We start from the raw sequence: 72,089 nt of genomic DNA, 5'->3' as shown, positions 1-72,089 counted from the left end.
GCAAAATGCTAGCAGATTTTTAAACGCTTTTTTTTATTTTTATGAGGCGTTTTGCTAGCGTTTTGCGGATTGCTGCAGCGGATTTCAGTATAGTAGATTTCATATATTGTTACAGTAAAGTTGTTACTGAACAGCTTCTGTAACAAAAACGCCTGCAAAACCGCTCTGAACAGGCGTTTTTCAGAGCGGTTTGCGTTTTTCCTATACTTAACATTGAGGCAGAAACGCACCCGCAATCCAAAAAATGCCTCACCCAGGCATTTTTCGTTTCTGCAAAACGCCTGCCGCTCTGGTGTGCACCACCCCATTGAGATACATTGACCAAGCAGATCCACAGCCGCAAGCTGATCTGAAAACGCCCAAAAAGCCGCTCGGTGTGCACCAGCCCTGAAACAGTCTAGTTGCATACTCTGTGCATGAACGTAATGTACAACATTTATGCTGTTTATCTCTTGAGACTGATTACAATAAATCTTTATGTTTATTCCTTTAATTCCATTCTCAGTGTTTCTTGCATACTGACAGAACAATCTTCCTTGCGATTCCCATGCATTGCACACCAATGCATCAGAATCATGACAGACACGTAATCAAAGAAAGGAGATAAGCTTAGTGAATTGAGGCCAATGTTAAGAAATGCCCCTACCAATAACCTAGTATACTGTCTTTACTATGTCATTTTCTTTGAGTGATTCAGTGCTTACCCCCCCCCCCCCCTCCCACCCTTTGTTTTCTCTAATCCCCTAACCTTCACACCAATGCAATCCACTTCTTGATACCTAACCTTCCTCCAAAGTAATGCACTTTATGATACCTAGCCCTAACCTTCCCTCCAATATAGTCTCCTTTCTGATGTTTAATCTTAACCTTTCCACAATATAATTCCCTTCCTGCTGCCTATCTCTCCTCCAATGTAATCAATGGCCTGATGCCTAAGGCCCGGTTCACATTGGCGGTCTCCGTCCGGAATCGCCGTGCCGGAGCCGGACCGCATGCCGAACGGACGGAACGGACGCACGGCATAGCAATGCAAGTCTATGCGTCCGTTCACATGCGTCCGTTTCGTCCGGACCGGAGCCGGACCGGATCCGGACTCCGGCATAAAATCCACCATGCGCTATTTTTTGGTCCGGCTCCTCCGGCAGACGTATCCGGAGCGGAGCCGGACTGCACCATCTGGCCAATACAAACCAATGAGAACCGGAGAGCGCACAACACACTGGCTATAAAATCCGGATGTTCTACCCCACTTCCTATGCATATTGTAGCGGCGATTTTAGGTGGGGACACATGGGCAAGCATTTTGGAGTGGAGCAGCAGTGACTTTAACCATTTTACCCCCGCGCGTACGGATTTCTCCGCCCCTTTTTCCATCCTTTCACCCCCAGGGACGGAGAAATCCGTACTTTGCGCACTCCCGCCGCTGTCCGCGCTCCCGCTCGTAAACACGCCGCCCGCCGCTAGTAAACACGCCGCCGCCCGCTCGCCCAGAGATCAACGAACGGGAAAATCCATTCCCGTTCGTTGATCTAAGCCCCGCAATGATCTGCTGCCGCTCGGCTGAGCAGCACGATCATTGTGAAAAAATAACAAAGTCCCAGCCTCTTTCTACTTCCTGCAAGCGTCCGGAAGGACGCTTGCAGGTCGCATGAAACAAATGGGTAATGTTGCCATCTTGTGGCCAAATAGTAAAACTACACCCTAACCATTTTTTACACACAAATAAACTTGTTTTACACAAAAAATTAACTCCTTACCTCCCACACTCCCCAATTTTTTTTTTTGTAAAAAAAAATAAATAAAAAATTTTCAATTTTAAAAAAATACATAAATAGTTACCTTAGGGACTGAACTTTTTAAATATTTATGTCAAGAGGGTATAACACTGTTACTTTATAAACTATGGGCTTGTAATTAGGGATGGACGCAAAACTGAAAAAAATGCACCTTTATTTCCAACTAAAATATTGGCGGCAAACATTGTGATAGGGACATAATTTAAACGGTTTTATAACCGGGATAAATAGGCATATACATTTAATGGGTTTTAATTACAGTAGCATGCATTATTTAAAAACTATAAAGGCCGAAAACTGAAAAATAATAAATTTTTTCCCACATTTTTTCCTATTTTCCCATTAAAACACATTTAGAATAAAATTATTCTTGGCATAATGTCCCACCTAAAGAAAGCCTAATTGGTGGCGAAAAAAACAAGATATAGTTCATTTCATTGCGATAAGTAATGATAAAATTATAGACGAATGAATGGAAGGAGCGCTGAAAGGTGAAAATTGCTCTGGTGGTCAGGGGGTAAAACCCCTCAGTTGGGAAGTGGTTAAACGTGCTGGAGATGTTGGCAGTATGTCGGAGGTGGAGGTGAGTGCTAAACAGCGGAGGGCCTGATTCCACAGGTCCACCTTCTGCTGACCTCCCAGACCCCAACATTTTTATTTTATTTCTACTATCTTTTGCCAAACGGATCCGGATCGCATCCTGATGAACACCTGATGCAACCTGACCGGATCCGGATCGGATCCGGATCAGAACCGTACGGTTCCGATCCGGATCCGGTCCGGATTCGGTCAGGTCATCCGGTCCGTTTGGCAGAGGACCGCAAGTGTGAACCGGGCCTAACCCTAAACTTCCTCCCTATTATAATCTTCTTTCTGATTTTTTACCCTAATCTCCTTTTCAACATAACTCCTGATGTCTAAAGATATGCACACACAATTTGAGCTCAGTTTGTGTCACCCAATGCTGTACAAAGCCAATGATAAATAACAGCCGAGAAATATGTTTTATATCTATGGGGGGAGCAGCGAAGATGGTGCAGTACACGATAGTGCAGCTAACTTCACCTCCTCCCATTCATAATACCTTTTCTGATTCTCTGATAACTAGGGGGATGCTTTTATTTAATCAATCCTGGAGTTCTACTTTAACCATAAATGTAGTTCTAGCCTTTCCCTTATTTGAGAAGTTTTATGAAATATAATAATCTACAGTATATTGGCAAATCAATTTGTAATCATTGAGGAGAGGGGAACAGTCATATTGTAGCATATTCCACTATTCTTCTAATTTGGAGATAGTGTTGTACTTGCTCACAGCCTTGTCTAGCCAGAACCTCTGTGCTTAGCTTTCCTGCATACCTTTCTTTGAATGAAAATGATAGTTTACATTAATCACTGCTTTAAATCAGTGCCAGAAACCCTGCATTTCACATCTGAGAAGCTCTTGCCACCCAGAAACCATAAAACATATAGTGTCCCTCTCTCAAACAGCGTATTATGCGCAATCCTATTGCTGACTAATAAAGCAGCCTCTGTGTTAATTGATTCAGCTCAGTTTCTCCAGAAGTAATGCCAGAGAGTTCTCAGTTGTGCACCCACAATAGTCCCCACTATTTGAGTGCTATTGGTATTTCTTGAATAAGGAGGAATGTGTACTTGGCAGAGAGAAACACAATCCCTCCATCTACACAATGCCAAAAGTTCATTTTTTTCTTCTTGAAGGCAAATAAAGCTCTACTGTTTTGAAGTGTTATAGGTTTGGCTTGAGTTATGTCGCTGTTGATGAAACATAAATTAGTGCAGCCAGGCAGAAGTGTTGTTACAGTGCAGACTATCGAGCGGTTTATTCTCTTCTTGTTTTCTACATTTGAAATAGTCAGCAGAATCCCACACCGGGGTCCCCAATATACTCCACTTTCATTTGATGTGCTGAGAAAAATGACCTTTCCAGTTTTTCCAACAGCAGATTTAGCATTAAATAGCCATTTAAAATAAGAACGCTTTTTTATTGAAAAAGTACAATTTATGGAACAAGTGGTGGAAATTTAAATTGCTATGGATTCTTGTAAGTAATAAATGGTAGCTTATTAGACAGTATGACTATTAGCTGCATAATGTATAAAGTTATTTATAGTCTCATATAAAGGTTTCAGTATTTGTGAAGAAATGCTATAGGGTGAGAATGCTTTAAAAAATAATGTGCTGAATAGTTTTTATGTATCAATATAAAGTTACTAAGGGTATATACACGAAAAAAGCTAAATCAAATCAATATTTAGTGTGACCACCTTTTGCTTTTGAAACAGTACAAATTCTATGAGGTACACTTGCACTCATTTTTTTAAGAAACTTGGCAGTTTGGTTGTTCCAAATATCTATGAAAACTAACTACCGGTACTACCTCGATTGCTTCCGTCTCTCTTCAGGTAATTCCATACAAAGCAGTGAAGCTGAGATCAAAGCCATGTAGATAATATACCATCTCTTCCAGGACTCCTTGCTCTTTTTTTTTTTTTTTTTTTAAAGAACTTTGGCTGTATTAGTAGGATTATAGTCTTGCAGAAGAATGACTTTGGGATAGATCAGATGCCACCCTGATGGTAATGAAAATCAATAAGCATCTATCTGCACCTATTAGCAGTGAGGAGATTGTTAATCTTGACAAAATCACCTACTGTGTAGTTCACAGAGGTGCCTGGCTCTTCTACTGACCACATATGTTATTGCTCCGCTGTTATTGCCTGATGAAGCGGGATCAAACCTGCGAAACGCGTTGCATATTTGGAGTTCATAAATAAAATATATTGACTGTCTTTACTACAGTCGTTGTGTGTCTACTTGGAGGAGGTAAGTCCACCACTGCCTCCTCTATTTACCAAGAATTTGGTTTTTAAGCTCATTTAGCTTCCTTTTATCCTTTTGGCGCCTCTGTTCTCCTGCATAATAATAGCTTTCGTGTTTTCATTGATAGTTTAGTCACTTGGCCTTGTTTTCATTTCAGATGTATGGCTTCACTGTTGAATGTCTTCAGTGAAGGCCACTTCTGACAAGGCTTCATCATGCACCAGATGGGTGCACCAGGGTTCCACTGGTTTCTAACAGGTCTGATCTGATGGTTCCACTGAACATCTTTTAACTGGGAACAGAAGTTGGCATGTGCATCTTTCAGCTGCACTTTGATGTAATGATTCTGTTTTACCCTACATGAAATTCTCTTAAAGCACTCCCAAACTGAGAGGAATATGGAGGCTGCCATATTTCCTTCTAAACAATGCACATTGAATGGCTGCCCTGCTGATCCTCTGCCTCTAATTCTTTTAGCCATAAACCCTGAACAGGCATGCCAATAAGATGTTTCTGACTAAGGTCTGTCTGGATTAGCTGCATGCTTGTTTCTGGTGTGTGATTCTGGACACTACTGCAGCCAAAGAGATCAGCAGGACGTCAGGCAACTGGTATTGTTTAAAAATAAATACATGTGGCAGCCTCCATATCACTCTCAGTTCAGGTGTACTTTAATATGTAGCAATTCTTTAATTTAATTGTTTAGTCAAGCACTGGACCAGATGCCTTCAGAATTCTCATCTGTGTGGTAGTGCATACCTGATAGAATTTAAGGTGGTTATACTAAATATTGATTTGTTTTAGGGCTTTTTGTGTGTGTGTCTGTGCACCTTGTAGAATATTAATTAAGAAATATTAGTCTTTGTATTATTTATACATAATCCAACTGTATTTTTCACAAGTGCCTAAAACTTTTTCACGGTACAAATCTGAAAATAAAGCAGCTATTCTTAAATGAACCATGCTCTTATAGATTCTCTGGTCTTTGTATTTCCAGTTATGACAGCTACTATATATACTCTGCAGTGAATAGCATGGCGACAGTTTTCACACATGATTATCTGTAGACACACCAATTTGCCACTCTTTGTTCAGGTGATCAATTCTATGACCTGAATCACACAGTAGTATACTGGCACTTATGTCTCCACAACATAAGCTTAAGAGAGTGATGGTGTATCTGCTGAAATCACTGCAGTATACTGTAGTTATAGTTTTCTTGGAGGAAATTTAACTTTTTCACAAGAGTTTAGATTTCCTTTAAGTTTTTTTAGCCATTTATTCTGAGGTTTTGGGCACTGATTAGTGTAATGTATGGAAAACAATGGTTCTGCAGTAGTTGAGGTTGAAGTCTAATGAGCCAAAATAACTAGGCAGGTTATGGAGAACCACCCCGTTTTGATGTGGTGGGGCAAGAGGAGCCAAACATCTTTACACTTTAAGTGTTGTACTATAGTGGAATTCCAATAGAGGAAAGCTATTCCTTCAATTTACTTCTACATAATATACGTAGGTTACAAGGCACTTAGTAAGTATTTGTTTTTAAACAATGTAAATGTCCCGCCTGTCCTACTGATCCTCTACCTCTAATACACAACCACAGACTCTGAACAAGCATGTAGATCAGGTACTCTGACCGAAGTCTGATCCGATTATTTGCATACTTGTTTCAGGTTTGTGATTCAGACACTACTGCATCCAAAGAGAACAGCACTGCAGGACAACCAGGTAACTGGTAGTATTTAAAAGGAAGTTTATAAGGCAGCCACCATGTTTCACTTCAGGTTACCTTTACACTTGTGCGGTGATCCTGGGGAAAGGGAGCCCGAGCAAGTTGTGTGTGCATGGGGGTGGGGGGGGGGGGGTGCAGAAGTTCTGGGCTCTGGTAGGGTTTTAGTTAGGATCCCATGGGAAGCATTTGACACCTTTCACATTTTTTTTGTCTGTGTACCCCAGTGACAACCTGCATACAGCGTGTTTCTTACTTTCTGGTCCTCATCAGTGCATGCCATGTATTGATATGACTCTATGGGATAGGGCTCATCACTTATCAGCCATCAAATATAAGTATGAGATGTCTGCTGGCTGAAATTTCCTCATTGTCAGCACATTAATTCTTACTTTAAAGAAGACCTCTGCAGTGAGTCCTTGGCTGTGGGTCACTGATTAGTCTGTTGATTGATAGCAGGCAGTGATATGGCCTTCAGTGTATATGTTACGGCCAGAACCCGAAGTTTGGCCACTTCTAGTTCTGGCCGGCCACTTCGGGTTCTGGCCGGCCAATTCGCGAAGTGCCCGCTGCGCTGCGGCCAATGTTAGAAACGGATCGTTTACTCTGATATGAATGTATCTTCTGGCCGCAGCGCAGCGGCCAAACGTATTAATTTGTTGCAATTTTTAAGCCGGCGGCAATGTAACGATTCAAGCCGCCGGCTTTTTCATCTGCCTCATCTCTCTCCCTCTCTCTTCTTATGGGCAGCCGGGCGGGGACACGCGTGTCCCTCCGGAGTCGTTCGTCGCGGCAGGGAAGCCTGCCGTTCTTGCAGAGCGGGTGCTGGCAGAAGCAATGTCTGCAGCCTCCCCGCTCTGCTGCCCCTGCTGCGACGAACGACTCCCGGGGGGACTCGCGTGTCCCCGCCGGCTGGCCATAAGAAGAGAGAGGGAGAGAGATGAGGCAGATGAAAAAGCCGGCGGCTTGAATCGTTACATTGCCGCCGGCTTAAAAATTGCAACAAATTAATACGTTTGGCCGCTGCGCTGCGGCCAGAAGATACATTCATATCAGAGTAAACGATCCGTTTCTAACATTGGCCGCAGCGCAGCGGGCACTTCGCGAATTGGCCGGCCAGAACCCGAAGTGGCCGGCCAGAACTAGAAGTGGCCAAACTTCGGGTTCTGGCCGTAACATATACACAGAATGATAATCAATAACTGGCTGCAACTGGGACACTCATTATATTTACCACAGAACCTTCCTTCATTGAACTGTTGTGTCCTTGTTATTAGATTGTTATCCCGTTTGGCTTGAAGGGAGATAATGACAGCCTGTGTTGTGTCTTTTGTTAGAGTTATAATAATAAGTTGTAAGATGGATGGAGCTGTGAAACACAGCTGCACCTAATTGTGCTAATGGAGTACATGGCATAAAAGATGCCAGTCATATTCCTCAGAGGCAAATCATTGAAGTGACCCCTTGCAATGCACAAGGTGGGTCCTGGCAAGCTTCATAGGCCCCATGGGAGGACAGCACTGGAGACAGATGAAACAAAGTCCCTTCACTGTTATTTCAGTAAGACCAGGTCAAATAAACAGACAGAAGGAAGAGAGGATACAGAAGGGAAATGATCAGAATGTAAGATTTCCTCTCCTGTATGCATGCATTATTGTTGGTAAAGGGCTTGCTGAAATGTCACCTATTATCTTAAAGGCAAAAACAAGCTATTACTAAACAAGATGTACAGTTGTGACTTACACACACCTGTCTGCATTTTTCACATGCACAAAAGAGCTCAGCATGCCATAATGTCAAGGTCTTCTTTCTATCAGCGTTTAGGACAGCACTAGTCTACTGATTGATAGCAGACTGTGACATGTAAAACCAAAGCAGAGCCACCCAAGTGCAAAGATTCATTTAAACAACAGGAAGCTGAAGGTATTTCATATTTAAAGAGAACCTGAACTGAAAATTAAAAGTCAAAATAAACATAAACACGTCATACTTATCTCCTGTGTAGTCTACTCACCAATCTCTTTTTCCTCTCCTGCATCCTGTTTATCCACTGTGATCAATGGAATTCTCTGTCCTCCATTTTTAAAATGGCCATTACCCCATAACAGCTTCCTGTTCAGCACACTGTTAAACAGTAATATCACCCACTTGAGCCATAGGGAAACAGGGGCATTACCTTGCACATTCAGTTGTAACTGAATGTGATGATAAATAACTGACAGCAACTGGTATATTTCAGTTCTGACAAAATAATGTCAGAACTTGAAGGGATCACTGTAAAAAGAGAATGGTGAGCGGTTCTTAGAGGAACGGACAATGAGGTAAGTATGTACTATTCATTTGCAGCTACATCATGTGTTTATTTTAAATAATTTTACTCAGTTCAGGTTCCCTTTAAAGATCAGCACATGGACTGCTCACATTGCAAACATACATGTAAATAAAATATTTGAGTTTACAGGGAACCTGAAGTGAGTGGAATAAAGGGGATAACATCTTCACTCCCTAATAAAAAAAATGCCAGTTACTTGGCCATCATTATTATTATTATTATTATTCAGTATTTATATAGCGCCGACATATTACGCAGCGCTGTACAATGTATATATATATCTTGTCACTAACTGTCCCTCGAAGGAGCTCACAATCTAATCCCTACCACTGCCATATGTCTATATTATGTACTGTAAGTACTGTAGTCTAGGGCCAATTTTTTTATGGGGAGCCAATTAACTTATCCGTATGTTTTTTGGAATGTGGGAGGAAACCGGAGTGCCCGGAGGAAACCCACGCAGACACGGAGAGAACATACAAACTCTTTGCAGATAGTGCCCTGGCTGGGATTCGAACCAGGGACCCAGCGCTGCAAGGCGAGACAGCTAACCACTACGCCACCGTGCTGCCCATCATGCTGAGCTTTTGGAGTCACACACCTGCAACAAGCATGGAACCAATGTAGTTCGACCAGAGTCAAAGCATCTGATCTGTATGCTCATGCTGACAGAAGTCAGGCAACCAGAATTGCATATTGGAAAATTAAGATGGCAGCCACCGTATTCCTTTCACTTCAAATCTCTTAACATACTTTTGATTATGTTTTTGTTTGCTAGATGGTAATAATGTACTTTGTGCATAAGGCAAGACAACCCTACCTCAGTAGTGGGATGCCTCTGGGTAATCCTCCTGAAGCCCATCGTTCCAGTGTAGGATACCTCTATACCTATTTGACTCACAACAGTTGAATAGGTTTCTTCTGGCCATAAGGGCGGCCATGAAACACCATACCCAGACTGGGCACACATGAGTACGGTCTGCACATGCCTGGTAGAATGCAGCATGAGCAGCTTCATTCTACTGGGCATGCTTGAACCTTCCTGGAAGATGCAAATGTCCACATCCAGGAGTGAGACTAGAAGAGGATGATGGAACCTAGGCTGGCATGGTGGACTCTACAAGGATCTGGCAAGTCTCTGGAAAATCCATTTTTTTCATTTCCTAAGCATCAGAAAGAATACAATGTGATGTCATTACCGTGTTCCATTCTCAACTGGTAAACTAAAAAAAAAAAAATCTATTTTGTAGACTTAACTCTCTTTACATCACTCAGATGATGTTGTATAATACTATATATACTGTATTCTGCTCAGCAAAAAGAAGTGCCACATTATACAGGGCTTTATAGAGTGACTGTAAAAAGTAAAGTTTATCTGAATTTATCATATTCTGAAATTGTGTGGGCAGATGGTATAAGTGGAAAAATATAACATGCAAATCTCTACTCACACTAAAAATCAAATCTGTGCTAGCAAACAGTCATTACTTTTCAATGAATTAGTTAGCAGCTGATTAATAAATAGAATGTCTTTTTACTGATCCGTAGTAATCAGCAACCATCAAAGGGAACACTGTATTAAGTGTAAAGGTGCCCATACACTTACTCGATTTCTCACCGATCGACAGCAGATTCGATCACTGTGATTGAATGTGCTATGAAATCGATACGCAAATGCTGACCGTTCGCCTGATTTCCATCCGAAATTGATCGATCCCGTTGATCTGTCCGTGAGGAAAATTTTGCTCGACCTCCGTCGGGTCGGGAGTGCGTCGATAGCGGCGTTCGAATTTCCGACGACCGACGCTAGTGACAATGCATTACCTGATCTGGCCGGCGCGAGTCCCAGCTGTCCCCTGGCAGGAAGTAAAGTGAAGCTGGAGTCCAGAGCAAAGAAGAGACCGCGGGGACTAGCGCTGGCCGGATCAGGTAATGTATGTAGGGGGCGGCGGCAGCGGCAGCTCCACAGATTGTGAACCGATTTCATAGTGAAATCGATTCAAAATCTGTTTGCAGTATAGGCAGCCAATACATCCCTCTTTGATCACATTCGATCACAGAGGGATCTATCTGGTGGCAATCGACCAGTGTATGGCTGCCTTAACAGTGCTTTCCTTGAAATGATCTACCCCACATTGACCATATGAATGTTTCAAGGTTTATAAAGTTTATTGTACATTCTTGAGTGACACAAGCCATTGTAGATAGTCTCTTTAACAAAACGAGGAAATGGGATTGATCAGTCCCAAAGCTCAGAGTATTATAATAATTATGCTTTTTTATATAGCAATTACATCATCTTACAGAGTCTATAGTCCTGTTACTAACTGTCCCTTGGAAGACCTCACAATCTAATCCCTAACATAGTCATAGTCTAATATCCCTATTATAGGGACCACAGTCTAAGGCCAACTTTGGAGACCAACCAATAACTTATTAGTGTGTCTTTAAGGAATAGATCGGTATAACATTTCAGAACCCATATGGATAAAATATCTCTGGCAGACCTAACTGCAGAGCAGGGATGTCCAAAGTTCAGGTTCCTGATTTCTGCAGTTTTTGAGTTTTTGGGGTAAACAGTGAATCAATGTCATGAGCAGGGATGAGAATTTTGAGTAGTGATATACCAAACAGTGTACTGTTGCCATGGCTGCTGGCAAGCATAGCTCCACAGTTTTGGCAGTTTTAGCAAGTAGGCCACAGATTGTAATTCATCATTCTTAAACATTCAGTAAAATGGCATGTGTGTTTCCACTTACTACAATACATCCCATGCAGAAATACTTCAATAAACTAACAAGAATGACTTTTATCTTGTACCCACTAGATTAAGTGAGGGCGGGAACCAAGACAGTTATAACCTCAACCATCTAACATATGTCTGGTCTAGCAAGCTGATTTACATTTTAATGTCTAACTCTGTCTTTACATGACGTGTTCTGGACCTAATCTGTGTTGTTTGTCTGTCTCTCAGCGTGAGAGGTTATAAGAGATCATATGACTGGTGTGACTGTCACTGCAGGATATTGCCGTTTTGCTGGCTGCTAAGTCTTTAGTGTTTTCCGAAGATGGTGGTTAGCCTAACTAGGCAGCTGGTTCTGCTGATGTATAAGCATCTGAAATTTACTCAAACAGATTCAATCATCTGGAGGCAAAAACCCATTCTTTGCCAAAACTTTTTTTTTTATCTTGGCCTGATGGAAGCTTGATCATTCTTAAGGTTATAGGGACACATGTATAAAACCTGTACCTGTCAAGTTGAAGAATTATAAGGGAGCATGTCAAGTATGATAACCTATAAATATCTTAGCCATTACCAATATAGTGCAAAAGGTTTTCTAATTGCACCTTTAAGCAGATTCAAGGATCCAGCATAATCATAAAAGATTAATGGGCTTACCTTATTAAGCTTCTACCGAGGCAGTAAAAAAAAAGAACAATTTCTGACCTTGGCTTTGCCTGGATCATATCAGAAGATCCACCCATTGATCCACATTGTTTCCACTCCCTACAGGAAAAAACTCAGCTTTATTTCTTTGATCCATATGCGATTCGAGGTGATAAGAAACTCAAAATGTGCAAGCTTCTTATAACCTCACATTTCTCAGGATTTACCAGCAAAGTAAATTGCCGGCTTCATATGAGCATTGTCTGAGCATAATTCGTATAGCTGAATAGGTTACTAGCTGTGTCCCAATCAATGTCGATCGATTGGGAGCAAAGTATTTGTGCCAGGGAGCTGTCCTTCAGCACCATGGCCCTGCTGTCTCACTACCCAAAGAGGTTCGCACTCAACTGTTGCTATCACCGTACATCCACCACTAGATCCAGCAGGATTTCTGGCACTTACCTGATAGTAGTAAAAATGTTTCTGTACCATGTAAGCCAAACAATATATGTAGGTAGAAAAAAACAAAGTCTTGTAAAAGTAATACCGTTTAATGGCTAACTGATAAAGTTAAATAATGCAAGATTTTTGGGATCTAGTCCCCTTCTTCAGGCATATTTCCAGATGTTAGCTGTAGTAAAACACTGATGCAGGTAAATAGCAAACACGAAGATGGCAGTTGAGCTGGTTGCTGTTTAGCAGTTAGATGTCAGGTGATCAGCAGGCTGGAGCCAGTGAGCTCATGCAAGCAAACATGAAATCTAGCAGGTTTCTGAAGATCATGAAGCCAAGTCAATCATGTTACATAAGGAGTCATGGATCCCGTTCCACAATTTAACCCTTCTGTTAATGTCTTGAACATTTTCATAAATTTGTACTCAGAAATCTTTCTTGCTTGTTCATTTTTTAAGTTACCCTTAAGAATAAGTACTTTGAGATTTTGCATGCTGTGTCCTGGTTCACAGAAGTGTTGGCCCACTGGTGTGTCCATTTTACCCTCATTAATTTTAAAGCGGTGATGGTTCATTCTTGTGCGCAGTTTTTGTCCTGTTTCTCCTATATAGATTTATCTTGAGGGGCATTTCATGCAGCGTATCATGTGTACAACATTGGGTGATTCACAGGAAAATTGGTCTGATATTTGATGATATTTCTGTGAGTTTGGTATTTGTATTTGGCTTGTGCACAAGATCTAAGGGCAGGCCTCACACCTTGCGTTATTGCAGGGTAATGTGCCTGGAGATCCTGGTGTAGATAATGCACTTCTGATAATCATTTGTCTCAAATTGGGAGGTTGTCTGAAAGCAAGCAGTGGTAAATCAGGAAAAACTTCTTTCAGACGTTTGTCTTTGTGAAGTATCGGTTGCAGGGCTTTCGATATCTTCCTCAGTGTCTTTAATCTTGGGTTGTAGGTACTATTGGGACTCTGTTGTTTTCAGTCTTTGGGGTGTACTTCAATAGTTCCTCTCTAGATTTTAAAGTTGCTCTGTGTATTTGATCATCAACGATTCGTGAATAATATCCCTGATCTATGAATATATTACGTAGCGACATAAGTTGTCTGTCTCTGTCCTCTGAATTAGAACATATTCGGTTATACCTCAGTTTGGCTGTAAACAATAGATTTTTTTGGTGTGTTCCGGGTGGAAACTATTCATTTGAGGTAAATATGCCGGTCAGTTGGTTTACGGTAGATGGATGTTTGTAAAAATCTATCTTTTACATAAATTGTGGTATCCAGGAAACTAACATGGGAGGATGAAAAGTTGAGCGTTAACTTGATGTTCTTGTGGTATTCTGAGAAGTTTTTGTGGAATTTGATTAATTCTTCCTGTGATGCTGTCCAAATTAATAGGATATCGTCTATAAATCTGAAGTAAGCCCATGGTTTAATTTCACAAGTTGAAAGGAAGTTTTCCTCCAATCTGGCCATAAATTCATTTGCATACTGGGGTGACATTCTACTTCCCATAGCACTGCCCATTGTCTGCATCATTCTAAAATGAAAAATAGTTATGAGTTAGTATATATTTGATAAGTTGTAGTGTAGGCTCTGTTGGTAGATCATTCAACTGAAGGAAATGTTGGCAAGCTGCAATACCATCCTCGTGTGGAATGTTGGTATAAAGGGATTTAACATCCATTGTAGCCAGGATAGCACCCTCTGGGATTGGACCCATGGCAGTCAATTTGTTAAGAAGGTCAGTGGTGTCCTGGATGTAGCTGGCTGTATTCCTTACCATGGGTTTAAAAATGTTTTTTACCCAGCCAGATATCTTTTCTGTTAGTGTCCCCAAACCAGAGATGATAGGTCGACCTAGGTTTCCTTCTTTGTGTATTTTTGGTAAGATGTAGAAGGTGCCTATTTTAGGATTATCTGGTATTAATGTAAGTATGTTAGATGATACTGAGGAAAGATCATTAAGCATATTCTTTAATTCCTTTGAGTATTGTAGCTTGGGGTTTGTTTCTAGTCTTTTGTAGTAGGTGTTGTTGGAGAGCTGTCTGTTTGCTTCTTGAACATAGGTGGATTTATCCAAAATCACTACAGCTCCTCCTTTGTCAGCTGGTTTAATTACTATGTTATTGTTTTTAAGGTTCAGTATTGCTTTCCTTTCCTGAGTGTTGAGGTTGTAGCGTGTCTGTATTTGCTTGTCCAGTATCTCCAATTTGATTCTTTTCGTGAAGTTGTCAATATACTCTTCTAATTTCTTGTTCCGCCTTGATTTTGGTGTCCAGGTACTGCTCTTTTTGGTTCTGCTATTTGCAGGTTCAGTGTTTTCAAATGATGAATAATTAGGTCTGTTGTGAAAAAATTATTTTAGTCGTATCCTCCGAAAAAATTCTTCCATGTATGTATATGGAAATATATGTGGCACTTACCTGGCAATGCTGCTGCATGCCAGGCTTTCCTAGCACTGTTGCTCCACGTCGCTCTGTCCCGCTCGCCATACCCACTGTGAGTGCCACTGATGCTCTCCTCTTCTCTGTCTCCTAATGCTGGGGCCCTGGCAATTGGTCCCCCCATTCGTCCACTGGGTGGATCAATGAGAATCCTCCTGAAAATAAGAAACATGATGGTTTTAGTGAATGTGCTATAATAATTTTATAGATCATTAAAAAGAGTACAACGCAAAAAGAGTGTCATTTAAGGACAACTATCAAAGTTAACTAAAATTCTAAATGCCACATATATTTCCAGTAGATACTAGCAAATAGCAACACAGAGGCTTTTTTTCATCTTTTCATGTTTTATGTGAATAAAATATGACATTTACAGAGAACAGTTTTCACTGTGGGCATTACTTTGGAGGACGGTGTCCAGCACATCCAGCATACAGAAACAATCTTCACTAGCAATAATCCTTTGAGTAACATTTGTTCAGAATGATGGAAAACAGAAATATAGCTTCAAATGTGTGCAAATATCATAAGCTGCAGGTCTGTGTGTTCCTGTATCTCTCTCTCTGCCTTGCAGTTTAAAGTAAACAGCATCCAAGAACAGGAATAAAGTAAGCCTCCTTTACTTTCTCAGTATTCAAAAATCCCTCAGCTGTTCTCTTTATGATTTGTGAAAAAGCAGTGTGTGTGTGTGTGTGTGTGTGTGTGTGTGTGTGTGTGTGTGTGTGTGTGTGTGTGTGTGTGTGTGTGTCAAGTGTGTGTGTGAAGTGCAGAATCAAACAGTAAATCATTCCTCTGTGAATAGTGACAGAGAAGTGTAACCTAGCTACATGGTATAGCTCTAGTCTCTAGCATCAACGCCAACACAAATTGTTGCATACTGCTGGTAAAGAATGCATTTTTTCAAATGGGATGTGATGAGAGACCTCTGAAAAGCTTTCTAGTGTTGCTGGCTAAAAGCTCTATAGGTATGTGGGGTTTACAGAAGAACAGTTTCTTTGATACTTGTTCTTTAAGCACAGCCAGGTTAACTGTGTGCAGCACTGAAATAAAATAAATTCTGAAGGTGTGATTGGTTAATCGTATTGGTTTTTTTTTTTAGGCTTTTACATAAAACAGTGTACATTAAGAATGACTCCTCACAACTGTTTTGAGTCAATATTCAGTATAGAGTTCTAATTCTTTTCTACCTTAATGCTTTTATCTATCCCATGTGGTGTAATTTGGAAATAATTGGCCAATATCTTTGACTAGCCGGAATGCTGAAAAATCCAAATCCAAATACTTCTCTCTATATATAAAGTATTTCAGGGGGACTGTCAGAATGGTGTTACTCAAATGTCTACTCATGAAGGAGAAGGGCCACACCAATCTATTACGTACATCATAACTGTCTGGGCCTCTCTACTAATGCATTTTTCTTGTATATTGCAAATATTATTATTACTAGTTGACCTAAGCCCGTTTAAAAACGGGCTCTAGGTCTCTTCACGCCACCACAGCCACCAGTCAGTGTGCGCGCGTTTGTGCATCGGCCTGTCGTGCGTGTGCGCACCCGTCCACCACCCGCCACGCACGCGCACACGTCCGCCCACTCGGCCGGCCGCCCTGCTTCCTGTCCCAATGGCTGTCAGTGCTTGACGTGCGCAGTAGCACAAAGCACTGACACAGGGATAGATGCAGAGACACTTGTATTTTATTATATAGGATTGTTGATTTATAAAGCGCCAACATATTCCGTGGTGTTGTACAAAGTAAGAAACGAACATGGGGTACATAATAATACAGGTACACCAATATACAAGATACATAATTAAAGACAAAATACAAAAACAATGCAAAATATAGAATACAAAATACAGAATTGGTAATTATTCAAAAAAGATAGCTTGCGCTCAATCCATACATCCAAGAGTCGACTTGTTCCCACTGGGTCTCTCCTGGGTACAGATACACCTCAAAAGTAAACACAAACACAAAGCAAGATGATAGTGCAGACTGCTATGCAAAGGTAAACACCCCTCTAGTGTAGGCACACACCAGGTTCACACTACTTGTGAGGTTAGGGGGGCGGGGACCACCACCACCAACTAAACGCAGGCTCTCCCCTCCAATCTGATGTGCTCCCTGCTCACCGTCAATATGTCTAATACACAGCCAGCAGGGTCATCAATACACAGCCTTCTGTTTAGTCTTCTTATCACAAGCGTAAGCCCTTTCAGTATCCTTATCGCATTTGTACCTCAGAGCAAAGGACAAAAACTTCCAATGTCTAAAACCATACATTTAATATCTTCAATAAAAGTAATGCGCATACATCACAAACTCTGTAAAAAGCATGTCACAAGCATACTACTGATCTCCTCTCCAGGGTCACGGCTCGGCTCGCTCCTATCTCCAGCGTGTCCGGCGTCTCTCGTACTTGTTGTCCTCCTCGCTACTCCTACTTTTTGAATAATCTCTAAACTGGACTGGTAACGGTATATAGCGCGCACCACCTATCGCTACAATTGATCCTTAGCGCTGTAACACTATGTGTACGATTACAGAATTGGTAATGACAGTGATAAAAGTAGCATGATACAGTGGGATTCAAAAGGTTGGGCAACCTTATTAATCATCATGATTTTCCTGTATAAATCATTGGTTGTTACGATAAAAAAAATTATCAGTTAAATATAACATATAGGAGAAACATGCAGTGATATTTAAGAAGTGAAATGAAGTTTATTGGATTTACAAAAAGTGCACAATAATTGTTTGAATACAGTTAGGCAGGTGAATAAATATCTCATTTTATTGATTCCAAAACCTTTAGAACTAACTATTGGAACTTAAATTGGCCTGGTAAGCTCGGTGACCCCTGACCTACATACACAGGTGAATCCAATTATGAGAAAGCGTATTTAAGGGCGTCAACTGTAAGTTTCCCTCCAATTTTAATTGTCTCTAAAGAATAGCAACATGGGGGTCTCAAAACAACTCTCAAATGACCGGAAGACAAGGATTGTTCACCATCATGGTTTAGAGGAAGGATACAGAAAGCTGTCTCAGAGATTTCAGCGTTTTTTTTCCACAATTAGGAACATATTGAGGAAATAGAAGACCACAGGCTCAGTTCAAGTTAAGGCTTGAAGTGGCAAACCAAGAAATATCTTGGATAGACAGAAGCGATGAATGGTGAAAACAGTCAGAGTCAACCCACAGACCAGCACCAAAGACCTACAACATCATCTTGCTGCAGATGGAGTCACGGTGCATCGTTTAACCATTCGGCGCACTTTACTCAAGGAGATGCTGTATGTGTGATTGATGCAGAGGAAGCCTTTTCTCCGCCCACAGCACAAACAGAGCCGCTTGAGGCATGCTAAAGCACATTTGGACAAGCCAGCTTCATTTTGGAAACTAAAATTGAGTTATTTGGGCATAACAAGGGGTGTTATGCATGGAAGAAAAAAAACACAGCATTCCAAGAAAAACACCTGCTACCTACAGTAAAATATGGGGGTGGTTCCATCACGCTTACGGGCTGTGTGTCCAGTGCAGGGACTGGGAATCTTGTCAAAGTTGAAGGACGCATCGATTCCACTCAGTATCAGCAGATTCTGGAGACCAATGTCCAGGAATCAGTGATAAAGCTGAAGCTGCGCCGGGGCTGGATCTTTCAACAAGACAACGACCATAAACACTGCTCAAAATCCACTAAGGCATTCATGCAGAGGAACAAGTACAACATTCTGGAATGGCCATCTCAGTCCCCAGACCTAAATATAATTGAAAATTTGTGGTGTGAGTTAAAGAGAGCTGTCCATGCTCAGAAGCCATCAAACCTGAATGAACTAGAGAGGTTTTGTAAAGAGTCCAAAATACCTTCAACCAGAATCCAGACTCTCATTGGAACCTACAGGAAGTGTTTAGAGGCTGTCATTTCTGCAACAGGATGATCTACTAAACATTGATTTCATTTCTTTTTTGTGTTGCCCAAATTTATGCACCTGCCTAATTTTGTTTAAACAATTATTGCACACTTTCTGTAATCCAATAAACTTAATTTCACTTCTCAAATATCACTGTGTGTGTGTCACCTATATGATATATTTAACTGACATTTTTTATTGTAACAACCAACGATTTATACAGGAAAATGATGACGATTAACAAGGTTGCCCAAACTTTCGCATCCCACTGTAAATAAAATGTATAATGATTTCCAAGACACAAGAGCAGGAGAGAGCCCGGCCCTTTGGAGCTTACAATCTAAAGGATATTAGCAAGTTATAACAATCCCTACCTTCATGTCAATAATGAGAAACATTTAAGAGGAACTGTAGGTAATAAAATTGCTTTTTTTTACAATATTCTTTTATAAATTATTTAGCCAGCAAACGCGCATTGTGAAATATTTCTTCTCCCAAATTTACATTTAAAAAATGTATAACAGGTGGCAACTTTTGTCAGGTGCAGCTCTGGGGAATGTTGGTTTCTGAGAATTCTGAAGCCAATGAAAATAATGATAGTCTCCCAGAATGCTCTGGGAGCCGAATTCCATATAGTTAAACAGCCTAAGCTAAGCATGAGAGGACATACCAATATACTGTACAGCAATATATAGATATAAAACGTGTTTCTGATACTGAAACCAGGGAAATTACCATAAAAGTGGGTATCATGAATAATTTACTGCAATGTCACTACAGTGCCTCTTTAATCTGATTTTTAGAGAAAAACACCCATCATTCTTTTGTCTAACACAAAAGTCCAAATCTAAGTCTGCCAAATCTCTTTCTCAGCATTTTCTTCCTTTAATTAAAGTGAACCTCCAGACTAGAAATTGAGTCAGCAGCACTGGAAAGGCCTGGTGTTTCTTTAACAGTTTCACAGTCCTTCTCCAAGTTTAATGGGATACAGTTGGGGACATCAAACTTGGAGAAGGACTTAGGAGTACTCATCGACAACAAGTTAAATAATCGTACTCAATGCCAAGCCGCTGCAGCTAAAGCTAACACAATTTTGGGATGCATTAAAAGGGAAATCAAAACTCGAGATGCTAGCATAATATTGCCCCTGTTTAACTCTCTAGTAAGGCCACATCTGGAATATGGAATTCAGTTCTGGGCACCACATTACAAAAAAGATATTGCAGTTTTAGAGCAGGTGCAGAGACGAGCAACAAAATTGATATGTGGGATGGAAGGTCTTGCTTACCAAGAAAGGTTAGATAAACTGGGTTTATTTAGTCTAGATCAAAGACACCTTAGAGGAGATCTAATTAACATGTATAAATACATCAGAGGGCAATATAATAGCTTGGCGGATTAACTTTTTGTCCCTAGGCCTTCTCAAAGGACTAGAGGACATGATCTGCGCATGGAGGAAAAACGTTTTAGCCATTTATTTAGGAAAGGGTTCTTTACAGTAAGAGTGATTAAGATGTGGAATGCATTGCCACAGGAAGTCGTTATGGCAAACTCTATACCTTGCATTTAAAGGGGGCTTAGATGCTTTCCTTGCGTTGAAAGACATCCATGGCTACAATTACTAGGTAATGCCTAATGATGTTGATCCAAGGATTTTTATCTGATTGCCATCTGGAGTCGGGAAGGAATTTTTCCCTTTTGGGGCTAATTGGACCATGCCTTGTAAGGGTTTTTTCGTCTTCCTCTGGATCAACAGGGATATGTGAGGGAGCAGGCTGGTGTTGTACTTTATACTGGTTGAACTCGATGGACATATGTCTTTTTTCAAGCATAATAACTATGTAACTATGTAACAGCATCAGAACTTTTTTTCTCTTATACAAGCCTCATTTTTAGCTGCACAGAAGAAAACTGCCTGAGCATTTTTCCCCTAATGCTGTGCAAAGCATGATGGGATTTCTGATGTTGTTGTTCTCGTTCTGCTGTTTTGGTGCAATTTTTTTTTTTTACATTTTGAATTTGACATTTGAAGCCTAGCGTGTGCAGCTGGGAGGGGTGCTCAGGACACAGGACAGTTGGAACTGTGTCTCCTGCTCCCTGTCACCTCCTTTCAACCAAAAAGATGGCTGCCCCCATGACAAAGATGGCAGCCCCCATGAATCACAAACATTTGCCTGTTCTTTTAAAACAGGGGGAGTAAGAGATTATATTACCTATCTATTCTAATTAACAAAACTAATGTAACTTAATGACAGTATGTTTGTTTAGGCTGAAGTTCCCCTTTAACATGCCTTTCTATCCATTCTTAATGTCTTTTAATCCTTAGCACTCTCTTTCCCATCACAGTTTTGAATTTGTTCCCTAAATAGCCACTAATTTAAGATTAAGTTTTGTTCTCCTTATAAGAAACAAAAAACAACAGTACAGCACATTGTTAGCAGTTCAAACTTCTTGAAACGAAACTCAGATTTCCAGAAAAATAAACTGTTAAAGAGCTTAAAGGAACAACTGAGAGCTGGACAGAAAGTTCCAAGCCGTATTGTGAAGTCAGATACGCTGATATATTTGGCTCAGATGCAAATATGGATAAAGAAAACATTTCAGAGGTTTTCAGCTTCTCCCTGCCTCATCTGATTCCCATCAGGATGATCCCCTTTCATTGGTAGAAAGGCTGAATGTGAGCCGGTCTACATTCCCTGCCCTTCTATTAAGGACACCTTTTGTCTTGTATTATGTCTAGCAGATTCCATATTATGGCTTATTGGGATATATCACACTTCAACTTCCTGAGGTATTAGCTACAAAGATGGGTCTCTCCGCTTTCTTAAGCCGCATTGTTCTGCTACCCTGAAAACTCCATTCACGGCTATGCATAATAAATCCTGACAAAACACAGAGGGGATTTTTTACATCACCAGTGTTTCACATTTAGCTATAATTTTATGGAATCTGCAGTATTAAAGTATTTATTGTAGACATGCACCATCTGGTATAAAAAAAAATAATAAGCTGCAAAACTTAATACAGACAGACTTTTTTCCAAAAATGGGTACTATTACCTATATGGCTATTAAGAAATAAAAGGTTGCATTCATTTACAGCCAAGACGATTGCTCGGTAGATTATTTACTAATAGTTAGGAGAGGTCTTTTGTACTGCCCAAGAAGGTTGTGTTTCTGCCAGTTCCCTCATCAACACTTTCATGCATATTCAAGAAAAAATCAGAGAGTGTGAAAGCGATCTCAACAGGGCGCTGACTCTTTTGCACTGACAGTATACAGGCATGGGGTTGGGGCCTACTGCAGAGGTCTGTCAGTCTCTAAGATTTTTACAACAATACTGGAAGTGTCAGAGTCTATCCCAAGGTTTCAAGGGAAGGATAATGGTTGTGCTAAGGCTGTCACCCTTTAAGACTGGCAAGTGGGTTCACTCACAGCAGTGAAATATAACTGTCTTTTCTCAGCGGTAGAGGATATGGAAGTAGGAGAGATAAGTCCTTCAGAAAGGTGGAAGCACACTTGAACTTCTCTACTGCAGTACATTGGTACATGAGCACATTGGTATTCCATGGTCTTTGCCCAGGTGGTTGGAAGTGTGCAATTCATGGGTTCTGCAGCTTCCTAGTCTCCTGGCTGCCTTACCTCTGGAAGGGAATCTCCTTCCTAGGTTAATTATCCAGTCATGTGTCACATAAAGTAAATCCGCCAGGTTCTTCACCAAAACAAATACTACATAGAGAGCCTGATTTATACATCCCCAGTTGGGATACCATCAGAAAAACCAGAAATCCTGGACTTGATGGACTAAAAACTGTCTACTGTTCAGTAGTTAGAATTTGCTCTTTACCTGTATAATATCAGATCATAATCTGGGTTGCTGAGAGGTTAGTGATTGTTTGATTACAGTTGCATGCAGTAACCACAACAAAAGTGACAGCCCAAAATTATTTAAGAGGAAGAAACTCATTGTATGAGACTGCAATCCCATGCTTTCCATTGTGTTTCAGTGGAATTAGTGATGGCCATGTCTAGAAGAACTCATGGAGAAGCATGTGAACAGTTTGGTCAGGTGATAGATATGTAAATCTCTGATTTCCTAGTCATGATCATGTGATAAAGCATGATGTTATCACAGCAAATTAGAGCTTTGCAAATCTATTAGCTGATCAAACAAATCACATGTTACTCCATGAGTTCTCCTAGACTTGACCATCACTAGTTGCAATATTTTACCAAGTAGTTGTACACAATCCAGCAGAGGTGGTTAGGGATTATTGGAAATGCACACTGATCTATACTTACTCCATAATAGAGATATGCTTTTTTTTAATTAAATATCAGCACCCAGGTCTAAGATATTTGTAAATTATTAATCTGTTCATCAAGTCCTCAGTAGAACTGCATATCATTTTCAAATTACGGAAAGTTCCAATGAGTGATAGAAACCAACATGGCACTAAGCGTGAACTAGTCATTCAATATTATCATAGCAGGCTATCGACCTGTAGCCTCTGTTTATGAAAGCTGCTCATGGAGAGCCAGGAAATGGAATGTACAAGACCATATATAAGCCACATAGAGGATAATAATCAGCTTCTTTCTTGTACAGAGAACATTACAGCCTCTCTAAGCACATCCACTGCCTAGTGGTAAAGATTGGAAGTCTTAATGTGGGTACAGAGTAGAGAGTGCCCAGATTAAGAACATGGGCACTGGTTACTCTTTAGGTCCATATATTCTGCTACAAGTGATCCTGTGAATTATATAAATTAGATTAAGGTGGCACTATTTTTCGTGTTTTAGTCTTTTGCTAACAGAGATTTGTTTCAATTACAGTAATTGATACCATGTCCATAGAAATCAAAAAATAGCAAGGTTTAAGCCTTGACTGGCTACAGGGATAGACATACTCACCAATGGCTTGTGTAGCATCATAACTTCTCCATCCAGCGGAAGCAGGGGAGATTTGTATAGATCTTTATTAAAGGACACACGAGGTGACATGTGACACATAATGAGATAGACATGTGTATGTACAGTGCCAAGCAAACAAATATCTAGGCTATGTTCCTTTTTTACTTTATCTGCCTGAAAGAGTTAAAAATCAGATATGCAAGTGACAGTTTCTGTCCTGGTCAGGACTGGGTCGGACTGTAGCGTATTCCTCACTGATAAGGAATTACTGAATAAAACATTTTCTTGCCAGAAAATGGCTTCGGAGAGCAGAAAAGAGATAAAAAGGGAAAATAGTTCATAGATTTTAGCTCTGGCATACTTCAATGAATGTGTCATTGAGAAAAGGCTATGAAACAGTAAAAACTTAAAAATGATATTGAAATATAAAATACAACTGTGGGATAACTTAAAAGAAAGTCATTTTTAGGAAAAGGAGGATAGATACAATTGTTTATCCCATCATTTTTGTTCCACTTCGGATATCCTTTAAAGAGCTCACTGATTGCTGGAGGTGGGAGGGGTATTGTGATGAGAGTGTAGGGTGTTGGGCAGTTAGGAGGTTGCTACTTGCATTCTTATTTATATTTTAAAAAAGACTGCTTTTTGCAATATAATTTTAGAAGTTTAATATTTTCCATGAACTAATTTAGAAAGATGGACCAAGGTGGGCTTTAAAGGCCTTAAAAGCCCTGCTGTAAAATCACTGCCTAGTTTTGTACCCCATGCCCCTTCCTACCCCCATCCTTCCCATCTTCTACCCAAACTATGCCTTCTAAATCTAGACTTGTGGGAAATACTTTTTTTGACTGTACAACATTTTCTGTAATGCCCAATGAACACCATCAAAAACATCTTGTGCGTCTAGGAACACAGTAAGCAGAATCGCATATGCGTTTTCCCCTATGTACTATGGGGAAAACTCATGCGATTCTGCCTAGTGTGCTCTTTCCCGGACAGAAACTTTCAACCAGCTAAGCAACTTGGCCTATTATAGATGCAGGTGAATCTGGATATGCCTAATGTAATGCAGCTGATGATAGTCTGACCGTTGTGAACCAGATTGAGAAGGGTTTCAGAATGATGGTTTGCTGACTGTACTCCATGAAGAAATGAACTGGTGACACCAGATATAGATTGTAGGGAGGGCAAAGAGTACAATGTCTTCAGAGCTCATAAATGAAGGAGATACGTGTGCAGTAGGGATGGCAATGCTTAGGAGCACTCACAGAGAAGCATGTGATCAGTTTGATCAGTAAGGTTCAAATTTGGTATGATGACTTCCTGCTTTAGCACATGATCATGACCAGCAAATCAGAACCTTACAAATCTATCCGCTGAACACTGAATACCAGCTTCTCCATGCCTTCTCCTAAGCATTGCCATTCCTATTGTGCAGTTATAAGTATAGGTAATCCACTTACTCCAGCATGCAGTCTAGGCCAATTCACACAGAGATTATGGAGCTTCTTTGTTATACCAAGAACTGGACAAATGAGAGCCTTCACATACATACAAACACTATACAATGTAGACTGGTCATAATAATAGAGATGGCCCGAACCTCCGATTTTAGGTTCGCAAACCGGGTTCACGAACCTCCGCAAACATTTGCGAACTTGTGAACGTTCGAGAACCGCAATAGACTTCAATGGGGAGGCGAATTTTGAAAACTAGAAACATTTATGCTGGCCACAAAAGGGATCACAAAAGGGATGGAAAAGACGTTTCAAGGGGTCTAACTTCTGAGTTTTTGCAAGGATGAGTGGGATAGACGCCAAAAGTCCCGGGGGAAAATATGGATTTGACGCAAAGCAGCGTTTTAAGGGCAGAAATCACATTGCATGCTTAATTGGAGGCCTAAAGTGCTTTAAAACATCTTGCATGTGTATACATCAATCAGGGAGCAACGGCCTTATTATATTTGGTGTGCCACCCCCCGAGACACTCATATAGCCAGCGGTCATTGCTTCATTGTGATACGCAAGCCCCTTCACCGCAGCAAGGTAACGATCACAAAGGGGAATTGACACATGTACATACCTTTTGTTTTGTTGTTGCAGCCGCAGTGCAGCCAGAAAAATTAGGTAGGCATGTACACACACCAGAAAAATTATTATAGCGGCCGATGCTAGCAGCGGCCTTAAAAATTCAGGAATCCGCCTGGAGTCCTGGTGGAGCCTGTTGGTGGTGGCGGCGAAGGCAGTCAAGCGGCCTGCAGGCAGAGATGCTGTGTGGGGAGCGACTTAGTCTTGGGGCAGGCAGCCAGTTACACACACGGCATGCAGGCAGAGATGCTGTGTGTGGGGACTGACTTAGTCCTAGGGCAGGCAGTAGCTCTCTGGGATCCATGCCTCATTCATTTTGATAAAGGTGAGGTACTGAACACTTTTGTGACTTAGGTGACTTTTCTTCTCAGTGACAATGCCTCCAGCTGCGCTGAAGGTCCTTTCTGACAGGACGCTTGAGGCTGGACAAGACAGAAGTTGGATGGCAAATTGTGACAGCTCTGGCCACAGGTCAAGCCTGCACAACCAGTAGTCCAAGGGTTCATCGCTGCTCACAGTGTCTACATCCACACTTAAGGCCAGGTAGTCAGCTACCTGCCGGTCGAGGCGTTGGTGGAGGGTGGATCCGGAAGCGCTAAGGCTAAAGAATTGGACTAAAGAATGTCCGCATGTCTGACATCACCCTGAGATCACTGGAGCGTCCTGTCCTTGCCTGCGTGGACATAGAAGAAGGATTACTGGCAGTGGTACCGTTATTGCATTGTGCTGTGACATCACCCTTAAACGCATTGTAAAGCATTGTTGCCAGCCTGTTCTGCAAGTGCTGCATCCTTTCTGCCTTCAGGTGAGTTAGTAACATCTCCACTACTTTGTGCCTATACCGAGGGTCTAGTAGAGTGGCCACCCAGTACAACTCATTCCCCTTGAGTTTTTTTATACGGGGGTCCCACAACAGGCTGGACAGCATGAAAGACGCCATCTGCACAAAGTTGGATGCAGATGTACTCTCCATCTCCTCTTGCTCTTCCTCAGTGATGTCAGCTAAGTTCTCCTTCTCCCCCCAGCCACGAACAATACCACGGGAAAGTTGAGCAGCACAAGCCCCATGCGACGCCTGCTGCGGTTGTTCTTCCGCCTCATCCTCCTCCTCCAAAACAACACCTTCCTCATCATCTGACTCCTCTTCCCCACACGACTCTTCCTTCTCCTCCTCCTCCCCCATCTGTTGTCACACTCACCATAGTCGTCCGTCTCGGCGTCCCCGTGCGCGTCCTGTTGTGCGCACGCGCGGGGGTTCGCTGGGCTTCCTGTGTTCTCTCCCTGCTCGACGTTTGTTTGTGGCTGAATGCGCACGCGCGCAGAACGTGACGCACGCGGTGCCTGGTACACAGCGCATGCGCGCGCCCGCACCCGCGCGCGTGTGCAGAGAAGTGCGCGCGCATGCGCAAAAGGATTACGCACGTCCTGCGCATGCGCAGGGCGGTAATTTTGGCACCAATAATCACTAAATAAGCAGCACTGCCCTGGACGGCAGTGCTGCTCGTTCTGATCAGCTCAGTGAGCCGTTCCGGTGAACCCTTGTTCGCACCCATGGGTTATACGCCAAGCCTGAAAAGTGTGAATTTGACAAGGTGAACATACAATTCTTGGGTCTAAAGATTTCCCCAGGAGGAGTGGAAATGGACCCCCAAAAGGTGTCAGCCATTCTGGAGTGGCCAGTCCCAGTGGACCGTAAGTCTGTACAACGTTTCATTGGCTTCGCCAACTTCTACAGAAAATTTATCAAAAACTTCTCGCAGATTGTAGCCCCTATTACTCGCCTTACCAGTACTAACAGGTCTTTTCACTGGACACCCGAGGCTCAGCTTGCCTTTGAGAAACTCAAGTCTTGTTTCACCTCAGCACCCATCTTGAAACACCCGGATCCTGCAAGAGCCTTTGTCCTGGAGGTGGATGCTTCCGAAGTTGCTATTGGGGCTATCCTTTCCCAGAGGTTTGGGCCAAAAGCCATCCTTCACCCAGTGGCCTTCTTTTCCAGGAAACTCAGTACTGCGGAAAGAAATTATGACGTGGCTGACCGCGAACTGTTGGCGATCAAAGCCGCTCTTGAGGAATGGCGCTACCTTCTGGAGGGCGCAGAACAACCAATTCTAATTCTTACAGATCATAAGAACTTGGAATATCTCCGAACTGCCAAGAGACTGAGACCACGTCAGGCTCGGTGGTCCCTCTTCTTCTAGAGGTTTAATTTCCATCTAACCTATCGCCCTGGATCTAAGAATATAAAGCCCGATGCCTTATCCCGCATGTATCACCCAGAATCGGCTCCTGACCCTGTACCTGAGAACATCCTGTCTCCACAACATTTCTTACTCCTGCAATCCAGTTTACTGGACTTCATTAAACAGACTTCCTCTTCTTCCAGCAGTAGACCTCCTGAACTCCCCATGAGGGATGGTCTATACTACTTTGAGAACAAGATCTTTGTCCCGTCTGAAGCACGTTTACAAGTACTCCAAGCTTGTCATGACAGCAAACTGGCAGGACACTTTGGTGTCACCCGCACACAAGAGCTTATTCGAAGGAAATTCTGGTGGCCTGAGTTAGCCAAAGACTGTTGCTCCTATGTCTCTTCCTGTGAAGTTTGCGCACGGTCCAAGAACCCTCGTACTAAACCTTGGGGACTGTTAAATCCTTTACCCGTGCCAACCCAACCATGGAGCAATATTGCGATGGATTTTGTGGTCGATCTACCTCCCTCTGAAGGGTTTACCACTATCCTAGTTGTGGTAGACAGGTTCTCTAAGATGGCTCACTTCTTACCTCTCAAACAAGTTCCATCTGCTGCGGAGACCGCCCAAGTATTTATCCGAGAGATCGTTCTGTTCCATGGGGTACCATCCGACATAGTCTCAGATCGTGGAACACAGTTTACTTCTCGTTTTTAGCAAGAACTCTGTAAGAAGTTGGGAATCAAGCTTTCACTATCATCAGGATATCACCCGCAGTCTAACGGCCAAACCGAAAGAACTAACCAGACCCTGGAGCAGTACATCAGGTGCTTCACTGCCGCCGCCCAAGACGACTGGTATTCTCTGTTGGCCACAGCCGAGTTTGCTTTCAACAACTCTGTCCATTCTTCCACCCGTCAATCTCCCTTTTTCATCAATTATGGCCTTCACCCCGCATTTCTGCCCGACTTAGATTCCTCCTCAGCATGTCCCGGGGTGCAGGAAAGGATCTCGGCCATTAAAGAGAACTTTAATACCGTGCATCGGATTCTGGAACAAACACAAGAAAGAATGAAGAGGTCTGCAGACAGACTCAGGAGAAAGGCTCCGTTGTTATCCCCAGGAGACCTTGTCTGGTTGTCCACAACCAATCTCAAGCTTCGTTGCTCTTCAAAGAAACTCGCACCCAGGTTTGTTGGACCCTTCCCTGTGTTGCATCAAATTAACCCTGTGGCATACAAATTATCTCTCCCTTCCTCTCTTCGAGTGCACCCTGTTTTCCACATCTCTTGTCTAAAGAAGGTGGTGGAGAATGTATTCCCAGGCCGCACCTCTAATCACCCTCAACAAGTCATTGTAGAAGGCTCTGAAGAATTTGAGGTGGAGAGAATTCTTGACAGCAGAAGATTAAGGAACTCCCTTCAATACCTGATTAAGTGGAAGGGTTTCGGGGTTGAAGATAATTCCTGGGAGCCTGCTGGTAATGTCCATGCGCCCTTACTGATTAGACGCTTTCACCAGAGGCATCCCGAGAAACCAGGACCTAGGGTCACCCGGAGGTTGCCCATAGGGAGGGGGCAATGTCACACTCACCATAGTCGTCCGTCTCGGCGTCCCCGTGCGCGTCCTGTTGTGCGCACGCGCGGGGGTTCGCTGGGCTTCCTGTGTTCTCTCCCTGCTCGACGTTTGTGGCTGAATGCGCACGCGCGCAGAACGTGACGCGCGCGGTGCCTGGTACACAGCGCATGCGCGCGCCCGCACCCGCGCGCGTGTGCAGAGAAGTGCGCGCGCATGCGCAAAAGGATTACGCACGTCCTGCGCATGCGCAGGGCGGTAATTTTGGCACCAATAATCACTATATAAGCAGCACTGCCCTGGACGGCAGTGCTGCTCGTTCTGATCAGCTCAGTGAGCCGTTCCGGTGAACCCTTGTTCCTGCTGTGCTTTGTTGATTGATCTCCTGTTGTGACCTTTGCCTGTGACCCCGACTTCCGCTTGATTGCCGCCTGCCTCGACCCTTGGATCTGTCTTGTGTACTACTGCTGTCTGCTGCCTGCCCCCGACCTTGGCTTGTGACCCCGACCTTGCTTGTTTGCCGCCTGCCTCCGGATCTTCTGCTTCCCTCGGACTCCGCCTACTCCATAAATAGCGTCACCTGTTCTCCTGACCACTCGCTGAGACTATCCCAGTAGTGACCTGGTAGGGCACTAGGCAGCGAAGTTCCACATCCCCCTCCTGGGGGTGTGGTCCTGCACCCCCCTTAAGGGAGTGTGGGTGAAGACTAGTATTGGGCGAACAGTGTTCGCCACTGTTTGGGTTCTGCAGAACATCACCCTGTTCGGGTGATGTTCGAGTTCGGCCGAACACCTTATGGTGTTCGGCCTTTTTAGTTCGGGTTCGCCCGAACAGCTCAATGCCCAGCCGAACAGGCCGAACAGGGCCCCTGTTCGGCCGAATACTGCCCCCCTATGGGGTCGCAGGCATAAGGGGGGAGCATGCCCCGGTCGCGGGGGGGGTCGGAAATTCCCCCCACCCCCTCCGCTAGCGCTCCCCCCTCTGCCCGCTTCCCCATAAAAAAGTTTGATGAAAGTACCGGTGGCTGGCCTGGCAGTAGAGTGAGTGAGGAGGAGGAGTCCGGAGAGTGACGCATTGAGGCCGGGCAGCGGGCGGTTCAGCGGTAGTACCCTTGTGGTACTTCCGCCCTTTCTCTGACCTCACGTCCTATGCATACGAGGGTACGCGTCACACGTACCCTCGTATGCGTCATCACGTAGAGGACGTGAGGTCAGAGAAAGGGGCGGAAGTACCACAAGGGTACAACGCTGAACCGCCCGCTGCCCGGCCTCAACGCGTCACTCTCCGGACTCCTCCTCCTCCTCACTCTACTGCCAGGCCAGCCACCGGTACTTTCATCAAACTTTTTTATGGGGAAGCGGGCAGAGGGGGGAGTGCTAGCGGAGGGGGTGGGGGGAATTTCCGACCCCCCCCCCCCCCCCCCCGCGACCGGGGCATGCTCCCCCCTTATGCCTGCGACCCCATAGGGCCCCCAAAAGCGGGATGTTCGGGGAGTTCGGGGTTCGGGCCGAACATGCCGAACATCTGGCCCATGTTCGGTGAACGGACCCGAACATCCAGGTGTTCGCCCAACACTAGTGAAGACCCGTGGTCACCTAGACTCCACTACTGGGTAACGTCTCTTCCTTCGTGGGAGGGTCAACAGGGACTGAAGAGAGGACGTAACATCTGTGCTGCCGCAGATGTTGAGGAATCATCTGCTTCTGCTGAGAATTGATCCCACAACTCTTCCTCCTGTTCCTGTTCCTGGTCATGGTCCTCCACAGCTTGCATCAGTGTCCAGTACTTCGGCCAGAACATCCCCATCTCCCCAGACTGTGTCCTTTGACTATAGTTGTACAGATACTGTTTGACGGCTTTCTCCTGTTGTAGCAGGTGGTCCAGCATCAGGAGGGTCAAATTCCAGCGAGTCGGGCTATCACAAATCAGGCGGCTCACCAGCAAGTTGTTTCTCCGCTGTATGTTAGCAAAGCATGCCATGACCGTGTAAGACCGCCTGAAATGCCCACACACCTTCCTGGACTGCTTTAGGACGTCCTGTAAGCCTGGGTACTTAGACACAAATCTCTGAATTATGAGATTCAGCACATGAGAGCAGGAAAGCTACTCCAGTGTGACTCTCCGCTTTGAGGCAACACATGTCTAAGATGGCGTAACACCTTCGTACCTGGCATGCAGCATAGACCCTGGAGAGCTGGGGCTGTGTAGCTGGAGAGGAGATCGCAGCACCAGTAGAGTTGAACTGCCACTCAGCCAAGGAGGAGGAGGAGGAGGACGACAGCAAAGAGAATGTAGCAGGAGGAGTAGGAGGAGAAGGAAAGGAGGTGGCATCAGGCCTGCCTGCAAGCCGTGGAGGTGTCACTAAGTCCGCTGCACAGCCACGTACTCCCTGCTTGCCAGCGGTCACCAGGTTGACCCAATGGGCTGTGTAAGTAATGTACCTGCCCTGACCGTTCTTGGCAGACCAGGCATCCGTGGTCAGATGGACCCTTTACCCAACGCTGTGTGCCAGAGATGACACCACTTGCCTCTCAACTTCATGGTACAGTTTGGGTATTGCCTTTTTGGAGAAATAATTGCGGCCTGGTTTCTTCCACTGCGGTGTCCCAATGGCCACACATTTTCGGAAGGCCTCAGAGTCCACCAGCTGGTATGGTAACAGCTGGTGAGCTAACAGTTCCACCAAGCCAGCTGTCAGACGCCGGGCAAGGGGGTGACTGGCAGAGATTGGCTTCTTTTGCTCAAAGATTTCCCTCATGGACACCTGGCTGCTGCTGTGGGCAGAGGAGCAGGAACCGCTCAAGGTGAGAGGTGGAGTGGAGGAGGGAGGCTGTGATTGTGAAGGTGCAAGGGAGAAAGCGGCTGAAGACGATGCACCTGAAGGAGGAACAGGAGAAAGAGGGTGGCTTTGCTTTTGTGTGCTGCTTTTCCTCAGGTGGTCTTCCCATTGCAGTTTGTGCCTTTTCTGCAGGTGCCTTCGTAAGGCAGTTGTCCCTATGTGGGTGTTGGCCTTTCCACGGCTTAAATTTTGGTGGCAGAGAGTACAGATGGCATTGCTCTGATCTTTGGCATACACATTAAAAAATGTCCACACCGCTGAGCTACCCTGGGGTGATGGCACTATGGTGACCTCAGCAGCTGACGTTGAAGGGCATGTTGGCTGACTGTCCATAGGTGGTGATACATGGCGCCGGACATTGCCACCAGCTGTGTCTGATGACGAGCTCCCCCTGCTTCTTTCAGGAACTCGTCTCCTCCTACTCCTCTCTGACTCCCCCTCCGAACTGTCCCCCTGGTCATCATGTCTCTTAGGATCCCACGTGGCATCCGTATCATCATAATCATCATAATCATCCTCCCCAGCTTTGCTTGCCTCAGACACCTCATAAACTGCACCAACAGCAGGTACATCATCATCCTCCTCCTCACACCTTACGTCCATAGTGTCGCCTAACTCAGACATATGAGGTGGTGTAACTTGCTTAGTGCCTTCATCTTGTTGTAACAATAGTGGCTGTGCATCAGTGAGTTCCTCACCAAATAACTCCTGCGAAGTGTCAAATGCAGTGGATGTGGTGCTAGTAGTAGTGCTGGTGGCTGCGGAAGATGAGGTGTTCTGTGTTAAATAGTCAACTAGGTCCTGACAATCTTGGGAGTTGATGGGACGTGCCTTCTTCTGAGCACTGTACTTTTGGCCAGAGCCACCCGAAATCACGTCAGCACGACCCCGAACAGACCTGCCGGGTGGCCTGCCTCTAGGTCTTCCCCTGCCTCTGCCTCTACCTTTTTTGTCCATATTGGGGGGATGAAGTGAAAGGTATGCACTGACTTGACTAATAAAATGTGCAGTCACACAGGTGCAGTGAAAGGTATGCAGTGACTGGTATTACAATACAATGTGCAGCTGTCACACAGGTGCAGTTAACAGGTATGCTCAGAGTGGTATATTTTCACAGCGTGCGGTCACACAGGTAGTGTGAACAATTAGGAATTGTCTGTTATTACAAATGTGCACGTGTCACACACAGACAGGTACCGGACAGGCACAGTGACACTGCATGCGCTCACGTAGGTAGGTGGGTGCACTGAACAACAGGTAGGTATATGCAGTGATGGGTATTAGAATGTGCACCTGTCACACACAGACAGGTACCGGACAGGCACAGTGACACTGCGTGTGCGCTCACGTAGGTAGGTGGGTGCACTGTGAACAACAGGTAGGTATATGCAGTGATGGGTATTACAATGTGCACCTGTCACACACAGACAGGTACCTAACAGGCACAGTGACACTGTGTGCGCTCATGTAGGTAGGTGGGTGCACTGAAGTGAACAACAGGTAGGTATATGCAGTGATGGGTATTACAAAGTGCACCTGTCACACACACAGGTAGTCACTGAATGTGCTGGGCCTGGCAGTGGCACACACAGTAGGAATTACCAAGGCTGTCTATGCAACACAAGTGTCTGTGGGACACCCACACATAAAATAGATCACAAGAACAAGATTAGCTCTCAAAAGAGCTGTTGAGGGGGGCTTTCTTAGCAATAAGAATCAGCAAGGAGCAAGCTAACAAGCCTAAAAGACCCTATCTAAGCTTTCCCTATAGGTCTCTGTACAGCAGCTCTCCCTTCTCTAATTACTGCAGACACACGAGTGAGTCCAATGCCTGATGCTGCCTGCATTTTATAAGGGGGGAAGTGGCTCCAGGAGGGAGTGTAGCCTGATTGGCTACAAATTTCCTGCTGACTGTGATGTAGAGGGTCAAAGTTGACCCTAATGACGCACTATGGGGGCGAATCAAACTTCTGGAAAAGTTCCCGGTTCCCCGCGAACGCGAACCACCGAAATTCGTCGGGAACCGTTCGCCGGCGAACAGTTTGGCCCATCTCATAATAACCGTGATGCAAATGATCATTAACATCATTTTTTTAAAAACAAAATTCAAGCCATAGAGTGTCAACGTATTTATGCTAAAATAAAAACTTTGCAAAGCGTGGGAGTCACAAATGGTGTTGAGAAAGTCCTAGTCTGGTTGAAACATCGACCAACCATGTCTACCTATTTTTATTGCACACAAACATTGTTTTTTTGTTGTTTTTTTTGACAAATAAAGAACATGTTTTATTTATGGATGTGAGGCTCAAGGCAATGTTCTCTCTCTACCCTTAATTTTGCTAAAATATATTAAACTATGCTATTTTTCAATGGCATTATAGAAAGCTGTTAGTATTGCTCTATATGGGAAAGCGTTCCTTAAGGAAAAAAGCACAGCAGCCGCAGCATTTGGAAATCTGTTCTTTGTTTTCTACTGTGCTCTATACTTTTTTGATTTGGTTGAAATCCATCCATTTTCCCGAAGCTCTTGCTAATCCTGCTACCAGTGAGCAAATCTGCTAATGTCTCCGCTTTGGTGTCCCAGGTATTTCCATACATGATCTCTTCCAGTGTTCGCTCTGTTTCTCTTCTCTCTGACTGCCAGCATGGACCTCTGCCATCTAACTGTGCTGATCAGTGCCGAGAAAATGAACTGGCACTGAACATAAAACCTTTACTGTGTGCCTGCTCTTGGCCAGCTCTGAATGCTTCCGATCAGGCCTGTAATAGCACTGCTCTGGACACTGACAACTTGATAAGGAACTATTCCATTAAACTAATAAACAGCAATCTCAGGCATCAACATTTTTGTACACAGGAGGACAATAACTCCACCTTCAAGTCCGAATGTATTTTTCTTTCTTTCTTTCTTTCTTTCTTTGTTTCTTTCTTTTTATTATTATATCATTATTTTTGCTAAATCAGTAGCAGACATCGCATGTAAGGTTTACGTGGGCATTAAACACACTACTCAAACAAACAAAGAACATTTATATTGCGTTTTTTTTCCTGGCGGACTTAAAGCGCCAGAACTGCAGCCACTAGAACACGCAGTAGCAGTGTTAGGGAGACTTGCCCAAGGTCTCCCTACTGAATAGGTGCTGGCTTATTGAATATGCAGAGCTGAGATTCAATCCCAGGTCTCCTGTGTCAGAGGCAGGGCCCTTAACCATCACACTATCCAGCCTCCTCATGTAACACATGTTGTGAATGTTGTGTGTGCAGTGGCGTACCTTCCATAAGGCTGCAGGTGCTCAAAGCACCGGGTGTAGACATGTGACTGTGACAGTGACTACCATTGTGGTGCACAGTCACTGTGTCTTTTTTCATAGTTTGTGCAACATTCAGGAAAATAGCAGCAGGCAGTGCTGGGGACTGTACTACTTCTTGCACTAGATGTAGCACCCCTCCCCCTTCCTGTACTGTGGGTAATGTGTCTCCTCGTTCTCTACACACAGCCTTCAGTGAATGAATTCAGAGCAGCAAGATGAGTAGAGAGAATTATTGCTGTGCTGCAGCTGGGACATTAGCAGGGAAAGGTGGCAGGATGTGTTTAGTGCTTCAGAAGTTGCATGTCATTAGTAGCAATGTGCACTGGCTGTGTAATACTAGAGTGCTCTAGACCAGAGTTCCCCAACCCTGTTCTCAAGGCCCACCAACAGTATATGTTTTGCAGAAAACCACAAACATGCACAGGTGAGGTAATTAGTGTCTCAGCACAGCTGATTAACTACTTCTCTAGATTTCCACAAAACATGCAGTGTTGGTGGGCCTTGAGGACAGGATTGGAGAACACTGCCCTAGACTATTATTTACATAGTTACATAGTTATTTTGGTTGAAAAAAGACATTCGTCAATCAAGTCCAACCAGAAAGAAAATGCATCAAAGATAAAAAACAAAAAACAAAACATAAAACACCAACCTGGACCTGCACATATCCCAGTTGATCCAGGGTAAGGTTTATCCTGATCAGAGTAATCAATAATGCAGGGCAGTTTGCTGTTGCAGAAGCCAGTGATACAGGTGCTGACAGCCTGACTTCTGTCGTGAGCAGAAAAGCAAGTGCTAGGCAATTGTCGGATTTTCAAATAATGAACAATTAGCTATAAGGGCCCAATCCAACTTAAAATCGCAAAACCATTTTGCAAAAGTGATTTTACTGCAATTAGTGCAGTAAAATCACTGTACACTTCCGCGATTCAAAGCAGTTATTAAGCTTTATTAAGCAATGTACCGCGATTGCTCCAGAATCGCCGCAAAATGCTGCAGGTAACACGTTTTGTGATTGGCGCTAATTGCCCGCTATCGGCGCCAATCGAGGCAGTGAGATCACTGCCATAGGGTTAGAATAGCACTTTAAAAAGCTCTGGCGCTTCGGCGATTAGCGGGAACTTTGTGGGTCTAACAAGAGTTGCGCTATTTGTGCAACAAACATTACATGCTTTGCATAATACTCCGTAAACCCTACATGTGCTGTCTTCACTAGTGCAATTCAGCATTGTTAGTGTGGAGGCTTAAGATATATTAACATAAGCATTCTTCTTTTTTCCTAGGCTCAGCCTCTTGTCTCACAATGTTGCTAATGCAGAAGTCTGCCATCTTGCATTTCCACTTTTCTTCACCTCTGCGCGTCCATGCTCCCAGCCAGTGCCCTTTCCAATGTCACTGCTCTCTTGATCTCTGCATTGGGGCAGGTGGTGGGCTACAATTGCACAATGGTCTGGTAGTTCTGGGTTATCTTCATGCATGTGCATGTACAGGCCAGTGACAACCCCAGATAGAGAATAGCAACTCTGATGGTGAAAACTCGCATACATGTAAAAAAGGTGCATGGAAAAAAGGGTGCAGGGGATTGCCGCTAGTAAAATATCGCTAAACGTAGCGATATTGTACTACTGCATTTGATAGTAAAGTATCCCTAATATTTACTGAAATGGTGAATTTGGAGAAAAAAAACAGTGGCCTTTTAAAAAATGATTGTTGTTGCTAGCTATGGTTGATTTATACCGGTACATCATTATTGGTATGTACATATTCTCTAATATGCTGTGCTTTGCACAAGCTCATATGTTTTTACTTTTTCTTTTTCACAAACTCACCAGTTACCAAGGTGGTGGTAGCCCTACGCAATCAATTTTAGATGGAAGAGAGTCCAGTCCCCTGTTAGATCGAGCTGTTATTGACCCGTGTATGCTAACCATATCACAATGGCCAGATTGTACACGGCATCAGGATGCAAGGTAACCTTACTGCCTTCAACAAGCTCTCTCACTGGCAAAAAAGGAAGATAATTGTTGGTATGGTACTGCACATTTGTTCCTGTATATGGAGAAGGAATATCTGGTGTTGCATAGAAAATTCTGTCTGATGCTGAAGTACGATGTGGTGGCTCACAGCTGCATGCACCTGTGTGTGCTCCCTCCATGTATTGCTCAGTGTTACAATGTAGGTAGCAGTGCATCATGGTACAATGCATGACTACGAGGTTACCCTGCAGTGAACAAGCCCTAAGCAGCTGCTGAGAGGACTTTTCAGGCCATGCAATGAACAATAATACGACCACACACAAGTATGAAATAATGTAAAGCAAACTTTGAACTTGATGAGGTGTTGAAATGCCGATTCTTCAAAATCCTTTATAATTAGCGGCTCCATTTCGGATTTACTTTACCAATTATCTTCCTTTGGCGCTCGTAGTTATACTTTGTTTACAGCGTTGTGACACTGAAGCCTTGGAGGTAAAGCCGGAGGTATTTGTGCTATGTGTGAGAAGTGAATAGCTTATTATCTGAATAGTAGTAAAATTATGGACTACTAGTGTAAGGTTACAGGCAATAAAGAACCTATTGCTACTGTACAACATGTGAAGTAAGATGGGAAATTTCTCTGGTATTCCTATGGCTATGAACATTTAAGGACATCTTTCCATGGATACCTTTCACAACAATAGTGCTTTTGAAATACTGTATTTGTTTAAAGCATAACTTGAGGCAAACAGCTAAATGCAGAGTTGAAATAAAGAATGTGTTAAATAACTTACTAACTCAAAGGATTTGTAATTCTGTCTAGCCAGTTCTGTGATTCAAAACACTTTTACTGTTCTCCACTAAATGCCAAAAAAATATAAATAAATAAATAAAAAAAACCACACTGATAAGACTGTTAATAGCAGACATACACTCATGCGCTATCACAATGTAGTTTCCTCTTATGAAGAAATGTGTGATTTCTCCCAAACAAAATGCTGCCAGTAGATTTGACCCTTAGTTGGCACACACAACCTTGACTGGCTCAGGTTTGTGTTGGGTTAGCCTTGTGTCAGCCTAAGTCTGCAAAGCCACCATTAGCACTAGCTCTAGCTTTTAATATCTGTGCTCATCTAGGCAGACAGCTTTAAGCATTATTATTGACAGTGCTTGATTGTGTTTGGAGCTTGGGTGGTCTAGATCCTAGGTTGGCAACATGTGGTACGAATACCCCAGGGGGTACTTTGGTTGGGCTCAGGGGGTATTTGAACTTGTCATAGTCGAACCATTATAGTTAGTTGTGACATAAAACAATGCAGAAAAAGTATTTATAGTTAATTAAAAATGCATTTTAATAAACTTATAGAGCACTCCTTACAAATATGTATGTGTCAAAGGGGTACACGTTAGATTTTAACAAAATTAAGGGGTACTTGGTCAATGAAGTGATAAAAATGGGTACATATTACAATAAAGCTAATAAACACTGGTTTAGATGGTGTTGACCAATGTAGAGAAGGACAAGAAGGGCTAAGTAAAAGGTGGAGGAGGAGGTACAGTTAGCAGAAGTTGGTGAACCTGTGTTGCTACCTGCTGGATGTAAGGATAGTTTGAGGGTAGCTACTTAAAAGGCTGCTAAATGGAAGGCTGTCTGATAAACTGTAATACAGGAGAGGATGGGATGGAATACGATGACGGGAAGGGTGAGCAGTCAAACAAGGACTTGAAAATCTCAAGAGCAATGTTTTGTTTCTGGAAGCTGTTTGGTGTTTGTAGGTTACAACCAGAAACGTCTAAGCTTTCTGATGAATGCCTGAAAAAACGTAAAAAAAAAGTAAAAATCAAGAGTCAAAAAGCAAAAATAAGATACTCACAGTCTTTCTTAAAAAAAAAATACAATACTTTCTTTGAACTTCATTTTTTTCATATCATATCATATCATACATCATGATGTTGCACAATGTGTGCTACGTACCTGCCTTTAGTACTGGTAAGTTTTACCGCAATTTAGTAAATATGTCCCAATGTTTTATATTTGGCAGATGCTCTTATAGTATACCTGAAGTATAATAGGTGCCCAATTTGGGTACTTACTTCGGTAGAGGGAAGACTTTGGATAATTCAGAGGATTCCCCCGTAACCCTCCACCTCTTCGTTCCAGCGTTGGGACCCCCAAAGCGCGTCCACAAGTCCTTTTCAACTGAGCACAGCCTCACTGCCCTGGAAAAAGTAGAGCCGTTCGGATCCATGCTACTTCGCAGGAGTGAGTTGACTCTGCTCTTTCCACTGAGTCTGAGCGGAAGCTCTGTGCTATTACACACAGGGGTCCCAGCGCTAAAACAGTGAGGTGGAGGGGAAGCCTTCCAAGGTAAGTATATGAATGCCTCTCCTTACAATCTCACAGGTTTGCTTTAATTCACATACTGTATAATTTGACTTTATTCAGAAACCATAGTGAATGTTAGTGGAGTCCCATCTCCGACTTTCTGTTCTGATCACATCTGAACCAACCTAGTTTTGTAGCAGAAATATATAAATACTGTTTTACAGCAATAAATTCCAGACAGCTTCAGCCTTCCACTTTCCTTTCCTTCAGTAATTGCTTTGATCAGGGTATCACCAGCACTTTTTGCCAGCCTTATTTGCTCAGGTGTGCGCTACCATGCTACAAGCCAGAGGTTTTAGCGCACACTGAGTGTTATACACTGCTCTTTATTGTCATGTTACACCAGCTGCACTTATATATATATATTTTAATGGAGCCATTAAGAAGGTGGGATGGATGTGTTTTGAATTCAAATAGATATTCTAAAACTGGCAATTTCAGTGTAGTTAATTCATTGTAAAATATATTACATGTTTACGGGGCTCTGGTGCTTTCACGTAAAACAGGTACATGTATATTCGGCCAGATCTAAGCAGCAGAACATAATTCAGGAATTTCTAAGAGGAGAACGCGGACAGAATATCTCGATACTGCAAAATAGATAGAAAATACTTACACACACACACACATCAGAATATCACTGATCCACATGTGTACCACGCCTGGAAAATTAAGAAAACCACAGATACAATTCACTCCAGAATATCACACAATCCCAAATCCTGAGTGCCGGTTTTGCACCAGTCTTGGTACACAAACTTCAAAAAGGGGAAAATCAGTGTGTATTCTCGCTGGGTGCCCAGTATGAGGGTACTGAGAACAAATTATTTACCGGTAAATGAACACTCTACATTCAGAGAGAAAAATGCATGATAGAAATGTATGACCATGCTGTAAATATGGACAAATGTAGTAAAAAATGTACCCGATGAAAACTACAAACGTTCTAACTATGCAAAATAATTCCTCATGCAAGTATATGCTCTGCATGGTGGATAGAATTCTGGGAAAGAAGGAGAGGTGTCACATGAAATACAGCACTCCTAGTATCATTGGGAAGAGGAATTCTCATTAGTTATCGTAATCTGCTAATTACGATTATACAAAAGTTTGCATATATTTTGCAATTATGGCCACACATAATTCTGATTTGGAAATTCAGTTGATTTCACATAATCCATTTGTAGTTGCACATAATTACATGTAATTAACAGTTGATAGCAAAAACACCCATACATGCTATCATCACCAAAATTGCTATGTACAGGATCTTCTCAAAAAATTAGCATATTGTGATAAAGTTCATTATTTTCTGTAATGTGCTTATCAGCACATCTGCTGAAAAGCTTTATGGAGATGAAGATTTCATTCTTCAGCACGACCTGGCACCTGCTCACAGTGCCAAAACCGCTGGTAAATGGTTTACTGACCATGGTATTACTGTGCTCAATTGGCTTGCCAACTCTCCTGATCTGAACCCCATAGATAATCTGTGGGATATTGTGAAGAGAAAGTTAAGAGACGCAAGACCCAACTCTCTGGATGAGCTTAAGGTCGCTATCGAAGCATCCTGGGCCTCCATAACACCTGAGCAGTGCCACAGGCTTATTGCCTCCATGCCATGCCGCATTGAAGCAGTCATTTCTGCAAAAGGATTCCCGACCAAGTATTGAGTGCATAACTGAACATAATTCTTTGAAGGTTGACTTTTTTTGTTTTAAAAACACTTTTCTTTTATTGGTCGGATGAAATATGCAAATTTTTTGAGATAGGAAATTTGTGTTTTCATGAGCTGTATGCCAAAATCATCAATATTAAAACAATAAAAGGCTTGAACTACTTCAGTTGTGTGTATTTGAATCTAAAATATATGAAAGTCTAATGTTTATCAGTACATTACAGAAAATAATGAACTTTATCACAATATGCTAATTTTTTGAGAAGATCCTGTATGTTATGAAGGATAGCAGCAAAATGTCATGTTGCCAAGTTTAAAAAAACATTTTTCCTTTTAATTTTTAAAATCAATTTTCTCAAAAACTACAGGGTGTTTTTGGAAAAAAATTTTTTTGATTTGTCCCCACTATTAGGCCTTGTTCACATCTAAAATCGAAATTGCAAATGCCTCTCGGCACTCCACTGCACTCTACGTTTGTTTTTAAATCGCTTTTTCAGAGCGATTTTTAATTCACTCCCTGATGCAGGTCAGGAAGTGAACTCTTTGACCCGGAAAAAAATAAATACAATGTATTAATTCTTAAAAACACGAACGCAATCGCTGAACAAATCGATTTTGTGAGCGTTTTGCGTTTTTCCTATGCAGTCCAGAATTGCACCGCTGTCCAATTCAAGCTGTAGAAGAAAACGCAGTTTTCCCATGCAGCTCACATACGGGGGAAACACTGCAGGTTTGTACCACATTTAACACTAATGGAAACGGGCCCATTCTCATAGCAGTGCTGCAGATCTTGCACTTGATATTTGCACAACACCCTTAAGTTGTGAAGGGAAGCAGCACTGCCATACTATAAAGCACTCACCCATGCAGGACATTTATCAAGCAAGACTTATCAACCTGCTATTTATTTATCATAGGGTCAGTGACTATTTTTGCCTATGCAACTCCTTCTGCACAGTTCAGTGTGACAGTTATGCAACACAGATACGGAAAGGCATTTGGGAGCCCCCATTCCTAAATTCGTTTCAGACCATTTAAATTCAGAAGTTGTCATCCTCATCCTTTCTCCACTACTTGGAGAGTCACTAATATGGCTGGATCAGAGGAAGCAAATGGATAAACTAAACTGTGCTGTTATAGTATGAAGGTCTAATGCTAATCCTGTTGTTCGCCTCATGCTATCTAAAAATAAATAAATAAATAAATCATCCTCTGTTACGTAAATGAGTGATGCAAACCCTAAAAACAAGTGTTTTCACACACTGAGAATTGTTATCTCTCTCATTTCACAGTTGTGTTGTATGGAATCGGATGGAGTCTCTCATGAGAAATACTGTTCTAACACAGGTTCTGTATTGTACATGCAGGCCTGTATCTCAATGGGCAGATTTAGCTTTTGTGTCCTGGAGCTACCATTTGACACATAAGTCATAGAAAGGCAGCTTGCATGACAGACTAGTCACATGGATAATTTGCTTTGTGATAGATAGTATTGAAAACAACACAACGTTCAAAAATCAATAGCTCTTTACATCACTTCATTCTCAATTCAATGTAAGTTTCAGTACTGTCCCTGGTGCTATAGCCAAGCTCTTTAACCACTTGCCGACCGCACACTCATACCGTGCGGCGGCAAAGTGGTAGCTGGAGGACCAGCGACGCACATCTGTGTCGCCAGGTGCCTCCCTAATTAATCAGGAAAGGCCGCTCGCGCGAGCGGCCGTTTCCTGTTAGATCACAAGCGGGTCTCCGTGAATAGCCTGCGAGCCACTGATCGCGGCTCGCAGACTAAATGTAACCGCAGGAGACATTTGTCTCCTTTGTTTACATTGAACGGTGCTGCGCAGCAGCAGCGCCGTAAGGCAGATCGGCGATCCCCGGCCAATCAGCGGCCGGGGATTGCCGCCATGTGACAGAGGACATCCTGTCACAGGCTGCACAGGACGGATAGCGTCCTGTGCAGCTCCGATCACCAGGGGTGAGAGGAAGGAGAGGGAGGGGGGGAATTTCGCCGCAGAGGGAGGCTTTGGGGTCCCCCCCCCCCGCAACATGCCAGCCAGCAGGAGCGATCAGAACCCCCCTGCACATCATCCCCATAGGGGGGAAAAAAGGGGGCGATCTGAGCGCTCTGCCTGCAACCTGATCTGTGCTGGGGTTGCAGAGCCCACCCAGCACAGATCATAAAAAACAGCGCTGGTCCTTAAGGGGGGGGGGGGTAAAGGCTGGGTCCTCAAGTGGTTAATGGTGAAAGGAGCTCATGTGATACAGGCAATAATGCTGAGGCACATATGCTGGGTGATGTAAGTACTAGACATGTATTCTAACTTACCAATTTTGCAAATTTTTGCTCATTTCAAACTGACTCCAGAATCATACGATTTATTTTTTTCCTTCTTATTCTGCAACCAGTTATTTTTTTCTATTTTCAATCATTTTCTGGCTTGCTGGTTTTACAGACCTTTATTAGACTCTGTTAGTTTGTATCTGATTTGTGTTGCTGAGCATGCTTCAGCCACTAATCAGAGATGTTTGTAGATGGAACAGTACATCAAATTATGGGCTGTAACTATGCAAACACAGTGTAGCTCTCTTTCTTTTTGGGTTCACCCAGTACCAGTTTTCAAGATTATTAGCCAATCTAACTCCAGAAGTGGTTTTGTTTACTCTTGTTACTCTCTGCTGCTTTGTCTGTTTTTGAAGAAATTCCCTCTTAAGTGTGATTATATGAGGGTACAAGACTTGGGGGAGTTGACGGAGGAAGACTGGTCTGACATTCTTCAAAGTGTCCCAACAGTCTCCACTAGTGCATCTCAAAAACTGTCTCAACTGAATATCTTGTATAGAAATCTCCTGACACCCAAACGGTTGTATGCTATGCATCGAAAAGTTGATCCTATCTGTGCAAGGTGTCAGAGAGACTATGGGGAACTTTTTGCACATGTTGTGGCATTTCCCGAAGCTGCACAGGTATTGGACCGGACAAAGTTTCAAATTTGAACGGCCCAGTTCTGTGTACTTGGGCTTTTTACTGCATTGGCTTTGTTGGAACCTGTGCAAATTATGCTTCATCGACTTTTGTTTGAGCCTAGGAAACTTATTCTAATGCTTTGGAATAACCAAGCTCCCCCTTTTGTTAATACCTGGGTGAAACAAGTGAACGCCTATTTAAGCTAGAGAAGCTGATTTATCTGCACAGGGGGGTTCCCCAGAAATGTGAAAAAATTTGGGCTGGGTGGCTTGATACCCCTGGGTTACCAGATTATACCTGTTAGAGATAGAATTTTAGGAGGCTCAGCATAATTAGGCTTACCGTGGTTGTGGTTTGGCCCAAACCTCTCTTTCCAGTGAACACATGGAAGGTGATATAGCTGGCTGTTCGTACCCTTTGCTTATTTTCCTTTTTTTTCCTCCTCCCTTTGGGGTTTTGGTTTGTCTGGTCACACAACATTACATGCTGGTTATTATTATGTTATTATGGGAATGTCCTCAGATTCCTGCTTCCATCTCATCTGCACCCATTGGCAATAGCTACCAAATGATCTGATAAGCTGGCATTACACCCAGCATAACAAAGAGGGACACCTAAGACACAACGCTGTCACACTCCTAGTCACACCCCCACTGCACCCAATCAGGCATACCATAAGAAAATGTATAAGAAAAAAAATGTATCATTCAAACCATACTGGTCCTTTTTACCATCACTACTTTTCCTTCATATTAACATTTGAAAATTAGAAATAGATCAATTTAAAAACGAGTATAACATTTAGAATCAATTAACCACTTGAGGACCACAGTGTTAAACCCCTCTAGTTACCAGGCCATTTTTTGCTCAATGGGCCACTGCAGCTTTAAGGCCTGACTGCAAGGCAGCACAACTCAGCACACAAGTGATTTCCCCCCCTCCCGTTTTCTCCCCACCAACAGAGCTTTCTGTTGGTGGGGTCTGATTGCTCCCCCAGTGTTTATTTATGTTTTGGTAAATATTTGTATTATTCTGTTTTAAATAAATGTACTTATTTTTTAAGCTCATGGTGACCCAGAACTCATTGGAGTGTGTAAGGGGCTACAATGGTCCTAAAAGCCCCCTTGCTAAAATGCAATGGAAAACAAAAGTTTGCTTTCTTAAAACAGAAAGAATTTGCGATAATTCAGGTTGAAGTGAGCTCAGAGATGTCTCCCAGTGCATCACTGCTGAATATATGTAAATTAACCATTGTTGCCCTTAGAAGCTAAACAGAAGCTAAATGCAATGTGTCAGCTTGCTAATTTGTACATAACAATAATTATTTTGCATATATTCAGCAGTGATGCACTGGGAGACATCTCGGAGCTCACTCCAACCTGAATTATCGCAAATTCTTTCTGTTTTAAGAAAGCAAACTTTTGTTTCCCTTATTTTTTAAATAATTTTCCCTCCCTCCCCCAGTCACCCTATCACAGCGATCGGATCGCTCCTGTGTCCCCCAGGGGGACAGCCGTGTCACACGGCTGTCCCCAGTACAGAGCTGCCGTAGATCGCAGTGCTGTACATAGTTATTAGACGGCAGTTTTGCCATCTAACAGTCTCCGAGCGGCGATCGCCGCTGGGAGACTGAAGGTGGAGCAGAGCTCCGTCATCCAAGCGGAGATGCTCTGCAATCCCCATAGGAAGCCATTCACGCCAATCGGCGTGAAGTTGTCCTGGGGCTGCTGCCGCGTTCACGCCAAAATATATATTTACAGTGGGATGCAAAAGTTTGGGCAACCTTGTTAATCGTCATGATTTTCCTGTATAAATCGTTGGTTGTTACGAAAAAAAATGTTAGTTAAATATATCGTATAGGAGACACACACAGTGATATTTGAGAAGTGAAATGAAGTTTATTGGATTTACAGAAAGTGTGGAATAATTGTTTAAATAAAATCAGGTGCATGAATTTGTACACTGTTGTGATTGTATTGATTCCAAAACCTTTATAACTAATTATTGGAACTTAAATTGGCTTGGTAAGCTCAGTGACCCCTGACTAGTGTTGGGCGAACACCTAGATGTTCGGGTTCGGGCCGAACAGGCCGAACATGGCCGCGATGTTCGGGTGTTCGAGCCGAACTCCGAACATAATGGAAGTCAATGGGGACCCGAACTTTTGTGCTTTGTAAAGCCTCCTTACATGCTACATACCCCAAATTTACAGGGTATGTGCACCTTGGGAGTGGGTACAAGAGGAAAAAAAATTTAGCAAAAAGAGCTTATAGTTTTTGAGAAAATCGATTTTAAAGTTTCAAAGGGAAAACTGTCTTTTAAATGCGGGAAATGTCTGTTTTCTTTGCACAGGTAACATGCTTTTTGTCGGCATGCAGTCATAAATGTAATACATATAAGAGGTTCCAGGAAAAGGGACCGGTAACGCTAACCCAGCAGCAGCACACGTGATGGAACAGGAGGAGGGTGGCGCAGGAGGAGAAGGCCACGCTTTGAGACACAACAACCCAGGCCTTGCATGAGGACAAGAAGCGTGCGGATAGCAATTTGCGTTTTGTCGCCATGCAGTCATAAATTTAATACAGATGAGAGGTTCAATAAACACGGACCGGAAACGCTAACCCATCACAGATGTTCATTGTTCATGTTACTTGGTTGGGGTCCGGGAGTGTTGCGTAGTAGTTTCCAATCCAGGATTGATTCATTTTAATTTGAGTCAGACGGTCTGCATTTTCTGTGGAGAGGCGGATACGCCGATCTGTGACAATGCCTCCGGCAGCACTGAAACAGCGTTCCGACATAACGCTGGCTGCCGGGCAAGCCAGCACCTCTATTGCGTACATTGCCAGTTTGTGCCAGGTGTCTAGCTTCGATACCCAATAGTTGAAGGGTGCAGATGGATTGTTCAACACAGCTATGCCATCTGACATGTAGTCCTTGACCATCTTCTCCAGGCGATCGGTGTTGGAGGTGGATCTGCACGCTTGCTGTTCTGTGTGCTGCTGCATGGGTGTCAGAAAATGTTCCCACTCCAAGGACACTGCCGATACCATTCCCTTTTGGGCACTAGCTGCGGCTTGTGTTGTTTGCTGCCCTCCTGGTCGTCCTGGGTTTGCGGAAGTCAGTCTGTCGGCGAACAACTGGCTAGAGGAGGGGGAGGATGTCAATCTCCTCTTTAAAGTCTCAACAAGGGCCTGCTGGAATTCTTCCATTTTGACCTGTCGGACTCTTTCTTCAAGCAGTTTTGGAACATTGTGTTTGTACCGTGGATCCAGAAAGGTATAAACCCAGTAATTGGTGTTGTCCAGAATGCGCACAATGCGTGGGTCGCGTTCAATGCAGTCCTAGGCCGAAGAGGTCATAGCCTAGGGTCACAAAAACCTGTTTATTTGGGCTATTTCAATGGTAGTGATGGTGACGTACATAAATCTCAGCCATGGCCGTTAGCAACGTCTGAATTTCACGAAATGTCTCATGCAGGTAGAAGACATATTGTTAGACTTGGATTCCAAAGATGGGGTCCCTACATCTCTGCAAACCAGAGTTACAGGGGTCCAAAATTGGTAAAATCCCCCATAGGCTTTCATTGGGCCTCCTATTTACAGTTCCAAAATCTCACATCTTTTCAAAGGGCAATTGATCAGCAGTGGCAAATTTTCTAGCATTGTAGGGACCCTTAAGGGGGAACATGACTGGTGAGTTTCGGGCCCCTAGGCCAAAGAGGTCATAGCCTAGGGTCACAAAAACCTGTTTATTTGGGTTATTTCAATGGTAGTGATGGTGACGTACATAAATCTCAGCCATGGCCGTTAGCAACGTCTGAATTTCACGAAATGTCTCATGCAGGTAGAAGACATATTGTTAGACTTGGATTCCAAAGATGGGGTCCCTACATCTCTGCAAACCAGAGTTACAGGGGTCCAAAATTGGTAAAATCCCCCATAGACTTTCATTGCCTCCCTATTTCACTTTCCAAAATCTCACATCTTTTCAAAGGGCAATGGCTCAGCAGTACCAAATTTTCTAGCATTTTAGGGACCCTTAGGGGGAACATGACTGGTGAGTTTCGGGCCCCTAGGCCAAAGAGGTCATAGCCTAGGGTCACAAAAACCTGTTTATTTGGGCTATTTCAATGGTAGTGATGGTGACGTACATAAATCTCAGCTATGGCCGTTAGCAACGTCTGAATTTCACGAAATGTCTCATGCAGGTAGAAGACATATTGTTAGACTTGGATTCCAAAGATGGGGTCCCTACATCTCTGCAAACCAGAGTTACAGGGGTCCAAAATTGGTAAAATCCCCCATAGACTTTCATTGCCTCCCTATTTCACTTTCCAAAATCTCACATCTTTTCAAAGGGCAATGGCTCAGCAGTACCAAATTTTCTAGCATTGTAGGGACCCTTAGGGGGAACATGACTGGTGAGTTTTGGGCCCCTAGGCCAAAGAGGTCATAGCCTAGGGTCACAAAAACCTGTTTATTTGGGCTATTTCAATGGTAGTGATCGTGACGTACATAAATCTCAGCTATGGCCGTTAGCAACGTCTGAATTTCACGAAATGTCTCATGCAGGTAGAAGACATATTGCTAGACTTGGATTCCAAAGATGGGGTCCCTACATCTCTGCAAACCAGAGTTACAGGGGTCCAAAATTGGTAAAATCCCCCATAGACTTTCATTGCCTCCCTATTTCACTTTCCAAAATCTCACATCTTTTCAAAGGGCAATGGCTCAGCAGTACCAAATTTTCTAGCATTGTAGGGACCCTTACTGGGAACATGACTGGTGAGTTTCGGGCCCCTAGGCCAAAGAGGTCATAGCCTAGGGTCACAAAAACCTGTTTATTTGGGCTATTTCAATGGTAGTGATGGTGACGTACATAAATCTCAGCTATGGCCGTTAGCAACGTCTGAATTTCACGAAATGTCTCATGCAGGTAGAAGACATATTGTTAGACTTGGATTCCAAAGATGGGGTCCCTACATCTCTGCAAACCAGAGTTACAGGGGTCCAAAATTGGTAAAATCCCCCTCAGGCTTTCATTGGGCCTACTATTTACCGTTCCAAAATCTCACACCATTTCAAAGGGCAATGGCTCAGCAGTGGCAAAACTCGCCAGTCACGTTCCCCCTAAGGGTCCCTACAATGCTAGAAAATTTGGTACTGCTGAGCCATTGCCCTTTGAAAAGATGTGAGATTTTGGAAAGTGAAATAGGGAGGCAATGAAAGTCTATGGGGGATTTTACCAATTTTGGACCCCTGTAACTCTGGTTTGCAGAGATGTAGGGACCCCATCTTTGGAATCCAAGTCTAACAATATGTCTTCTACCTGCATGAGACATTTCGTGAAATTCAGACGTTGCTAACGGCCATGGCTGAGATTTATGTACGTCACCATCACTACCATTGAAATAACCCAAATAAACAGGTTTTTGTGACCCTAGGCTATGACCTCTTTGGCCTAGGGGCCCGAAACTCACCAGCCATGTTCCCCCTTAAGGGTCCCTACAATGCTAGAAAATTTGCCACTGCTGATCAATTGCCCTTTGAAAAGATGTGAGATTTTGGAACTGTAAATAGGAGGCCCAATGAAAGCCTATGGGGGATTTTACCAATTTTGGACCCCTGTAACTCTGGTTTTAACGGCCATGGCTGAGATTTATGTACGTCACCATCACTACCATTGAAATAGCCCAAATAAACAGGTTTTTGTGACCCTAGGCTATGACCTCTTCGGCCTAGGACTGCATTGAACGCGACCCACGCATTGTGCGCATTCTGGACAACACCAATTACTGGGTTTATACCCTTCTGGATCCACGGTACAAACACAATGTTCCAAAACTGCTTGAAGAAAGAGTCCGACAGGTCAAAATGGAAGAATTCCAGCAGGCCCTTGTTGAGACTTTAAAGAGGAGATTGACATCCTCCCCCTCCTCTAGCCAGTTGTTCGCCGACAGACTGACTTCCGCAAACCCAGGACGACCAGGAGGGCAGCAAACAACACAAGCCGCAGCTAGTGCCCAAAAGGGAATGGTATCGGCAGTGTCCTTGGAGTGGGAACATTTTCTGACACCCATGCAGCAGCACACAGAACAGCAAGCGTGCAGATCCACCTCCAACACCGATCGCCTGGAGAAGATGGTCAAGGACTACATGTCAGATGGCATAGCTGTGTTGAACAATCCATCTGCACCCTTCAACTATTGGGTATCGAAGCTAGACACCTGGCACAAACTGGCAATGTACGCAATAGAGGTGCTGGCTTGCCCGGCAGCCAGCGTTATGTCGGAACGCTGTTTCAGTGCTGCCGGAGGCATTGTCACAGATCGGCGTATCCGCCTCTCCACAGAAAATGCAGACCGTCTGACTCAAATTAAAATGAATCAATCCTGGATTGGAAACGACTACGCAACACTCCCGGACCCCAACCAAGTAACATGAACAATGAACATCTGTGATGGGTTAGCGTTTCCCTGTTTATTGAACCTCTCATCTGTATTAAATTTATGACTGCATGGCGACAAAACGCAAATTGCTATCCGCACGCTTCTTGTCCTCATGCAAGGCCTGGGTTGTTGTGTCTCAAAGCGTGGCCTTCTCCTCCTGCGCCACCCTCCTCCTGTTCCATCACGTGTGCTGCTGCTGGGTTAGCGTTACCGGTCCCTTTTCCTGGAACCTCTTATATGTATTACATTTATGACTGCATGCCGACAAAAAGCATGTTACCTGTGCAAAGAAAACAGACATTTCCCGCATTTAAAAGACTGTTTTCCCTTTGAAACTTTAAAATCGATTTTCTCAAAAACTATAAGCTCTTTTTGCTAATTTTTTTTCCTCTTGTACCCACTCCCAAGGTGCATATACCCTGTAAATTTGGGGTATGTAGCATATAAGGAGGCTTTACAAAGCACGAAAGTTCGGGTCCCCATTGACTTCCATTATGTTCGGAGTTCGGCTCGAACACCCGAACATCGCGGCCATGTTCGGCCCGAACCCGAACATCTAGATGTTCGCCCAACACTACACGTGACCCGTTCGGCCAATCACAGCGCTAGCTGAACGTTCGGGTAACGTTCGGCCATGCGCTCTTAGTTCGGCCATATGGCCGAACAGTTTGGCCGAACACCATCAGGTGTTCGGCCGAACCCGAACATCACCCGAACAGGGTGATGTTCTGCAGAACCCGAACAGTGGCGAACACTGTTCGCCCAACACTACCCCTGACCTACATATACAGGTGAATAAAATTATGAGAAAAAGTATTTAGGGGGGTCAATTGTAAGTTTCCCTCCTCTTTTAATTTTCTCTGAAGAGTAGCAAAATGGGGGTCTCAAAACAACTCTCAAATGACGTGAAGACAAAGATTGTTCATCATCATGGTTTAGGGGAAGGATACAGAAAGCGGTCTCAGAGATTTCAGCTGTTTGTTTCCACAGTTAGGAACATATTGAGGAAATAGAAGACCACAGGCTCAGTTCAAGTTAAGGCTCGAAGTGGCAGACCAAGAAAAATCTCTGATAAACAGAAGTGACAAATGTTGAGAACAGTCAGAGTCAACCCACAGATAGAGATGGGCCGAACGGTTTCAGGCGAACTTCGGGTGATTCGCCTTCGCCGGCGAAGGCGAACTTTCCCGGAAGTTCGATTCGCCCCATAATGCTCTATGAGGGTCAACTTTGACCCTCTGCATCACAGTCAGCAGGCGCATTGTAGCCAATCCGGCTATGCTAAGCCCTGGAGCCCCACCCCCCTTATATAAGGCAGGCTCCGGCGGCCATTAGCCTCACTCGTGAGCCTGCTAGAGACAGAATAGGGACAGCTGCTGCAGACTTGTTCTCCTAGGGACAGATTAGTCAGGCTCTTGCCTTCTTAGCTTGCTTAGCTGAATCTTATTGCTATAATAGCGTCCCAGAAAAGCTCTTTTCAGAGCTCATCCTGCTCGTGTGATCAATTTTTTTTCTGTGTTTGAAACTGACACTTGTATTGTTTAGACAGCATTGCTAATTCATACTGTGTGTCCCACTGCCAGCAGCAGCAGCACATCCTGCCTGCTGCCCTCCTTGCCTGTGTAGTGGTAGCCGTTGCTCAGGCTCCACACCGGATTCCATCCCTCATTCCCCGGCCATTACCCGGGGTCACAATGCCAGACTTGCCCGCCTCCATAGGATTCTCATTGTAGCGGTACTGAACAAGTACACAGCAAGTAGAAAATGTAATTTAAAAACAAAATGTAAGCTTTTTAACAATGCCATGGAAAGTTGAGAAGGCAGTCACACATTACCTGACATCACTGAGTGAGGAAGAGCAATCTCGCCATGGTGCGCAGTAGTCCAGCATGGCCGTCACTACACAAACAGCTGGTAACTTGCGGTGCGTTACACAGTTAGTTTGGTGCGTCAGTGTGAAGCAGTACTCTAATTACACTACCTGATTGATGTATACACATGCAAGATGTTTTAAAGCACGTTAGGCCTGCAATTTAGCATTCAATGTGATTTCTGCCCTTAAAACGCTGTTTTGCGTCACATCCAGATTTTTCCCCGGGACTTTTGGCGTGTATCCCACTCTGCCATGCCCCCCTCCAGGTGTTAGACTCCTTGAAACATATTTTCCATCACTTTTGGGGCCAGCATAATTTTTTCTATTTTTCAAAGTTCGCCTCCCCATTGAAGTCTATTGCGGTTCGCGAACTTTTCCGCGAACCGAACCTTGTGCGGAAGTTCGCGAACCCGGTTCGCGAACCTAAAATCGGAGGTTCGGCCCATCACTACCCACAGACCAGCACCAAAGACCTACAACATCATCTTGCTGCAGATGGAGTCACTGTGCATCGTTCAACCATACAGCACACTTTACACAAGGAGATGCTGTATGCGAGAGTGATGCAGAGGAAGTATTTTCTCTGCCCACAGCAAAACAGAGCTGCTTGAGGTATGCTAAAGCACCTTTGGAATAAGGTGCTGTGGACTGAAACTAAAATTGAGTTATTTGGGCATAACAGGGGGTGTTATGCATGGAGGAAAAAGAACACATCATTGCAAGAAAAACACCTGCTACCTACAGTAAAAAATGGTGGTGGTTCTGGTGGTGGTTCCATGATGCTGTGTGGCCAGTGCAAGGACTGGGAATCTTGTCAAAGTTGAGGGATGCATGGATTCCACTCAGTATCAGCAGATTCTGAAGACCAATGTCCTGGAATCAGTGACAAAGCTGAAGCTGCGTCGGGGCTGGATCTTTCAACAAGACAAAAACACTGCAAACCCTAAACACTGCTCAAAATCCACTAAGGCATTCATTCAGAGGAACAAGTACAACATTCTGGAATGGCCATCTCAGTCCCCAGACCTGAATATAATTGAAAATCTGTTTTGTGAGTTAAAGAGAGGATGTCCATGCTCGGAAGCCATCAAACCTGAATGAACTAGAGATGTTTTGTAGAGAGGAATGGTCCAAAATACCTTCAACCAGAATCCAGACTCTCATTGGAACCTACAGGGAGTGTTTAGAGGCTGTCATTTCTGCAAAAGGAGGATCTACTAAATATTGATTTCATTTCTTTTTTGTGATGCCCAAATTTATGCACCTGCCTAATTTTGTTTAAACAATTATTGCACGCTTTCTGTAAATCCAATAAACTTAATTTCACTTCTCAAATATCACTGTGTGTGTCTCCTATATGATATATTTAACTGATCTTTTATATCATAACAACCAACAATGTATACAGAAAAATTATGACAATTAACAAGGTTGCCCAAACTTTCACATCCCACTGTATATAAATCCTTACATCAGTCCTGAAAGAGGGACAAATAAGAAAGAAAAAGGGACAGAAGTACTGGGTTCCAAAAGAGGGATTGTCTATCCAGAGAGACAGTTGGAAGCTCTGTGCTGGGCAGGGCCGGGCCGAGGCATAGGCTGGAGAGGCTCCAGCCTCAGGGCGCAGTGTAGGAGGGGGCGCACAATTCATTCAGCTGTCATTCCTAATTGTGTATGAAGCAGAAAGAAATAAGAAAAGGGGATACATAGCAGTGACTGCTAGCCAGATAACTAGATATTAAGGTCTTGGGGAGGTTGTGGGCCCTGTGGCCCCAGGGGCGTAGCAATAGGGGTTGCAGAGGTTGCGACCGCATCGGGGCCCTTGGGCCAGAGGGGCCCCGAAGGGCCCTCCCTCAACTGCAGTATTAGCTCTCTATTGGTCCTGTGCTCATAATAATGACTTCTATAGCTATTTGGACTAGTGGTAATTATTAACAAAAACTGCTCTCCATCCCCTTCTTGCACTTCTGACACTGTAGTTGCCATTGGCAGGTTTTGGTGCGCTGTATCAATTGTTACGTATAGAGTGTTTGGGGGCCCCAATGTAAGACTTGCATCGGGGCCCACAGCTCCTTAGCTACGCCACTGTGTGGCCCTCTTAGTCTAATAGCAATCAGTGTGTGACAGCTGGGGTGGGAGGCATGGAGGGGCGCACTTTGATGTCTCAGCCTTGGGTGCTGGAGGACCTTGTCCCTGCTCTGGTGCTGGGACTATCTTTAGTTACATCCAATGCTGTTGCATCCTCCAACTGCTACGGTAGTTAGTGCTGTTAGTAGAAAGTAGGTGCTTTCTCTATTCATTTCAACTGACAGCCAATCTACCTTTTACGGCAAAAGTAGATCCAACAGCCTCAGCAAAACTATAGAACTGAATGTGAACTAACAAGCCCTGGCTTTTCACGTCCCTTATCCCCTAAAGCCTGAGGGCCAGGACAAGCATAGAGCAGTTATAGGGGTTAGCAGAGATGGAGACCACATAATCTTCTACCAGGCACAGTACAATTTTGGTTAGCTTGTACTTTGGATGGAATCTCCCTCCTTTTATTCAGAATGGGTATGGAAAATGCTGTCACTAGTTCTCTTCAACAGATGGGGATGTATTGTAGCTTTACAAAAAGGACGCTATAGCCAGTCAGGTACAGCAACAGTCAAAAAAAAATTAGCTAGCAAATTTAAATAATATTGTCTGGTATGTTCAAATGTTGGATAAGCTGTATGGGTGCTCTTCCAACACTACAATGGCCACTGCAGCTGATTAGGTTTTGTCCTAGTAGTCTCAGTATTTGGATGGATATCCTAGTTCAAAAATCCAGCTGTGCTTTACACCTACTCCTCCCCCTTTCATGCCTACCGCCATGCTGGCTGTATAGCTCCCAACACCTTGCTTACATCATGGTCCAATACAGAGGCCAAAGAGCTGTCAAGTGGTGAAAGGGGGCAGAGATAGTAGTTGAGCCCATAGTGAAATTCTTATCTGAATATGTAGGTAGAAAAAAACAATGTTTTGTAAAAAATAATACATTTTAATGGCTAACTAATAGAGTTAAATGATGCAAGCTTTCTGGGATCTAGTCCCCTTCTTTAGGCATATTTCCAGATGTTAGCTGAAGTAAAACACTGATGCAGATAAATGGTAAACACGAAGATGACAGTTGTGCTGATTACTGTTTATCCGTTAGGTGTCAGGTGATCAGCAGGCTGGAGCCAGTGAGTTAGTGCAACCAAACATGAAATCCAGCAGGTTTCTGAAGATCATGAAGCCAAATCAATCATGTTACAAAAGGTGTCATGATTCCTGTTCCACAATTTAAACCTTCTGTTAATGTCTTGAACATTTTCATAAATTTCTACTCAGAAATTTTTCTTGATTGATCATTTTTGAAGTTACCCTTAAGAACAAGTACTTTTAGATCTTTCATGCTGTGTCCTGGTTCACAGAAGTGTTTCATCTGAATATGAGGACTCTCCATGGCTCAGCAGCAGAGCATAATTTAATGGCAACATCCTGTGCTGCTGGGGAGGTAAGGATGCATTGTGTACAGCCTTACCATTTGACAGGTATGTTTGGCCCCAATAAAGGGTCACTTTAACTTTGAAAGGGAACTTGTATCAACATTAACACAGTGTCCACTAAGGATGAAAAAAAACATCTATGAAAACTTACTGCCCTCACTGCAGTGCTAATTTTGAGCAAAACGTCTGCAGGGAGCTGCACCAGGTCTTTGTACTGGCAATACCTTTCTGGTACAGGATTGCTTTTGTGGTAGTACTCCTTTACCAAAAATTGCTATCGCAGAAAGACCCCTCTTTATCCCTGCATACTTGCTATTCAAAAAGAGCATTGCAGGAAGAGCTGAAAGGCTATGTAGTATGCAATGGTGGGATTACACGTTACGTTTTTTGCGTTCGATTCGGCGCCCAATCTATTAGCCATTCGCTTTTCTGCTCGATTCTCTTATCTTCCACTCGTTTTTCTTATCTTTTATCGATTCACTTCTATGAGAAATCGAGCGGAAAAGGATCGAGCGGAACATCCGACATGTCGGAATTTTCTCATTGAAGGCATCTATTGGAACGATTCTTTGCAAATAACGTAACGTGTAATCCCAGCATTACACCAGTCATTTACTCCTTGCATTATTTACACATATAGACATTGTGCTTGCTTCAGGTAAAATGTTATGCACCAATCAGCAGTGGACCAATCTGTTATCATATAGGGGTCTAGAAATAGTCATCTGTACTCAGTCAGTAGAAGTTAATAATTGCAAACTTGTAGCATTTTGGCCTAAATCACTTCAGAATGTTTGCCTGTTATACAGAAGGGAAAATCATTAGTTTAGAACCAGTCATAGCATTCAGGCTTGTTGGTGCCACTCTCCACAATTTTCCATGGATGCTACGCTTCTGAGTTTTGCTGTACAGTCTGCACTTTCTCTTCTGTCACCCAAGCTTCACGCAAATGCTCCTGCTGAAAAACATAAACCAGCTTTTGCGTTTTGCCATTACAAACTTGCTGCTTTCAGATATAGAGCAGTCGCCAAGCCATTGACTAGCAGAGCCATTTTACTCATTTGATCTACTGAGTGCTGTTTCATAATATTTTCCCTCTGTAATTCTTGTCGTGTTAATTTCAGTTTATTTATACCACCGCAGGGCCATTTGTCATCAATGAGCCAAGTCATGTATATAGTTCCAGCTACTGTATATCATTTATTACACTTACCTTGTCTGGAAACCATTCATTCATGCAGAGAAATGACTTCGTAGTCTAAGTGCTGCTGTCATTTCTTGTCTGACTTTGAGTACAATTACCACTGCTAACAGGGAGAGAGCCATAAGTTCATCCTCATACAGACCTGTATGAAAAAGTGCAGCATAGACATCTCCTCCAACAGGTTGTTGCATGAATCATGCAGATTTCAGCAAGGCCAGGCAAACAATGACAATATCCCTAAAACATTCTTGTGGAATGACTGGCGTCTGATCAGACTGGCTGTCCTGTATACATATTTATGGGTCAACAGCATCCATTTTGATCTGTTTTGAGGTCAGGGACAGATGTCATTGTTTTATGTGTGCTGTAAAGCACTAATATGTTAATGCTCTATAATTACAAGAACTATATGGTAAGTGTGCATTAATTAGAAATACAAAACGTTTTGTGCATTGCATATCGGTACTATCTGCTGTAATTATGAATAACATACCTGGCTGGCTGAGTCCTATAGCTCCATTGCCTGTTGAGAAGACATGCAATTTTATTGGAGAGACAGCTCTCTATGTTCCTCCTCCTCCCCACCCCAAAACCATCATCATCTACATGAGGCAGCCGGGAGTCAAGGAGATTAATAGCTTTCACTAAGGAATCCAAACGCACCATAAATAATTTCAATGGGGAAGTCTATTGGAGAATTCACTTTTGGTAAACAATCGCTATAAATATGCATCAGTGCTACACACATCTTTTTGTAACTTATTGCTTTCAAGAAAGTATTTTTTTTCCTTTTGTTTTTTTCTTTTTAGCTAATCGGAAATCCAGGGGGTTTTCACACCACTCTCCTCTCCACCCACCCCCTCCACCCCCAGAAAGGGAAGGAGAAAGAAGTTGGGCCATGAAGAGGGATGGAGAGGGAGAATAAAAAAACACTCACGTTGTTTCCTCACCCAATGGAACTGCATTACCCACTTTTTCCTAAATCGCTATTACCATGATGGTATGAACTACTTTAGACCCATTTTTGTAGAAAAATATAACTGACAAACATACTAACAAACAAACATCCAGCCAAAACAAATGAAAAAAAAATGCCCCCCTTTATTTTTTTTGGGGGGGGGGGGGGGTGCTTCTCAGATTGGGTATCACATCAGACCCTTCAGCGCCCAGTATAGCTATAGCCTTTCCTCCTCGAGGTTCCACTCTTCCCAATTAGAAGGCTCTCCCCCGAGTTTTTCCTTGAACTCCAGCCATGAAGCCCATTGGCTATGGAACTTAGCCATTTGATTCTGAGCCTACAAACCCAAATCCTCCATCCCTATTGTGTCATTGAGGGCCTCAGCCCATTGTAATGCCCCCAATCGGGTAGCCACCTTCCAGTTTTTAGCTATCAAATACCTGACTGAGGACATCAGATGACACAAAATAGATCCCTTTGCATGTTTTACTGAGCCCGGAAACATAGAAAGTAATGCTATTTCTGGTGAATGGGCTACTTGGCATAAACTCATTTCCTCAAAACACTCAAATGCGAGCCTCCATAGATGGGTAATACTGTCACAGCCCCACCACATATGTAAATAGTCCCCGCACTCCTTCCCGCATCTCCAGCAGACCTCCGAAACACCCTCTCGCCATCTTGAGATCTGTGCTGGGGTACGAAACCACCGGATCAAAAGCCTATAGTTCCTTTCCAGTACTTTACTCGACCTCGAGGACCCATGCGTCAGTGCCAGAGCCGTTATCCAGTCGCTAGGTGAAAACTGTTTACCTACGTCCGTTTCCCATTGTACACAGATACAATTAAACTGGTTAGGGAAGACCTCCAAAAGGAGAAAGTAGATTTTTGATAAAACATGCTCGGGGCGATGTTCGCTGACACATAGATTCTCAAAGGCCGTGCAACATCTCATTATCTGAGATGAGGGTGCTGATATTGTAACCATTCCATAAGATCAAAGTTTCTAATGCTTTCAGGCCACAATTCCATAATAAGAGGGGTGTTTCCATTAATTAGGAAACTCCCTATTGTTGGACAGTCCCTTCTATTGAGACCCAAAAAACTTTTAACTTTAACTGTGGGAGGAAATCCCAGATTATCAAAAAATAGGAGTGAGAGGACTCGGTATAGATGAATATAAGAGTGAAGATCCCTGCGACAGCATTAGACCATCCCAAACTCACAAAACATTCCTTACTAATAAGGTTGTAAATGCTATAGACTTCCTAAGACACACAGGGATCCAGGGCATAGTCCTAACATCCAGATCCAGAATCTGGGATTCTAATTCGACCCACTACTTTGTTTCACGACTATGATTCCAGTCTACTATGTGGGATAGAGCAATTGCCCTATGATACCATTCAATGTCAGGTAGCCCCAAACCTCCCCTAATATATTTTTTTGAGAGCAGGGCATACCGAAGGCACGGAACTTTCTCATGACCCCATATATATCTAATGAATATAGATCTAATCAACTTGACAATTGATTTTCAAGAAAGTATGACACCCTTTCCTGCCTTGCATTCCATTCCTTTTGTTTTCTACTCTGCACCTTTTTTTTTTATTCTTTTGTCTTGCTTCTCTATTGTTTAACTCACTATATATGTCTGTCTTTACTAATGTAAAAGCTCTATTGAACCTCAGCTGTAGAGATGATGGACACCAACTGGGAGACCCCTATCTGGAGAGATTCCCTCCATCTGGAGAAGTGATGACCCCTGTCTGGAGTGATGACCCCTGGCTAGAGAGATGATGAACCCTGTCTGGAGAGGTGCTGTACTTTCTACACAACTTCTGAGTTACTCCTATCTGTATGATTGCCTGAGGAAGCGGGCTAGAGACCCGCGAAACGCGTTGCATTTGGTCTGGAGTATGAATTAAATCTTGTTTAAACCATACATAGTGGTTGTGTTTGGTTTTGGGGAAGTAAGTACACCCTTGCCCCCCAACTTTTATCTGTTTTTACCTATGATCAATGTTTACTGGCGCCTCTGTTTCTATTGCAAGCCACTGTCTGGAGAGGCTAATACCAGCTGGGATGAGGACCTTGTCTGGAGAGATTCCCCCCAGCTGGAGAAATGATGACCCCTGTCTGGAGTGATGAACCTCGGCTAGAGAGATGAGGAACCCTGTCTGGAGAGATGATCACCAGCTGGAGATATGATGACCCTTGTCTGGAGAGATGACCAAAAGCTGGAGAAATAATGACCCTTGTCTGGAGAGATCACCACTAGCTGGAGAGATGATGACGCTTGTCTGGAGAGATGACCACCAGCTGGATAGATGACTCCAGGAAAGGAAAGGAAAGGATTCTAGCTGCTCATACGAGTAGATTCTACACACAGAAACAAGATTCCTCTTTCTAAAATATTACTTCTGTTCTTACACATTGTATAAGAAATAGAAGGTTCCTTCTTTGCACACTTTCATTAACATTTATGCACTGGACGGGCTGCAATGGATATGACATTCCATTATTTTTGTGGTTCTAATTACCTGTGCTGCTGACACCATTTATTTCTATCAATATTCTGTTTTGTACTCAACGCACATTTATTTCCATACTCATGTTTATCAATTATTGTTCCCCCACCAATTGTGTTATTAATTGCTTTTAATCCCCAATTATTGATGAATTAATACAAGATATTATAGTTTGATGCTGTGTTAAGACCTTCTTCATCTGTGGTTTAGTAATGTGATTTCTTGGGTTTTCTGCACATTCTACCTGTAATTTTGACAGTTTTCTTGTTATATTTTTGCTTACATATTTGATGGTGCTTATCCAATTGCTTGAGTATGTGTTTCCCTTTGTAAAAACAGGAAGCAGTACTGATTGGTCTTCAGAGTAGACATTAATGGGGTTTCCATCTGAATGCCTTGGGACCACCAATATGATTCTTGCGAACTGACTGCGGAGCAGTTAATAGGCATTTGGTAGGAGTTGTGTCTTTAAAGAAATGGTCTCAATTTCTCTCTGAAGAAAGACAGATTGTAGTACGTATTGATAAACAGATTGTAGTAAGTTGATAAACACCGATAGACTGCTACAAAATATCCAGCAGACACTTTTCTCAACCTTGTACAAATTCTACAAGGTGGTTAGTTGAGGCAGTTGAAAAGTGCTTTCCTCTCCACATTTATGCGTGTGAGCCAACGAGTTTATTTTTCAGTTTTTCAACAATTATTCAGGTCCATTTTAACACAAAGCCTGTACATTATTGAAACATTATATTATTTATTATCAATTACTTAGGAAAACTAGTCAATGTATTACTTTGATCTAAAATCTGTCCTGGAAGATCTTTTAGAAAAGGCTGGACTTAAAATCCAGACCGCCTGTGTATAATTTCGCCAAGTGATGAAGGATAAGCTAGAGGATTTACTGTGTAAAGAAATTATCCTAATGATTTACCACGATTTCATGACTCAATGGTTACATGTGAACTTTGCCAAGTCTTCTGTAAAAATGTCTGCTGAGATCACTGGAGACTGGGCAGCAGAGAATCATGACATGGAATGTCACTGGATCCTGTTTATGTAGCACCCGTAGTAAGTTTATAAGCGGATAACACTTTTTTTTACACAGCAAACCTTCATATCCATCCTGTAAATGTTAGAGCATCTATTTTGTACTGCATTTCAGATCAGTGATGCAGCATCTTAAAGGGAACCTGTACTGAGTAAAAGTAATTAAAATAAACACATGAGGTAACTTCAAATGAACATTACATACTGTAGTTACCTTGCCATCAGTTCCTCTCAGAAGCTCACTATTTTCTTCTTACAGTGATCCCTTCCAGTTCTGACAACATTTTGTCAGAACTGAAATATATCAGTTGCTGTCAGTTATATATCAGTTGCTGTCAGTTATAGCTGAGTGGACAACTGAAGTGCCTGGTAATGTCCATGTTTCTTTATGGCTCAACTGGGCGATGTTACAGTTTAACAGTGTGCTGACCAGAAAGCTGTTATGGGGTAATGGCCATTTTCAAAATGGTGGACGGAGAATTCCCTTGATCACAGTGGACAAACAGGACGCAGGAGAGGAGGAAGAGATAGAGGAGTAGACTACATGGGAGGTAAGTGTGACTTGTGTATGTTTATTTTGACTTTTAATTTTCAGTTCAGGTTTTCTTTAAGGAAACATGTATCCTCAGTTTTTGAGCCAGTGGTGTGCCTCTTGGATATTGATTTTGCCTTGACGATCAAAGAGTGGAATTGGTCTAACCATGTCAGGATTGGCACTGGCATTTAGTGCTCCTCGGGAGGGTAATATGTTAGACATTTATTCTGCGATGATGCAGAACCTGATTGTGGATTATTGGAGGGGGCAGGTGTCAGTCAGTCACCTATACACCCCTCCATAAACAGAGCCCTATAGTAAAGGATATGGCATGGACTGCCAGGCTCGTGGGAATTTCAGGAATGGAGCCTGGGAATAAGACCAGTGAACAAGAGCCTGGCAGCCATCATGAAACTACCAGGAAAAACTGTTATTATGGTGTAGTATTTGGTTCAATCTAAAAAAAAAAATGCTAAACTTTGTTGGGGTGTTTGGCTGGTGGTGGACACCTGGAGGGATGGGTGGACTTTTCCTGGGCTCTGCTGTGAGTTTCTTTAGGGAATGTTGTTCCCTAATGATATTCTTGAGCAATATTGCAGCCACGCCTTGGATATTTCTTTTGAAGTTGTCTTTCAGGCTTTGCTTTGAAGTTTCAGCTTGACACATGTATGAAGCTGCAACATAAACAATATAGAATTACTGTTATAAATAGTATTTCCATTACAGGAAAGGATGCGGTGTGCCAAGGACAGCACTAAATCAGTAGCATTTTTGTACCACACGTAATAAAAACCCCACAAAAAGCAGTTTATAGTAAGTTAATGATTTCAAATAAACACTTAATTCATTATACATCTCACAAATACTGAGTTTAATATGTAAACTAAGAAGCAATCAGTGCAAAATTCTTAAACAGAGCTTATATTCTGTTTCAGAAATTGATGTATTAGGGAGTCCACTTCATCCAAAGTGCTCTTTTTGTACTGCAAAAGGCATCAGATTTCAGATAAGTGAATATGTATACACTTTCTGCAGATGTGATCTACAAAAGATAAGCTGAAGAGTTTGGTTTCAGTGGTTTCTGTTCATATTCATCTGTCACTCACGAGATGTGCTGTGCTGGGAACTGTGTAAGAATATCTTTAGACATAAAATTACTAACAACTGCAGAAAGAGGTGATGATCTCGTGGTGCCTGCAGGAAATGCTGCTGCCAGGGGGAGGAGTCAATCAAACAGGTTAGAAAACGTATCAGAATATAAATGTTTTGCATTCCCAGTCCTTGCTTCCTTCTTCTCCATGAACATAAACCAGTGTGCTTGGAAGTGCTCTGCAGACTGAGGAAGGCCAGATAGTGTCTGTACATCCAACCACCCTCTAATAACAGTACAGTAATCAGAGACAAACAGAGGCGTCCGAGCCATTAGGCAGCTATAAATTTTCGCCTAAGGCGACAGGAAGAGGCAAGGGCGCTTCTGCACTGAGTAGTGAGAGAAGAAATGCCTCTCAGCTGACTCAGGTGTCAGTTTACACAGCAGCAGCGGGGCTGACTGGACTTCAGCTCAATGATTCAAAGAACCACAGTAATGAATGAGTCAGTGAGAGAAGGCACTCATCCTAGTCAGGGATCCGAGGAGTACAGCATCATCAGCTCCTGAGTCCAACTCCTGAGAATTCAGTCCCTCTCTCTCTGCTACTGCTAACTGCGTGGATGTAGAGACTGTGTAGCAGCCAGGCATTGACTTCCCCCCAGGCCGCCTTTCATTCAATGATTTAGGGTTGGTCCTGTGTCTGCTGTATTCAGGTTTGTTGATGTAAGGCAATGTAAAATACTAGGCTAGCTGATAAAAGTGCAATTAGAGGGCAGGCTAGCTGGTAAATATACACAGCATGATGTAGAACTCGTCTGGAGGGTCAGTGGGAAAAAATCTGTCTGGTCTCTCTCCATTGTTATAATGACTGCATGTGCAGATAAGGTCTTAAACAGGTTGAAAAGTTTTGACAGTCCCTAGACTCCAGTAGGGCTGCTTGCTGACTTGTGTAAGAGATTGGCAGGGACAGCAGTCCTATTACCAGCAACTAGTCTCTGTGTAATGTGGGACTGCAATACAGATAAACTGCTCCATCTCAGGCTATTCTCAGTCTCACTCCACTCCTCCTATCTCTGTATGTGTATAGTGTATGTCTACTGTGTGCTGTGTATAGTGTGCTCTGTGTGTGTGTGTGTGTGTGTGTGTGTGTGTGTGTGTGTGTGTGTGTGTGTGTGTTGTGTGCAGTGTGTACTGTGTGTGTGTGTGTATGTTGTGTGCAGTGTGTGTACTGTGTGTGTGTGTGTGTGTGTGTGTGTGTGTGTGTGTGTGTGTGTACTGTGCTGTGCGTGTCTAAAGTGTGTGTGTGTACTGTGTATAGTGTGTATGTTGTGTGCAGTGTGTGTACTGTGTGTGTGTGTGTATGTTGTGTGCAGTGTGTGTACTGTGTGTGTGTGTGTGTGTGTGTGTGTGTGTGTATAGTGTGTGTACTGTGCTGTGCATGTCTAGTGTGTGTGTGTGTGTGTGTGTGTACTGTGTATAGTGTGTATGTTGTGTGCAGTGTGTGTACTGTGTGTGTGTGTGTGTGTGTGTACACTGTGTGTGTGTATAGTGTGTGTGTGTGTACTGTGTGTGGTGTGTGTGAGTGCATGTCGCAATAAGTATATTTTATGGTGAAACGCTCTGCTGCATAACAACTATTTTCTGGTGAACCCATGCCGCAATAAGTAAATTTTCTGGTAAAACGCTGCTGCATTATGATTTTCGGGGGTCTTGGGGGTGGGGTTCACCACAGGAGTGGTGTTCACCATGAGGGGTGCGGGGTATGGGACTGGGGGCAATCACGGGGGGGGGGGGGGGGGGCCACAGGATTTCTCGCCTGGAGTGACAAAATGGCTAGAGACGCCCCTGAGAGACATGTAGTGAAATAACAAGCAAAACTGCCAGAAAAATACAGTCATTTTTTGCCTTAGGGGTAAAGTTAATGGCTAATGTTGCAGTTAGTCAGGGACACCATTCTTTCTATGTGTATCTTAAAGGGAACTGAGCACATTCTCTTTCAATGGAATCTCTCCTGGCATAGAAGCTACCATGTTCCCCCCTCCCCTTCTCACATTCCTTATTTACAGAAGTCAGAGATGCTATCTTGACACATTGACACAAACTAGGTCTTTGAAGAAACAGTCCTAATTACAAACCCCCTTTGTTGTCTAATAGCATTGTTTACCTCTTGGTAATTAGCCCAATAAAACAATTAGGAACCTGAAAGCTCTGCGGCCGGGACGGCCGGGCAGCCCTGCTGAAACAGGGTAATTAATCTACTTTCAATGTAAAATACAAGGTAAAATGAAAGTTTATTTTAATAATGAAACAGATTGTCGGCATGAATTTTTCATGTGCTATAGAAATGTCCTGAATGATAAAAAAGGTGCTCGGTTCACTTTAAAAAGGAACTCCAGTGAAAATAATGTAATAAAAAAGTGCTTCATTTTTACAATAATTACCGTATGTATAAATGATTTTGTCAGTGTTTGCCCATTGTAAAGTCTTTTAAATCCCTGATTTACATTCTGACATGTATTACACGGTGACATTTTTACTGTTGGCAGGTGATGTAGCTGCTGCACGCTTTTTTGGCAGTTGGAAACAGCTGTACACAGCTATTTCCCACAATGCAACAATGTTCACAGACATGAAACTGCCAGGTCCTCAGAGTTCTTGTGGGAGGGGCTTCACCACAATATCAGTCATACAGTGCCCCCTGATGGTCTGTTTGTGAAAAGGAATAGATTTCTCATGTAAAAGGGGGTATCAGCTACTGACTGGGATAAAGTTCAATTCTTGGTCGGAGTTTCTCTTTAAGGGCCCATTTCCATTAGACGCGGTGCGATGCGGCTACATAGCTGCATGGTACCGCTGGTGTCCTGAAACACATGCACGGCAATGGAATAGTTTCTATTCCATGCATGTTGTTCGGAGCGGTGTGGAGCGATCCGAGAATCTGCAGCATGCTACAGATTCTCGCACAGCTGCATCCGCCCCCATCAGTGTCCCATCTCCTCAATTCACTTCCACATCGGGAGATGCGGAAGTGATGCAGCCAGCAGTGGAAGTGATGCGTTGTGTCTGGGTAGCCGCATTTGCATCACTTTATGAATGGAAAAGGACCCTAAAGACTCTGAGTAGTCATTAGAGTTGGGCCGAACGGTTCGCCGGCGAATGGTTCCAGGCGAACTTTGGGGGTTCGCGTTCGCCTGCATCAGGCGAACTTTTGCGGAAGTTCGATTCGCCCCATAAAGCAAAAATTTTCGCCTCCATTTTACTGTCAGCAGACATGTTATTGTGAAACACACTGCTTAAGACCCCACCCACCCTCCCTTCAAGCTAGGTCCTTTTATACCATTTGACTCAGTTGTCTGCCTACACTAATTAGTTATGGGACAGCTGCTACACACTATGCTAGGGAGATTTTAATTGGCCTCCCTCCTCCCTTTCTACCCTTCTACCCTTCTACCGGAGGGAGGAGGGTCTCTTCTGCCAGGGAATTATACTATTTTAAAAACCAGTATACATCATACCATAGCCGGGAATCGAACCCAGATCTCACTGTGTGGTGGGCACGTCACCCTAAGCACTGTACCACTACAGTAGTAAGTGAAGCTTGCCTAAAATTTAACATTTATGCTCAACGCAATAGAACCATTAGGTTGCTTAAAGGAGAACTGTAGTGAGAGGTATATGGAGGCTGCCATATTGATTTCCTTTTAAGCTATACCAGTTGCCTGGCAGCCCTGCTGATCTATTTGGCTGCAGTAGTGTGAATCACACCAGAAACAAGCATGCAGCTAATCTTGTCAGATCTTACAAAAATGTCAAACACCAGATCATACCATAGCTGGGAATCGAACCCAGATCTCACTGTGTGGTGGGCACGTCACCCTAAGCACTGTACCACTACAGAAGTAAGTGAAGCTTGCCTAAAATTTAACATTTATGCTCAACGCAATAGAACCATTAGGTTGCTTAAAGGAGAACTGTAGTGAGAGGTATATGGAGGCTGCCATATTGATTTCCTTTTAAGCTATACCAGTTGCCTGGCAGCCCTGCTGATCTATTTGGCTGCAGTAGTGTGAATCACACCAGAAACAAGCATGCAGCTAATCTTGTCAGATCTTACAAAAATGTCAAACACCAGATCATACCATAGCTGGGAATCGAACCCAGATCTCACTGTGTGGTGGGCACGTCACCCTAAGCACTGTACCACTACAGAAGTAAGTGAAGCTTGCCTAAAATTTAACATTTATGCTCAACGCAATAGAACCATTAGGTTGCTTAAAGGAGAACTGTAGTGAGAGGTATATGGAGGCTGCCATATTGATTTCCTTTTAAGCTATACCAGTTGCCTGGCAACCCTGCTGATCTATTTGGCTGCAGTAATAATAATCCAAACATTTGTATAGCGCTTTTCTCCTGTCAGACTCAAAGCGCTCAAGAGCTGCAGCCACAGGGACACGCTCAAGAGGCCACCCTGCAGTGTTAGGGAGTCTTGCCTTGAACTCCTTACTGAATAGGTACTTGACCTAGCCAGGATTCAAACCCTGGTCTCCCATGTCAAAGGCAGAGCCCTTAACCAGTACACTATCCAGCCACTGTAGTGTGAATCACACCAGAAACAAGCATGCAGCTAATCTTGTCAGATCTTACAAAAATGTCAAACACCAGATCTGCTGCATGCTTGTTCAGGGTCTAGGGCTAAAAGGATTGGAGGCAGAGGATCTGCAGGATAGCCAGGTAACTGGTATTGCTTAACCACTTGCCGACCGCACGCTTATACCGTGCGTCGGCAAAGTGGCAGCTGCAGGACCAGCGACGCAGTATTGCGTCGCCAGCTGCAGGCTGATTAATCAGGAAGCAGCTGCTCGTGCGAGCGGCTGCTTCCTGTCAATTCACGGCGGGGGGCTCCGTGAATAGCCTGCGGGCCGCCGATGGCGGCTCGCAGGCTAAATGTAAACACAAGCGGAAATAATCCGCTTTGTTTACATTGTACGGCGCTGCTGCGCAGCAGCGCCGTAAGGCAGATCGGTGATCCCCGGCCAATCAGCGGCCGGGGATCGCCGCCATGTGACAGGAGACAGCCTGTCACTGGCTGCACAGGACGGATAGCGTCCTGTGCAGCCCGGATCTCCAGGGGGGGCCAGGTAGGAGAGGAAGGGGGAGGATTTCGCCGCGGAGGGGGGCTTTGAGGTGCCCCCCCCCCGCAACACCCGGCAGGCAGGAGCGATCAGACCCCCCCAGCACATCATCCCCCTAGTGGGCTGCAGAGCCCACCCAGCACAGATCAGCTAAGACAGCGCTGGTCCTTAAGGGGGGGTAAAGGGTGGGTCCTCAAGTGGTTAAAAGGAAATCAATATGGTAGCCTCCATATACCTTTCACTACAGTTCTCCTTTAAGCAACCTAATGGTTCTATTGCATTGAGCATAAATGTTAAATTTTAGGCAAGCTTCACTTACTTCTGTAGTGGTACAGTGCTTAGGGTGACATGCCCACCACACAGTGAGATCTGGGTTCGATTCCCAGCTATGGTATGATCTGGTGTTTGACATTTTTGTAAGATCTGACAAGATTAGCTGCATGCTTGTTTCTGGTGTGATTCACACTACTGCAGCCAAATAGATCAGCAGGGCTGCCAGGCAACTGGTATAGCTTAAAAGGAAATCAATATGGCAGCCTCCATATACCTCTCACTACAGTTCTCCTTTAAGCAACCTAATGGTTCTATTGCATTGAGCATAAATGTTAAATTTTAGGCAAGCTTCACTTACTTCTGTAGTGGTACAGTGCTTAGGGTGACGTGCCCACCACACAGTGAGATCTGGGTTCGATTCCCAGCTATGGTATGATCTGGTGTTTGACATTTTTGTAAGATCTGACAAGATTAGCTGCATGCTTGTTTCTGGTGTGATTCACACTACTGCAGCCAAATAGATCAGCAGGGCTGCCAGGCAACTGGTATAGCTTAAAAGGAAATCAATATGGCAGCCTCCATATACCTCTCACTACAGTTCTCCTTTAAGCAACTTAATGGTTCTATTGCATTGAGCATAAATGTTAAATTTTAGGCAAGCTTCACTTACTTCTGTAGTGGTACAGTGCTTAGGGTGACGTGCCCACCACACAGTGAGATCTGGGTTCAATTCCCAGCTATGGTATGATGTATACTCATGTATGTATCCCCAGCTATGGTATGATGTATACTCATGTATGTATTCCCAGCTATGGTATGATGTATACTGGTTTTTAAAATAGTATAATTCCCTGGCAGGAGGGAGGAGGGAATAGGTAGAAAGGTAGAAGGGTAGAAGGGAGGAGGGAGGAGGGAGGATAAAATCTCCCTAGCAGAGTGTGTAGCAGCTGTCCCATAACTAATTAGTGTAGGTAGGCAAATGGTATAAAGGACCTTGCTTGGAGGAGGGAGGGTCCTCCAGCAGTGATGTGTATTTCACTCAATTAGGTGTTGCTCCAGGTATTAGAGCTTTTGAAACATGTTTTCTATCATTTTTCCAGCTGATAGAATGTTTTAAAACTTTGAAAGTTCGCCTCCCCATTGAAGTCTATTGCGGTTCGCGAACTTTTTCGCGAACCGAACCTTTTGCGAAAGTTCGCGAACAGGGTTCGCGAACCTAAAATCGGAGGTTCGGCCCAACTCTAGTAGTCATAGGCAAATAAGAAAAACTGCACAACCCTCCACTACTCGATATGAAATAAGATGTTTTTTTCTGAACATTTTTAAGTGATAGAGTTCTCAGGTGTTAATGCCCAACTTAAGCCAAAACTAAACATAGCAAATTCTAATAGCAACCAGTTTGATTACTAAATACAAAAAGTGTAAAGAAGCAAAGTGGTGGACAGAATACCTAGTTAATGAGCCAAATGTACTTGGCAATTTGGCAAATAGCACACAGCTCATTTCCTCTCCTTTCTGGATTAAGACTCAGCAAGTCAGTTGGGTGAGACCATGTAAGGCACAAAGTAAGCAGAATAATAGGTGCCAGACTACATTTCCTATCAGACCTGAATTGCAGTAGAAACAATGTGTCCTCTAAGTAAGTTGGTAGACTTGCAGAAGATGTTGAGCAGTTGTAAGATTTGAATCTGCTAATAAGAAACTGCTGAGGCATTAGAGGTCTTAAGCTGATGCACAACAATAGGCAAGCAAAGCTGCACAATGGATTTTTGAATTTGGCAGTGGGTTTAGTTCAGTGGTGTCTAAACTTTTTAGACCGAGGTCCATATCAACATTCAGGAGGGTGACAGAGGGCCGAAGTCGCATAATTAGACACATTTTTGAGTGATTGCCTCTCTTCAATATACAGAGATAAAATATACTTGTACAGTTCCACCCCAAATACTAAGCAAATATGTACAAAACAGTCCAAGGACTATAAGGTTTTTTTTAGAGGAACAGCATCAAATCTTTATTCTTCATAAGTACAAATTCTCCTCGATTGCAGGAATATAAAACAGGTCATGCAAGGATCCACTGTACAGAACCAAAAACTGCCTGACACATGTTTCACGGCCAGAAGACACTTCCTCAGAGGCACACATACTGTATAAATAGGATAAAAGAACCGCAATCTGAGATGCAGTGTAAATGGGGTAGCACTCTCTCTCTATGAGACACAGCTGCTGGCACAGTGGCAGCTGCTGTTCAGTGGCTGTTAGTGCTGGAAGCACAGTAGTGGCTGCTAATCAGTGGCTTCTGCTAGCTAGCACAGTGGCTTTCTCTGCACGTTTCTCTGTACACTTTCTCTGTACACCAACTTGCCAGCATCTGCTGTAATTGACACCTGCATTGTAGGAATAAAAGGATCTGCTTGTTGCTCCATTTTGCAGCTGTGTCAATATGTTACTTTTACATATTCAAGTCACCCTATCCTGCCTTAGAACACACTGCAAGGATTATACTGCTTTTCGCTTCCACCAACACTGCCTGCCTTCATTGGTAGTGTGTTTTCCTACTGCACACCAACAGTTATGAAGTTGTCGCTCCCTCCCTCCCATAGTGTTCATTATATAGTGGCCCCCAAAGGGCACTCTAGTTGTAATTGCTTG

Source organism: Hyperolius riggenbachi, chromosome 1 (genome assembly GCF_040937935.1).
Source record: "Hyperolius riggenbachi isolate aHypRig1 chromosome 1, aHypRig1.pri, whole genome shotgun sequence".
NCBI lineage: Eukaryota > Metazoa > Chordata > Amphibia > Anura > Hyperoliidae > Hyperolius > Hyperolius riggenbachi.
Note: the sequence above shows the minus strand (reverse complement) of the source record.